The sequence below is a fragment of the Moschus berezovskii genome, chromosome 8, assembly GCF_049115385.1.
Source record: "Moschus berezovskii isolate FMDL1 chromosome 8, NW_MosBer_1.0, whole genome shotgun sequence".
Lineage (NCBI taxonomy): Eukaryota > Metazoa > Chordata > Mammalia > Artiodactyla > Moschidae > Moschus > Moschus berezovskii.
The window spans coordinates 72,329,319-72,401,407 of NC_142467.1; the positions used below are offsets into that span (position 1 = coordinate 72,329,319).

Sequence of the window (72,089 nt, forward strand, 5' to 3'; positions counted from 1 at the left end):
CAAGAAGCACAACTCGACCTCTTCATTTTTTCTTGAATTAGCTGCCTGCCATTGTATGTTTGGGGGCTTCCCCTATGGCTCAGGGGTTAAGAATCCACCTACTAATTCAGGAGCTTTATATTAGATCCCTGGGTCAGGAAGATCCCCAGAGAAGGAAATAGCAACCCACTCCAGTATTCTTGCCTGGAAAATTCCCTGGACAGTGGAGCCAGGTGGGCTACAGTTCATGGGGTTGCAAAAGAGTCAGACATGACTTGGCAACTAAACAACAATTTTGGATGTTTGTTTGACTCCACTCTGCTTTGACCCTCATGCAGTCTTTCTGGCTGACTTGAAACACAGCTATCTGCCTATGAAAACCCCTGATTTCCAGTAATATTTATGCCCCTGAACTTTTACCCTGACTCCTGGCCTTCTCCTGGCCATTGACTTTCTGTGTGACTATTCTTATAGTAGGACTTAAAGGTGAAAGATGACTGAAACTCTCTACTTTGGATCAGCAGAGACCCTGTGCTGTGACTTGCAGGATGGGAAGGATAGCACCTGCTGGTGGGATTAGCAGAAGGCATGGGTTTCATGGTGATGGTAGCCCTCAAGCTTCTGTAAATAGAGGGAGAAGAATACCTGCAATCAAGCAGCCATCAAACTTAGGGAACTGCAGCAGCTCTCTAAGGAGAGGCCCAAGGGAGCTCAGAATGTGAAAAACACAGGACACTGGCTGCAGTAGCTGAGATGCATATGAAAGGAATGATTTCAGTGAGCCCGGATTCTTGCATCTTCCATTCATAGAAAAGTGCTCAATTCCTTAATTTGGGTTATCTGGTTTTCTTTCATTAACAATCATTTTTTGATGTTCTGACCACTGCCCTTTGTTGCAAAGCTTCTGTGTAACCTGGTTCCTCCCCTCACCTCCTCTGAGCAGTTCTCTCAGGGTTATTTGAGATGTTGACTCCTGGGCTTAAAGTCCTAAAAATTACCACTGAATGAAACATAACATAACTCTCAACTTTTAGGTTGTGAATATTTTTTAAGTCGACAGTAGTGTCTAGTTTTGTTTATCTCTGACTAGTTCTTGTTCATGGATTTACTCCTTATTTAGTTTGGATGGCACAGGACAGCATTCTGCAGTTTATATAAGATGAAAACAATTGTTCTGATATTTAAGCTACAGGGATTTATAAAGGACTTTTGTTCATTTGTTATTTGATGTGGGCTAACACTAGTTGAATCTCTGAAACTGTGTTTAATATATCTTATTTCAGTTGTCATATATAATTAAATGCAACTCAGCTGACATTTCTTTCTTAAGTTTTTTATTGTGCAATAACTGTAGATTAAGTTACCCTCTCCCCTAGCTTTGACAGTCTTGCATAAGTCTTGTATAGTCTTGTATAAGAGATGAACTTTATCAATCAGCCTAGAATATGCTCCTGGTTACGTCTCAGACCTTTATGATTGGTCAAGTGATTTTTTTTCTCAGTGGCTCCCAGTAACCGTGGGCTTGCCGTTACCTATCAGTGTCCTAAATGGGAGAATCACAGTCAGCACTCAGACACAGGTTAGAAGCAAGACCTTCAGTTAGCATCTGGGAACATATAATGCTATGCCCTTCTAAGAAAGAAATTGGGAGGAAGGACTTTTTACCTGCTCCCTCTGTGTTGAGCTGGGGTGTATAACCATGGGATGGTTGCTCCTAAGTCCCTTAAAAACTTCTTTCTGACCACAGTCCTATGGGACTCCTGAATGCCCTATTGTCTATTAGAACCAGGTGATCCATAGGCCTTTCCTTCAGGCAGCAGACATGTATATAAGCTCCTTCAGTGGAGACACTGGTGACTTGGAGTAGGCTAGGAAAAGAAAACCCACTCCAGTGTTCTTGCCTAGAGACTCTCAGGGATGGGGGAGCCTGGTGGGCTGCCATCTATGGGGTCGCACAGAGTCGGCCATGACTGATTCGACTTAGCAGCAGCAGCAGCAGGAAAAAAAGGCAAGGGGAATATTCCCACACTTCCCTCGTCTCCCTGGAGGATTACAGTCAGCCACTAGATGCAAGCCACCAGACCTTCAGGAAGCAACTTTTGAAGTATGCAAATAGACCCCTTTAAGGGAAAAACCAAGGAGATGAGAATATCTGCTTCCTCTTCTATGAGCCCTAGGGAGATAGCCAGTTAAGAATTGCTCCTCTGTTTGCTATGTCTGTGGGATCCCTGAATGGAAGCCCTGTCTGCTATCAGAGCCATGTGATCTGGGGCGGGGGGAGGGGTATAACAGTTCGGCTCAGTTCCAAGGTGTTGGATATTTCGTGGTGCATTGTATGTGTTTGGTCCACCGTAGTCATAATTCTCACTGAAGCGCAAATCAATTTGCCCAAAGGCAGTCGCTTCAAGCTGGCCCCTCATTCCTCTTGCCTGGCCCAGGCATGTCAGGTTCACTCCCTCCCCAATCAGCCATGTCTCCAAGGACCCCTTATACCTCTGTTTGGCGAATGGGATTTATACATATACAAGACATTTTTGTTCCAGGCCAAAACTGGGGATCTCAGGAAATGCTTGTTTTCAGTCTGCAGGAATTTCAATTCACTCCTGAAGGTCTACAGCCACCACCGGTTTTAGGTTTAATTTTGAAACATCATGAACTAACTAGAGCTCCCGAACAGAACCTAACTCTGTAGGTCAGCAGAGCCGCCAGAACGAGTGAGACTCGGTCCTCCCGGCCTCCTAGAGGGCAACCGGAACTTCGCCAGAGGGCCTGTAGAGCGCTGCGCCCCAGCAGCCCCTCTGTCTTGGTTCCGCTTGCGCAAAGGCTGGGGCCACCGGCTGCAACAGTCATGGGCGCAGGGTAGGGGGCCAAGCGGCGGTGAACTCCCGGACAGACAGGAAAGGACAGGAAGAGAACGTATTCCCTCACTTCTCGTTGCTGCGGAGGGAGAGAGCGGACCAGTCCTCAACCTCTGCAGGTCGCAGGAGGGCGAGCGAGGGGGTGGCAGAACCCCTTTAACCCTAAGGAGTGACAGGGAAGTGGTGGAAGCTTGGCTGAAAGGCTCACTCTGCCCCACCCTCTGGGAGGCTGCCCGGTTGCGATCTGGGAAATCACATCAGCAGGAGCAATGCGGTTTCCTTTCCAGAGAATTGAAATTTCCACATGGTGTGGTTTTTCGAGTTTTTGTTTTGTTTGTTCCTGGAAAGGTGACGAGTTTAACTTAAACTCTTTACGTTAAGTAAAATGTAAAACAGATTATTGAATTTCCCCTTTCTCTTATTACCGCTGGCAGAGACCAGAATATGCCACCCGCAAATATGCCACTTTGGCCGAAGGATAATTTTAACCTGAAGGCAATTGAGAATCACCAGATACAGAAGAGTCCTTGCCCTTATCTGCCTAAGAGCAAGGCATGTATTTCTTCAGAGAAGGCTGTACTTGCTTCCTTTGTACTAGAAGAGAAGAGCCACTCACTCACACAGAGGGAGTCAGCACCTCAGATGTTGTTTGCAGAAATAAGCAGTACTAAAATAATCCTTATCTGTAGTTCATAGTCACCTATCTAGAAATTGTTCTTTGCTACTCGAAAATCTCTTTCCTTTATTAAGAGGATATAAATGCTCCTGAGTCTAACCTTACCTTTCAGTTTTGGAACTGACTTCTCTGCCCAGTTTATAATTTTTGTCAGATTTGTATCTCTGTCTAAAACTATTCCTTTGCTCCTCCTGTACCTGTTCCCCTTTTGGATTGAGGAGAGTCAAAGAAAAGGAGGGATTGAAACTGAGCATGACCCTTGGGGGGCATTCCTGGGTGCGAAAGCCCATCTGTGCCACACACGTCCCTCCTCACCGAATAGTCTCCTAGCCCTTTCCTTAGTTCCAAAGAGCAGATTCAAGCAGTTGCTAATTGCGGAAGTGAGGGAATGCAAAAAACAGAAAGCAGTCCAGAAAGAATCAGTTCAGTTCAGTCACTCAGTCGTGTCCTACTCTTTGCGACCCCATGAATCACAGCACGCCAGGCCTCCCTGTCCATCACCAATTCCCGGAGTCTACCCAAACTCATGCCATCCAACCATCTCATCCTCTTGTCTTCCCCTTCTCCTCCCAACTTCAAGCTTTCCCAGAGTCTTTTCAAATGAGTCAGCGCTTCTCATCAGGTGGCCAAAGTATTGGAGTTTCAGCTTCAGCATCAGTCCTTCCAATGAACACTCAGGACTGGTCTCCTTTAGGATGGACTGGTTGGATCTCCTTGCAGTCCAAGGGACTCTCAAGAGTCTTCTCCAACACCATAGTTCAAAAGCATCAATTCTTTGGCGCTTGGCTTTCTTTATAGTCCAACTCTCACATCCATACATGACTACAGGAAAAACCATAGCCTTGACTAGACGGACCTTGGTTGGCAAAGTAATGTCTCTGCTTTTTAATATGCTGTCTGCTGCAACTGCTGCTGCTAAGTCACTTCAGTCATGTCCGACTCTGTGACCCCATAGACGGAAGCCCACCAGGCTCCCCCGTCCCTGGGATTCTCCAGGCAAGAACACTGGAGTGGGTTGCCATTTCCTTCTCCAATGTGTGAAAGTGAAAAGTGAAAGTGAAGTCGCTCGGTCGTGTCCGACCCTTAGTGACCCCAGGGACTGCAGCCTACCAGGCTCCTCCATCCATGGGATTTTCTAGGCAAGAGTACTGGAGTGGCTTGCCATTGCCTTCTCCGAATATGCTGTCTAGGTTGGTCATAACTTTCCTTCCAAGGAGTAACCATCTTTTAATTTCATGGCTGCACTCACCATCTGCAGTGATTTGGAGCCCCCCAAAATAAAGTCTGACATTGTTTCCCCATCTATTTGCCATGAAGTGATGGGACCAAATACCGTGATCTTAGTTTTCTGCATGTTGAGCTTTAAGCCAACTTTTTCACTCTCCTCTTTCACTTTCATCAAGAGGCTCTTCAGTTCTTCATCATTTCTGCTGTAAGGGTGGTGTCATCTGCATATCTGAGGTTATTGATATTTCTCCCGGCAATCTTGATTCTAGATTGTGCTTCATCCAACCCAGCATTTCTCATGATGTGTTCTGCATACAAGTTAAATAAGCAGGGTGATAATATACAGCGTTGATGTATTCCTTTTCCTATTTGGAACCAGTCTGTTGTTCCATGTCCTTTTCTAACTGTTGCTTCCTGACCTGCATACAGATTTCTCAAGAGGCAGGTTGAAGGAAAGTTACATGGCTCAAAATAGCCTGGAGTTAAAACTGCCCTCCAGGTCCTCCCCACCATTCAATGCAAAACAAAGAACACTCTCACAGGAAGAAAAAAAATGGACAATAAGGTTAATTATGCACAGCTCCCAGCTGGTCCAGTCTCTGGTCAATCTCCCAAATTCCTTGCCCCAGCCATTTAAGAGATAACTACTCTGAACAACCTTGGAGAAGAACAGGCCCCCTTAAGACTAACTTTCCACATACATGCCTATATCAGTTCAGTTCAGTTCAGTCACTCAGTCGTGTCCGACTCTTTGTGACCCCATGAATCACAGCACGCCAGGCCTCCCTGTCCATCACCAACTCCCGGAGTTCACTCAAACTCATGTCCATCGAGTCGGTGATGCTATCCAGCCACCTCATTCTCTGTCGTCCCCGTCTCCTCCTGCCCGCAATCCCTCCCAAAATCAGAGTCTTTTCCAGTGAGTCAACTCTTCGCATGAAGTGGCCAAAGTATTGGAGTTTCAGCTTTAGCATCAGTCCTTCCAATGAACACCCAGGATTGATCTCCTTTAGAATGAACTGGTTGGATCTCCTTGCAGTCCAGGGGACTCTCAAGAGTCTTCTCCAACACCACAGTTCAAAAGCATCAATTCTTTGGCGATCAGCTTTCTTCACAGTCCAACTCTCACATCCATACATGACCACTGGAAACACCATAGCCTTGACTTGGTTGGCAAAGTAATGTCTCTGCTTTTTAATATACTATCTAGGTTGGTCATAACTTTCCTTCCAAGGAGTAAGCGTCTTTTAATTTCATGGCTGCAGTCAGCATCTGCAGTGATTTTGGAGCCCAAAAAAATAAAGTCAGACACTGTTTCCACTGTTTCCCCATCTATTTCCCATGAAGTAATGGGACCAGATGCCATAATCTTTGTCTTCTGAATGTTGAGCTTCAAGCCAACCTTTTCACTCTCCTCTTTCACTTTCATCAAGAGGCTTTTTAGTTCCTATTCACTTTCTATATATACTTACTCTTTTTTGGGGTAAGCACAGCAGCTCACTAATCTCACTGCTGCCCCTTCTCGCCTCATTAAAGGTGATCTGTTCCTGTAAAGTGACGGTTTGGTTCTTTTTCTGAACCTCGCCTTCTCTAACTCCCTTAACTTACACAGATCAGGTGGTATGGTATTCCCATCTCGAATTTTCCACAGATTATTGTGATCCACACAGTCAAAGGCTTTGGCATAGTCAATAAAGCAGAAGTAGATGTTTTTCTGGAACTCTCTTGCTTTTTCGATGATTCAGCAGATGTTGGCAATTTGATCTCTGGTTCCTCTGCCTTTTCTAAATTCAGCTTGAATATCTGGAAGCTCATGGTTCATGTACTGTTGAAACCTGGCTTGGAGAATTTTGAGCATTACTTTGCTAATGTGTGAGATGAGTGCAATTGTGCAGTAGTTCGAGCATTCTTTGGCATTGCTTTTCTTTGGGATTGGAATAAAAACTGACCTTTTACAGTCCTGTGGCCACTGCTGAGTTTTCCAAATTTGTTGACATATTGAGTGCAGCCCTTTCACAGCATCATTTTCCAGGATTTGAAATAGCTCAACTGGAATTCCATCACCTCCACTAGCTTTGTTTGTGGTTGATTCTTCCTAAGGCCCTCTTGACTTCACACTCCAGGATGTCTGGCTCTTGGTGTGACCAGTCACCTAGAGCTGGTCCTTATTCCTCCTCAAGGGGTATATATAATAATCTGCTACGTATCATTGACTATTCAGTAAGAACCAAGCCTCCCCACCCCCCCCTACCCAGGGGACCTTAATTTAACTATATTCTGAGACCCCTAAACTGATCAGAATCAGAAGATTGATGATTGAAATTTCTAGAAAATCACCCTGTTACCTCACCACCAACCAATCAGAAGAAAGTCATGTGCCCCGCATTCCTCACCCTAAATGTTATCTTTTAAAAAATCTTCCCTAAAGCCAATCAACTGTGGAAAATTCTGAAAGAGATGGGAATCCCAGACCGCCTGACCTGCCTCTTGAGAAACCTGTATGCAGGTCAGGAAGCAACAGTTAGAACTGGACATGGAACCACAGACTGGTTCCAAATAGGAAAAGGAGTACGTCAAGGTTGTATATTGTCACCTTGCTTATTTAACTTCTAGGCAGAGTACATCATGAGGAACGCTGGGCTGGAAGAAGCACAAGCTGGAATCAAGATTGCTGGGAGAAATATCAATAACCTCAGATATGAAGATGACACCACCCTTATGGCAGAAAGTGAAGAGGAACTCAAAAGCCTCTTGATGAAAGTGAATTCCAGAGGAGAGTGAAAAGGTTGGCTTGAAGCTCAACAGTCAGAAAACTAAGATCATGGCATCTAGTCCCATCACTTCATGGGAAATATATGGGGAAACAGTGGAAGCAGTGTCAGACTTTATTTTTTTGGGCTCCAAATCACTGCAGATGCTGATTGCAGCCAGGAAATTAAAAGACGCTTACTCCTTGGAAGGAAAGTTATGACCAACCTAGATAGCATCTTTAAAAACAGAGACATTACTTTGCCAACCAAGGTCCGTCTAGTCAAGGCTATGGTGTTTCCAGTGGTCATGTATGGATGTGAGAGTTGGACTGTGAAGAAAGCTGATCGCCAAAGAATTGATGCTTTTGAACTGTGGTGCTGGAGAAGACTCTTGAGAGTCCCTTGGACTGCAAGGATATCCAACCAGTTCATTCTAGAGGAGATCAATCCTGGGTGTTCATTGGAAGGACTGATGCTAAAGCTGAAACTCCAATACTTTGGCCACCTCATGTGACGAGTTGACTCACTGGAGAAGACTCTGATGTTGGGAGGGATTGCGGGCAGGAGGAGACGGGGACGACAGAGAATGAGGTGGCTGGATAGCATCACCGACTCGATGGACATGAGTTTGAGTGAACTCCGGGAGTTGGTGATAGACAGGGAGGCCTGGCGTGCTGTGATCCATGGGGTCGCAAAGAGTCGGACACGACTGAGCTACTGAACTGAACTGAAAGCCATTGGAGAATTTGGGTCTTTTGAGTACAATCTGCTCATTCTCCTTTCTTCACCCTACGATAAACCTTTCTGTGACATTGTGGTTTGTTTGGCTTTACTCTGGGTAAGGCATGTGAACTTGGGTGCCACAGCAGTTTCACTTCTCTTCGTGAACTCTTGCATGTGTGCTGAGTCATTGCAGTTATGTCCAACTCTTGGCAACCTTATGGCCCATGCCCCTTCCCCTCCTCAGGCTCTTCTGTCCATGGGATACTCCAGGCAAGAATTTTGGAGTGGGTTGCCATTCCCTTCTCCAGGTAATCTTCCCGACCCAGGGTTAGAACCCACAAGTCTCCTGCTTTGGCAGGAGGGTTCTTTACCACTAGTGCCACCTGGGAAGCCCTCTGTGAACTCCTATGCATAGAAGACTTGAGTAGGATTATATACTTTTTTCTCCTATGGGATCTGTCTTTTGTGAGTTGAATTCATATGCCCTTAGTCACTGAATGTAAAAAGTAGAGGGAAAGTTATTCCTCCCTGACACTTCTAAGTAAATACCAGTTCAAAGTGAATCCTACATCCTTTTGAAATTCGTGAGGTAACTCCCTCCCTTTACAATGCTCTCCTGAATCAGAAATAAATCCCAGTAAGGAGTCAGGGTTGTCTTAAGTCAAAAGGACAACTTTATTGTTCAAAAGGTTTGCAAACTGGGGATATGCAGCCTTTGGCTGTGACTGAAAGTACATTTCCGGGGAGTGGAGGAGGTAATGAATTTTTAAATCAGAAACCACAGAAGCTACAGTTGGGAGGCTTATAAGGGAATTGGATGGCCCTGGTAGCCTGACCACAAGTTCTTACAGCTTGACTGAAACTTTTCAATGATTTGTTGTTGTTGGAGCTTATTAGGGGCTTTCCAGCCAGGACCCTTAGCAGAATTAGAAGCCCTTATAACAGTTCATGGCTTTTCTAAGAATACAGAATACATGACTGAACCCTCAGCCTGTTGTGACTGCCTGGCTCCATTTTATTTTGGGTTCTTGTTAGCCACACTGGGTCCATTTTCTATATTCTTTCTGCAGGAGATTCTCTTATTTTAGTTTTCCTTGGGGATTTTATTTTGTCTTTATACTGGGAAACCCCTGGACCTGTAAAGTCTCGGGTTGCATTCTTCCCTCCCCAGAACATCTATCCAGTTTTTGTTTTTGTTTCTGTAGCTTTAACTTTTCCTAGGACAGTTTGTCTTTCTTTCCACATGAATCTGCACCTATGAGTTGCTGTTCCTAATAATTATACCTAGATCCATCCTTTCTGTTCCTCCTGGTTTTTGGCCAAAAGTATTTACATTGCAGGATTTTTCTGTGGATTAAATGAGATGGTCTGTGAAGTGCTAAGCCCTGCACTTGGTACATAGTAGGTGCTTGAAAAGTTGGTTGCAGTTAATGTGGGTGTTGGTGTATAATTTTCTCTTTCTGGGTCCTGTCAGCCCTGCCAAAGGGTGCTGCCACAGGTCAGGGTCTAGATGACAAAAACTCAGTCTTGTCTGTCTTACCTGACTCACATTATCCAGGCTCATAGTTGACAGAGCAATACAAATGCTAACTTATTTATAATGAGAAATCTTATGTGTCAGGTATTGAAATACACACATGGACAGGCATGTCACTCCTGCTTTCCTTCGTAATCAGGAAGCTGAATTCATAGTCAGAAGATCACCAGAATGGGCACAGAGGCTAAGAGGAGGCTGTTCTAAGTACATGTAGGGTCGCCCCCCCCAAAACCACACATCAGAGTAAGGCAGCTGTGTTTATGAAAGTTGTGAAAAGCAAACAAAAAAATGTCAAAATACCACCACCAGAAGTGAATTTCTCTCTAGCCTTTTTGCCCAGTGTAAAGAATATTTTTCTATTTGCCTCTTTAAATAAATCATTTACAGTACGTTCAGCTTTTTATCTTTCTCTTCTTTCAATGTGTTTATTTTCCACCTTACTATTATGTCTACTGCCTCCTTATTTTCTGCAGTCCAGTGTTTCTCAGAGGCAAACAGAATTCCTTGCAAACTTCTGACAAATATCATCTTAGGTATCACCCAGAGCTATTAAAACAATTTCTGGAGGGTAGATCTTCCCAGGTGATTATTTTGTACCTTGGAATTGAGAACAAAAAGAGTTCATATCCATTAATCAGGACCGGTTAGGAATGCTTTTCCTACAAGTAGGGGAAAGACTGACTAAATGGCTTGAATAACAAAAACGTTTCTTTTGTCCTGTGTCATGGTGATGATGATGCAACATTAGGACTGATGAAGCAGACCAGTGGCATAGATGGAGACTTGGGCTTACCCCTTGTATTAGAATTCTCCAGAAAAATAGAAACAATAGGGGGAGAGAGAAAGAGAGATTAACTTATTATGAGGAATTGGTTTTCACAGTTACGGAGGCTAGCAAGTTTTAAAATAGTCAGGGTGAATCAGCATACTCAAGAGCCACTGTTTCAGTTTCAGTCCAAAAGCAGGAAAAAAACTGACATCCTAGTTTGAAGGCCATCAGACAGGGAGAATTCTCTCTTATGTGGAGGAGGGTAAGCCTTTTTGTTCTATTCAGGCTTTCAACTAACTGGATGAGACCCACCCAAATCAGGGAGGGCAACCTGCACAGTCTACCAATTCAAATCTCATTCAGGGATAAGGAAAATGGTACATATAATTATAATGGAATGCTGCTGCTGCTGCTGCTGCTCCTGCTTAATTGCTTCAATTATGACCAACTCAGTGTGACCCTAAGGACTGCAGCCTGCCAGGCTCCTCTGTCCATGGGATTCTGTAGGCAAGAATACTGGAGTGGGTTGCCATTTCCTTCTCCAAATGGAATGCTACTCAGCCATAAAAACGAATGAAATTTTGCCATTTGCAATGACATGGATGGACTTGGAGGATATTAAGCTAAGTGAATTAAGTCAGACAGAGAAAGACAAATACTATATGATATCGCTTATATGTAGAATCTAAAAAATAAAGCAAACTAGTGACTATAACAAAAAAAGAGACTCACAGATATAGGGAACAAACAAGTGGTTACTGGTGGGGAAGGAGAATGGGGGAGAGACAGTATAAGGATAGGGGATTAAAAGGCATGAACTATTATGTATAAAATAAGCTACAAGGATATACTGTAGAGGGCTTCCCAGAAGGCACTAGTGTTAAAGAACCTGCCTCCCAAAGCAGGAGTCATAAGAGATATGGGTTCAATCCTTGGGTTGGGAAGATTCTCTGGCAGAGGGCATGACAACCCACTCTAGCATTCTTGCTTGGAGAATCCCGTGGACAGAGGAGCCTGGCAGGCTACCCCTGTCCATAGGGTTCCAAGGAGTCGGACACGATTGAAGTGACTTAGCAGGCACAGAATGTAAACCACCAAGAATGGACCCTAAATTAAACTATGGCCTCTGGATGATAATGATATATCAATATAGATTGTATGGTGACATATCATAACTAGACTTAATCATGATGATCATTTTGAAATGTATAGCAATACCAGGGTTATACAACTACGTAGAAACCCAGAGCCCAAAACTGATCCAAGAGAAATATCAATACCCTGGGTCAGGGTGTTATTCCCTAAGAGTTAACTGGCCCTCCAAATTAGGGAAATACACAGCTCCTTTGATTTTTAGCTCCCCCAAGATCTTATGCTGCTGTGAGTTAATACATATGTACAACAGGAAGTCCAATTCTCTTATCTTTTAAAAACAATACCTGGGACTTCCCTGATGGTCCATGAGCAACAACTGGAGAAAATTAGTATCTCCAATAGGAGACTAGGCAGGTGGGCTTGGACAAGTAGGTGTCAAAGATGTTTTCAGGACAGAATGTCAAAGACCTTAGCTTCAGAACTGCCCAGCTGTACATTCTTGGGTGATTTGCTTACTCTCTCTGTTTTCTCATCTGGAATGTAGGGAAATATATACAGTGCCTTCACCATAGGGTTGATGGGAAAATTTAATATATTAATATATGTAAAGTACTTAGAACAGTACCTAGAACAAAACTACACACCATTAAAGTTCTCACTATTGTTGATTATCACTGCGGATACAAGTTTTAGCCAGGACTTCTGGAAAAAAAGACACATCTACTTTTGCCCCAAAATGAGAGTGGTGAGAGGGTTACTGTTGCTTCCAGATCTTTTCCCAGGGATTGTGAGTTATCCCTTAAGTCTCTGATATCTGAGGTTTCTGCAGATTCATCCCTGTCTCGCCTGCAGCTCCAAAGTACCACCTGCCACAAATGAATTTTCACATCCATTTAAAGCTTCCATGTGTGAAAGGAAATCATGTATATTAAAAGGCAAAAAGTTAAGAGAACAGCAACATGTATGGCAAATTCAAAAGGTACATTTCTTTAATACAGAACATATTCCTGCAATGTACAAAAATTCCACAAAGGATGTCAAGATGATACTTGGTCTAAGTAGGGCCAGTGCTCAGGGGAGGAGATAGTAAGGTACAATTACAATGGTAAGGGTAAAATAATTAAACAATATATGACTTTTTTTGCCTGAAAATTTAGAGGAAAAACAAACCTGCTAAAACCTAATCCTGGGGAGATGAGTGTGTAAAGGACTCTGTATTTATGGTTGGAGGCTGCGTTAACTGAAATGATCCTTCCTGAAAGCAGTTTGGCAGTCTGATTCCGTTTAGGCTTTATTGTGCTTAAATTAAATCTTTGAATAAATAGTACACTCTCATAGTTCAAAATGCAACAAGTATAAAAAGGATATGCACTGAAAATTCTCCTTCCTACCTTTCTCCGCCAGCAACCCAGTTACCTCCCCACAAACAGCCAATGTTAGTGGTTTCTGGTGCAAACTTTCAGGGATATTTTTATGAGCATATACTAATTTGTACATATTCTTTCCATCCTTTCTTAAACAAAGTATAGCATAAAATAACTTGGAACATTTACGTCTTTGCATCTTAGAGATTTTTCCCACACCATTTTATAAAGAGCTCTTTCTTTTTATGCATTAATGTTAGTTGTTTCTTGGTGCTACAGGTTGTATTGTATCCCCTCAAAAATTCTAACCCAGAGTACCTCATAATGTAATGTTATTTGGAAATAGGGTCATTGCAGACATAGTTAAGATGGAGTCATATTGGAACGGCTGTTACCAAGTCCAAGCTCACACTGCTCACTGTACAACATGCCAATAAATTGAGAGATGAGTTGTGGGGGCCAGGAATAGGGACTTTATTTGAAAAGCCATCAGACCAAGAGGGGATGGACTAGTGTCCCAAAGGACCATCTTAGATTTCAGACTGCCTTTATACTAAAAGGATGGAGTATGGCTGATTGTTGCAAACTCCTTGGTGGTGGAATCCTTTACTCTTGTACCTGTCCAAGTAGGTCTGCTCACAATGTTCCTATAAACCTCCAATAAGATAAACCTTATCCTCTGTTCTGAAACTTTCTGAATGGAAACACATTATGCATTTAAAGGTCAGAGCATTGAGAATGCACTATCCTGTATGTTTCAGGCTAGAGGCAACATTCTTTTACAAAAGGTGCAGAGCCATCATGACTAAGAATGAAAGTCGCTCAGTTGTGTCCGACTCTTTGCAACCTCATGGATGGTAGCCCGCCAGACTTCTCTGTCCATGGAATTTTCCAGGCAAGAATACTGGAGTGGGTAGCCATTCCCTTCTCCAGGGAATCTTCCCAACCCAGGGACTGAACCCAGGTCTCCAGCATTTCAGGCAGATTCTTTACCATCTGAGCCACCAGAAGCACACGGGTTAGAGCTAAAGCAATAGATTCCATATGGAAATAGATGTGTTCAGATGAAGGCAGAGAAGGAGTGATGTGTCTACAAACCAAGGAACACCAAATATTTACCAGCAAACCATGAGAAGCTAGGTGAGACACCTGGAAAAGATTCTTTCACAGCTCTTAGAAGGAATCAACCTTTTTGCTGACATTGATCTTGGACTTCTAGCCTCCAGAATTGTTGAGACAAGCAAGAGATTTCTGTTGTTCAAGGCTCTCAGTTTGTGGTACTTTGTTATGGAAGCCCTAGCAAACTAGTACATGTGGACATACAAAAATCTATTTAATCACTTTCCTACTTTGGACTTTTAAGGTCTTTCTTCAGTCTCTTACTTTTAAAAATGCTGCAGTGAATGCTTTTTGCACACACATTCACTACTCTAGCATGGTGAATTTCTAGACCAGAATTGCCAAGGCAAAGGATGTATAATACTGTATGATATTACTTATATGTGGAATCTAAAAAGTAAAACAAACTAGTGAATATAACAAAAAGAAATAGACTTACACAAACAAAGAACAAACCAGTGGTTGCCAGTGGAAGAAGAAAAGGGGAAGGGCAAAATATGGATGGGGGACTGGAGGTACAAACTATTATAGATATATATATATATATTCTAAAAAGCTACAGGATATATTGTATAGCACAGGGAATATAGTCAATATTTTTTAATGACTGTAAATGGAATATGCAAGCATGCATGCTAAGTCTCTTCAATTGTGTCTGACTCTTCATGACCCTATGGACCAGAGCCCACCAGACTCCTCTGTCTATGGGATTCTTTAGGCAAGAATACTAGAGTGGATTTCTATGTCCTCATCCAGGAAATCTTCCTCAGCCAGGGATCAAACCCATGACTCTCGCATCTCCTGCATTGGAGATGCAGGTTCTTTACCACTGGTCAATTGTGAATCACTATATTGTACACCTGTGACATACAGTGTTTTACATGAGCTATAGTTTAATTAAAAGAATAAAAAGATGTATGTGTGGGGATCCATACTGCCAAGTGCCTTCCCTGGACTTGGGAGAGTCTGCATTCCCTCCAACATGCAGGAGAAGGGCTGCTTCCCCCATTTCCATCACCACAGTGTGTTATCAAAAATTTGAATCTTTGGGACTTTTCTGGTGTTCCAGTGGTTAGGGGACAGGATTTCGATCCCTGATCCGGAAAGATTCCACATGCCTCAGAGTAACCAAGCCCATGTGCCCCCAACTATTGAGCCTGTGCTCTAGAGCCCATGCTCTAGAGCCCATGTTCTGCAACTGCAATGAGAAGCCCATGTGTCACAAGTACACAGTAACCCCACCTGCTCCCACTAGAGAAAGCCCAGGCATAGCAGTGAAGACTCAGCACAGCCAAATAACAATAATAAAGAAAAAACTCTTATAACATTGAAATACAGAATTAAAAAAAAACATTTTTGTTTAAAATTTTGGATCTTTGCCATTCTGATAAGAGGAAAATAGAATCCCTATGCAGTTTAGGTTTGCGTTGATTATTATGAATCACTTGTCTATACTTTCCTGTGAACCCATTTCTCTATCAGATTGTTGATTTTTCTTACCAGTTTTGGAGGAGTTTTTTGTGTATCAGGGAAATTTACCCTTTGTGATATATGATGCAAATACTCTTCCCAGTTAGCTATTTGATTTTTCACTGTTCTCATGGTGGTTTTAAAATAAACTGTTTTTGTGTATTTGAATTGATCACTTCACTTTAATGGTTTCTGGGTTTTGTGTTAAAACAACAGAAAATTGCTCATACTGGAATTGCCCCATTCCAGTATGATCTAAGAAATGTCCTGTGGTTCTTTCTTATGGAGGTGATAGCAGCAGTGGTGGTGAAGGTTAGTGTGGGCATGTTTCACATTTAAATCTTTGATGCATCTGGAGTTTATCCTGAGGTAAAGTGGTGGTTTGAATCCAAACTTACTTTTTTATAATACTTGACAGTTGTCCCCACACCATGTGGGGTGATTCCCCACTGATTTGAAGTGAAACCTTTGTCAGATACTAAGTACCCATGACTCTTTATGTCTGCTTTTAGACTTTGTGTCTCATAATTACACCAGTTTAATTATTAATATACTATAATAGTGTTCTCTCATCACTTTTTTTTCAGGCATTTCCTAGTTAGAAACAAGCAAGAGCTTGTTCATTTTTTCACATGGACTTTAGAATCAATTGTGAGTTGCTGAAAAAAATTCTATTTTTAATTGGGATTATTAGTTACAGATAAATTTAAATAACATAAATTTAGAAATAACATTGTTCTGATGCTGAATCCACACCAGTTAACTGTGCTTTGGAGAATCTTTCCATAAAGTGAGTTAATCTTTTGTGACTCCTGAAGCAATGTAACTATTCTTCACATAGGGTCTTGCATATATCTTGTTAATTTCTGGGTATTTGTCCTTCTAGTATTTGTTTCTATTGTAAGTATATAATCTTTCCTTCCACTATTCGAATTGTAGTTTGTATGTAAGAAAACTATTGGTTTCTGTATTAATTTGGAATCACACCCCTTACAAAATTCTTTTACTATTTACTCTAGTTTATTTTTTTAGCTGAATTTCTAGGGATTTCCAAAAGTGAAATCTTTTTATCTACAAATAGGATAATTATACCCCTGCTTTCCAGTGTTTATATTTTGCTTTTCTTTATCCAATTGCAGTGGAAAATGATGGTAGGAGGGCTGACCACTCGTCTGGTTCTCTTCTCTGATTGCTTCCTATGTTTCTTGACTGTTCTTGCCAACTATTTCAAGCAAAAGATAGAAAAAGCTTTTGTACACTACTTAAAATTCTCCAAGCCACACTTCAGCAATATGTGAACCGTGAACTCACAAATGTACAAGCAGGTTTTAGAAAAGGCAGAGGCACCAGAGATCAGATTGCCAACATCCGCTGGATCATGGAGAAAGCAAGAGAGTTCCAGAAAAACATCTATTTCTGCTTCATTGACTATGCCAAAGCCTTTGACTGTGTGGATCACAATAAACTGTGGGACATTCTGAAAGAGTTGGGAATACCAGACCACCTGACCTGCCTCTTGAGAAACCTGTATGCAGGTCAGGAAGCAACAGTCAGAACTGTATATGGAACAACAGACTGGTTTCAAATAGGAAAAGGAGTACGTCAAGGCTGTATATTGTCACCTTGCTTATTTAACTTATATGCAGAGTATATCATGAGGAACGCTGGGCTGGAAGAAGCACAAACTGGAATCAAGATTGCTGGGAGAAATATCAATAACCTCAGATATGCAGATGACACTACCCTCATGGCAGAAAGTGAAGAGGAACTCAAAGGCCTCTTGATGAAAGTGAAAGAGGAGAGTGAAAAAGTTGGCTTGAAGCTCAACATTCAGAAAACAAAGATCATGGCATCTGGTCCCATCACTTCATGGGAAATAGATGGGGAAATAGTAGAAACAGTGTCAGACTTTATTTTTTGGGACTCCAAAATGACTGCAGATGCTGATTGCAGCCATGAAATTAAAAGACGCTTACTCCTTGGAAGGAAAGTTATGACCAGCCTAGACAGCATATTTAAAAGCAGAGACATTACTTTGCCAACCAAGGTCTGTCTAGTCAAGGCTATGGTTTTTCCCGTGGTCATGTATGGATGTGAGAGTTGGACTGTGAAGAAAGCTGGTCGCCCAAGAATTGATGCTTTTGAACTGTGGTGCTGGAGAAGACTCTTGAGAGTCCCTTGGACTGCAAGGAGATCCAACCAGTCCATTCTAAAGGAGATCAATCCTGGGTGTTCATTGGAAGGACTGATGCTAAAGCTGAAACTCCAATACTTTGGCCACCTCATGCGATGAGTTGACTCATTGGAAAAGACTCTGATGTTGGGAGGGATTGGGGGCAGGAGGAGAAGGGGATTACAGAGGATGAGATGGCTGGATGGCATCACCAACTCGATGGACATGAGTTCGAGTGAACTCTGGGAGTTGGTGATGGACAGGTAGGCCTGGTGTGCAATTCATGGGGTTACAAAGAGTCAGACATGACTGAGCAACTGAACTGAACTGAACTGATGTATTATAACACTGACTTGTTTTTTTTAAAGGAGGCTTAGTAAGAACTTAAATTATTAACAACAGAAAAGTTGAGGAGATTATAGTTCAAGGGGCTTCCCTGGTGGCTCAGGTGGTAAAGAATGTGCCTGGAATGTGGGAGATCCAAGATCAATCCCTGGGTTGGGAAGATCCCCTAGGAGAAGGAAATGTCTACCTGCTCCAGTATTCTTGTCTGGAGAATTCCATGGACAGAAGAGCCTGGAGGGCTACAGTCCATGGTGTCACAAACAGTCAGACACAACTGAGGAACTAACACTTTCAGAGTATCACAAAGAATAACAACATGGATATGATAATGTATAAAATCATTTGTGGGCCTATCTGGTGGCTTGGCTGGTAAACAATTTGTCTACAATCCAGAAGACTGGAATTCGATCCCGGGGTTGGAAAGATACCCTGGAGAAGGGAACAGCTATCCACTCCAGTACTCTGACATGGAGAATTCCATGGGCTGTATAGTCCATGGGGTTGCAAAGAGTCGGACACGACTGAGTGACTTTCACTTTCAAAATTATTTGTAAAAAGCACTATGTAAAACTTGTAGATATAGACTATTTATAACTATCTGAAAAATATCTGAAAAGTGGCAATAGAAAGAAAAAGAACTTTACTAATGTGATTAACAGTGATTGTCACTAGGTAACAAGATTAAAAGTGATCGCTTTTCCTAATTTTTCTCTTTTCCAATTTCACATAATGAGCTGACATTATGTCACAGTGGGAGGAGGAGTTTTATTTTAAAATTTTTTAAGCAAATTTAATGATTAAAAGTGTAATTGGAAGCCAGCCCCTTTGGGCATAGCTTGACATTAATCTGCAGTTGAACTACTCCAAAGGGACAGATGAACCCTAAAAGGTGAATTCTGGGCAACATCAGCACTACATCTTTTGTCTTTCTAATGTGAACAATAGGGAGCAGCTGTAAACACAGATGAAGCTCTGCTTGCTCTCCCACTGCTCACCTCCTGCTATGAGGCCCAGTTCCTAACAGGCCATGGACGGGTAATGGTCCAGGAGCCCAGGAGTTGGGGAGCCCTGTTCTTGGCTACTTTGTGGGGGAGCTCAAAAATCCCAATCCTCAACACATGTATGTGCTTTTGCCTAAAACCATAAGAGCTGAGAAAGTCCTGGGATTCTGCTCCTCCCTAGGGTTTGAAGCTGCCTGGTCTGCTCTATGAGAAAGCACATCTCATACTAGTATGGTGCCAAATGGATCAAAAAGCAATTGCTTCAAGGAAACCCCTTCTATTCCTTCTATTTACTCACATCTATAAAAAATGTAAAGAGGTATAGAAATTACGCCAAACATTTTCTCACTCTGTTAGAACAGGCAGATATCTAGAAATGAGCAGAGAAAGGAAGGACATAGGCCAAATGGTAGGAAGCCACACATCCTGTAAACAATGAGGGTCCTTGGGCAAACAAAGAAAAGCAAGAACCTCCAGACTGACAGGAAAGTACACATTCCGGGGTGATAAGTGTAAGCAGTTAAAGCTGGGAATCTCTGGGGTCCAAATGTAACCTGTTTCTCATTATGCCTTCATTACAATAGAATTAGTCTTACAGGTAGGACGTTCCCATCATGCACCTATGCCATGACACTTCTGATCAAGTTCTGCATGCATGCATACAAAATTGCTTCAGTCATGTCCAACTCTTTGGGACCCTGTGGACTGTGGCCCGCCAGACTCCTCTGTCCATGGGATTCTCCAGGCAAGAATACTGGAGTGAGTTCTGATCAAGGCTAAATAAGGACAAAAATCCCTCCTTCCCCTCTGGAAGATGGAGGTGTGATGAAAATCAGGAAATAAGACCCCAAGCCCCTTCCTCCCCAATGAATATTCTGTCCTTCATTTTGCCAACCCATATCATGAGCTTGCTAAAGAAACTGGGCAGATATTCACCTAAGTCTGCCCGTTCTTCATTTAAGCATGTACTATGGCTTTGGCTCAGATGGTGAAGTATCTGCTTGCAACTCAGGAGATTGGGGTTTGATACTTGGGTTGGGAAGATCCCCTGGATGAAGGGAATGGCTATCCATTCTCTAGTATTCTTGCCTGGAGAATTTCATGGACAGAGGAACCTGGTGGACTACAGTCCATGGGGTTGCAAGAGCCTGGCACTCTATGGCTTAAATCCCTGATTTGCTTTCTTGACCTCCTTATCTCATCTTTGAACTTTTTCTTCCAAAGGCAAGAAACTACTCTCCCACAACAACTCTAGATAAGTAAAATCCATCCATTTAATTTTCATATATCATTGAATTATTTAAAAATCCATCTTAGGGTTTCCTTGGTGGCTCAGTGGTAAAGAATTTGCCTGCCAACATAAGAGATATGGTTCAATCCCTGGTCTGGGAAGATCCCACATGCCAGGGAGCAACTAACTCCATGCGCCACAACTATTGAATCTGTGCTCTGGAGCCTGGACACATGCACCGCCAGCTACTAAAGCCCCCTCACCTTAGAGCCCATTCTCCACAAGAGAAGACACCGAAATGAGAAAACCCAGGACTGCAACTAGAGAGTAGCCCTGGCTCCCTGCAACTAAAGAAAAGCCCAGGTAGAAAACAAAATGGAGCACAGACAAAAAAAGCATTTCATTTTTTATCTAAGAATTGATGGTAGTATTTTGCAATATGTATACTTTTATTAATAATCCAGAAAATATTTAGCATGAGAAAAAATTGTAAATTTCTGAAATGCACACTAGGGTGAACAATAGAACTTGCATAAAACTTTTTACAATAGGGTCGAATTCAATGATGTACATAGAATGAAAATATTTTAGATTAGGACAAAAACTGTATACATCAAGGCTGTATATTGTCACCCTGCTTATTTAATTTTTATTCAGAGTACATCATGAGAAATGCTGGGCTGGAGGAAGCACAAGCTGGAATCAAGATTGCTGGGAGAAATATCAATAACCTCAGATATGCAGATGACACCACCCTTATGGCAGAAAGTGAAGAGGAACTAAAGGGCCTCTTTATGAAACTGAAAGAGGAGAGTGAAAAAGTTGGCTTGAAGCTCAACATTCAGAAAACTAAGAGCATGGCATCTGGTCCCATCCCTTCATGGGAAATAGATGGGGAAACAGTGGAAACAGTGTCAGACTTTATTTGTTTGGGCTCCAAAATCACTGCGGACGCTGATTGCAGCCAGGAAATTAAAAGACGCTTACTCATTGGAAGGAAAGTTATGACCAACCTAGATAGCATATTAAAAAGCAGAGACATTACTTTGCCAACCAAGGTCCGTCTAGTCAAGGCTATGGTTTTTCCAGTGGTCATGTATGGATGTGAGAGTTGGACTGTGAAGAAAGCTGATCGCCGAAGAATTGATGCTTTTGAACTGTGGTGCTGGAGAAGACTCTTGAGAGTTCCTTGGACTGCAAGGAGATCCAACCAGTCCATTCTAGAGGAGATCAATCCTGGGCGTTCACTGGAAGGAGTTATGCTAAAGCTGAAACTCCAATACTTTGGCCACCCCATGCGACGAGTTGACTCACTGGAAAAGACTCTGATGTTGGGAGGGATTGGGGGAGGGAGGAGACGGGGACGACAGAGAATGAGATGGCTGGATGGCATCCTCGACTCGATGGACATGAGTTTGAGTGAACTCCGGGAGTTGGTGATGGACAGGGAGGCCTGGCGTGCTGTGATTCATGGGGTCGCAAAGAGTCGGACACGACTGAGCGACTGAACTGACTGACAGATACATATATATACACGCGGACGCCTTCGCAGAGCGCCACTGGTCACGTGCCCGAAAAAGGAGCTATCATCGAGTCAGTCCTCCAGCCTCATAGAGAGGACTCGGAAGTGCCCCAGAGCGGGCCTGGGTTTTTCCGGCCGGGCCGTCCGCGCTTTTGTGCCGCCGGCGGCCGGGCTCCCGCGGCGCCGCCACAGCCAGTACGTGAGTCCGAGGCCGCCCGCGCTCCCGCCCTCGGCCCTAGCCTGCCACGCCCTTCCCTTCTTGGCCGGGTCCCGGCTAGTCCTCGGGTCTCGGGCGGGATCGGGGAGGAAGCGCGCCCTCTCCCTACACACACCTTAGGAAGCGCATTGGGGAAGTAGAGGGGAGGGAAGACCTCGGGTCGGCCTAGAGGTGTAGGGCCCACCCCTGGAACATATCGGGTTCCTTGTGGGCCCCAACTTCGGCTGTCCGAGCGGGCCAGGGCTGGGGTGGGGCTGCCAGGTGAGTGGAGAAGGTCTGGGGCCCCCACACCCGTGTTTCTCAGCTCTTCGCTGCTGTCTCGGGCGAAAGGGGAACCCAGAAAATCAGTGTTTTAAAGAAAGCCCCCAGTTCTGCGCCCGTGGCAGTTAATTTTGTCCCTGGGATTTGAGAGTGAATACGAGCTTTGGAAGGATCCCGACGGGTAATGTTAACTTGACCTCCCCGCCCCACACCATTGTTTTGTTTGACGGGGCCGTGATGTTGAGACACTCCTGCCGCAGGTGTTGATCGAACCGCTGGGAGGCGCTACCCGGCCTTCGCCCTAGGAGAGCTCACCTTCTGTACAGACAAGAAATCCGGGAAGAGGCTCCCTGTCGCTGCCTCTCACAATGAGAAGGAATTGACTAGGTAGGGAGAAATAGGTCGAGGAGGCTCCTAGGGAATCCAGGCGTGGGGATGTGAAAGAGGAATGGAAGGCCGGGGCTGGGTGTGCTGCTCTAAGACATTTGGACTAGGAGGCCACCAGGAGTGTTTCATTTTTGAAAACAGGAGGATTCTTCCTTAAATAAGTTTTTGACTATGTAATGTATTCATATGGTTCAGATATTAAAAATGTGAAAAGATATTAATGAAAAGATCTTGCCTCTGTTCAGCCATCTTTCTAGGCCCAATCCCTTTAGAAAACAAACCACATTTGATAGATAATTTGAGTGTATCCAGTTTCATTATGCAAACATATTGGCAAATTTGAATGTACTTAGTCCCTCCTTTTTTTCACACAGGTGGTAAGGTACTGTTCAGAATTCTGCACCTTGCTTCTTTTACTTAATCTGTGTTAGAGATCATCAGAACACAAAGCTTTTTCTTTCTTTTTTTAAATACAGCACTGCAATATTGGAATGGCATGGCCATTGTTTGGATGTTTTTGTTGTTGTTCAGTCACTCACTCTTGTCTGACTCTTTGTGACCCCATGGACTGCAGCACGCCAGTCTTCCCTGTCCTTCACCATCTCCAGAGCATGCTCAAACTTATGTCCATTGAATCAGTGATGCCATCCAACCATCTCATCCTCTGTCGTCCTCTTCTTCTCCTGCCTTCAATCTTCCCCAGCATCAGGGTCTTTTTTAATGAGTTGGCTCTTTCCATCAGGTGGCCAAAGTATTGGAGCTTCAGCATCAGTCCTTCCAATGAATATTCAGGACTGATTTCCTTTAGGATTGACTGGTTTGAGCTCCTTGCAGTCCAAGAGGTTCTCAAGAGTCTTCCTCAACATCACAGTTCAAAAGTAGCAGTTTTTCTGCATTCAGCCTTCATGATTCAACTCTCACATCCATACATGACTACTGGAAAAACCATTGCTATGACTCGGCGGACCTTTGTTGGCAAAGTAATGTCTCTGCTTTTTAATATGCTGTCTAGGTTTCTCATAGTTTTTCTTCCAAGGAGCAATCATCTTTTAATTTCATGGCTGCAGTCACCATCTGCAGTGATTTTGGAGCCCAAGAAAATAAAGTCTGTCACTGTTTCCATTGTTTCCCCATCTATTTTCCATGAAGTGATGGGACTGGGTGCCATGATATTCGTTTTTTGAATGTTGGGTTTTAAGCCAGCTTTTTCACTCTCCTCTTTCACATTCATCAGGAGACTCTTTAGTTCCTCTTTACTTTATGCCATAAGGGTGGTGTCATCTGCATATCTGAGATTATTGGTATGTCTCCTGGCAATCTTGTTTCCAGCTTCTGGTGTATCCAGCCCAGTATTTCACATGATGTACTCTGCATATAAGTTAAATAAGCAGGGTGACAATATACAGCCTTTCCCATTTTTGAACCAGTCCCTTGTTCAATGTCCGGTTCTAACTTGCTTCTTGACCTGCATCCAGATTTCTCAGGAGGCAGGTCAGGTGGTCTGCTTTTCCCATCTCTTGAAGAATTTTCCACAGTTTGTTGTGATCCACATAGTCAAAGGCTTTAGCATAGTCAAAGGCACATAGCATAGTGAAGCAGAAGTAGATGTTTTTCTGGAATTCCCTTTTTCTATGATCTAATAGATGTTGGCAATTTGATCTCTGGTTCCTCTGCCTTTTCTAAATCGAGCTTGAACATCTGGAAGTTCTCGGTTCATGCACTGTTGAAGTCTAACTTGGAGAATTTTGAGCATTACTTTGCTAGCATGTGAAATGAGTGCAGTTGTGTGGTAGTTTGAACATTCTTTGTCATTGCCTTTCTTTGGGATTGGAATGAAAACTGACCTTTTCCAGTCCTGTGGCCTTGGATGTTTTGGATGTACCATCATTTTTTAAGATCTAGTAAGGCCATTTGGGTTGTTTCCAGTTTCTTGGTTACTTCAAACTACAGCACACCCAGTGACTTTGTCCCAGGGCCTATCTGAGCAAGAATTTTTAAAGAAGGGATTGACATGTCATACAGTGTTTGAAGAACAAATTAAACCAAGTAGCTTTTCTCTCCTGATACTTGTGTTTATGATACTTAGCCTTCAGTTCAGTTCAGTTCAGTTCAGTCGCTCAGTCGTGTCCGACTCTCCGCGACCCCATGAATCACAGCACGCCAGGCCTCCCTGTCCATCACCAACTCCCGGAGTACACTCAAACTCATGTCCACAGAGTCAGTGATGCCATCCAGCCATCTCATTCTCCGTCGTCCCCTTCTCCTCCCGCCCCCAACCTTTCCCAGCATCAGAGTCTTTTCCAGTGAGTCAACTCGTCGCATGAGGTGGCCAAAGTATTGCAGTTTCAGCTTTAGCATCAGTCCCTCCAATGAACATCCAGGATTGATCTCCTTTAGAATGGACTTGTTGGATCTCCTTGCAGTATAAGGGACTCTCAAGAGTCTTCTCCAACACCACAGTTCAAAAGCATCGATTCTTCGGCGATCAGCCTTCTTCACAGTCCAACTCTCACATCCATACATGACCACGGGAAAAACCATTGCCTTGACTAGACGGACCTTGGTTGGCAAAGTAATGTCTCTGCTTTTTAATATACTATCAAGGTTGGTCATAACTTTCCTTCCAAGGAGTAAGCGTCTTTTAATTTCATGGCTGCAATCAGCATCTGCAGTGATTTTGGAGCCCAAAAAAATAAAGTCTGACACTGTTTCCACTGTTTTTCGATCTATTTCCCATGAAGTGATGGGACCAGATGCCAAGATCTTTGTTTTCTGAATTTTGAGCTTCAAGCCAACCTTTTCACTCTCCTCTTTCACTTTCATCAAGAGGCCCTTTAGTTCCTCTTCACTTTCTGCCATAAGGGTAGGGTCATCTGCATATCTGAGGTTATTGATATTTCTCCCAGCAATCTTGATTCCAGCTTGTGCTTCTGCCCAGCGTTCCTCATGATGTACTCTGCATATAAGTTAAATAAGCAAGGTGACAATATACAAGCTTGACGTACACCTTTTCCTATTTGAAACCAGTCTGTTGTTCCATGTCCAGTTCTAACTGTTGCTTCCTGACCTGTATACAGGTTTCTCAAGAGGCAGGTCAGGTGGTCTGGGATTCCCATCTCTTTCAGAATGTTCCACAGTTTATTGTGATCGACACAGTCAAAGGCTTTGGCATAGTCAATGAAGCAGAAATAGATGTTTTTCTGGAACTCTCTTGCTTTCTCCATGATCCCGCGGATGTTGGCAATTTGATCTCTGGTGCCTCTGCCTTTTCTAAAACCTGCTTGAACATCTGGGAGTTCACGGTTTACATACTGCTGAAGCCTGGCTTGGAGAATTTTGAGCATGACTTGACTAGCGTGTGAGATGAGTGCAATTGTGCGGTAGTTTGAGCATTCTTTGGCATTGCCTTTCTTTGGGATTGGAATGAAGACTGACCTCTTCCAGTCCTGTGGCCACTGCTGAGTTTTCCAAATCTGCTGGCATATTGAGTGCAGCACTTTCACAGCATCATCTTTCAAGACTTGAAATAGCTCAACTGGAATTCCATCACCTCCACTAGCTTTGTTCGTAGTGATGCTTTCTAAGGCCCACTTGACTTCACATTCCAAGGCTCTAGGTCAGTGATCACGTTATCGTGACTATCTTGGTCGTGAAGATCTTTTTTGTACAGTTCTTCTGTGTATTCCTGCCACCTCTTCTTAATATCTTCTGCTTCTGTTAGGTCCATACCATTTCTGTCCTTAATCGAGCCCGTCTTTGCATGAAATGTTCCCTTGGAATCTCTAATTTTCTTGAAGAGGTCTCTTGTTTGTCCTATTCTGTTGTTTTTCTCTATTTCTTTGCATTGATCACTGAGGAAGTCTTTCTTATCTCTCCTTGCTATTCTTTGGAACTCTGCATTCAGATGCTTATATCTTTCCTTTCCTCCTTTGCTTTTCGCCTCTCTTCTTTTCACAGCTATTTGTAAGGCCTCCTCAGACAGCCATTTCGCTCTTTTGCATTTCTTTTCCATGGGGATGGTCCCTGTCTCCTGTACAATGTCACGAACCTCCGTCCAGAGTTCATCAGGCACTCTATCTATCAGATCTAGTCCCTTAAATCTGTTTCTCACTTCCACTGTATAATCATAAGGGATTTGATTGAGGTCATATCTGAATGGTCTAGTGGTTTTCCCTACTTTCTTCAATTTAAGTCTGAATTTCGCAATAAGGAGTTCATGATCTGAGCCACAGTCAGCTCCTGCTCTTGTTTTCGCTAACTGTATACAGCTTCTCCATCTTTGGTTGCAAAGAATATAATCAATCTGATTTCGGTGTTGACCATCTGGTGATGTCCATGTTTCTCTTGTGTTGTTGGAAGAGGGTGTTTGCTATGACCAGTGCATTCTCTTGACAAAGCTCTATTAGCCTTTGCCCTGCTTCATTCCGTGCTCCAAGGCCAAATTTGCCTGTTACTCCAGGTGTTTCTTGACTTACTACTTTTGCATTCCAGTCCCCTATAATGAAAAGGACATCTTTTTTGGGTGTTAGTTCTAAAAGGTCTTGTAGGTCTTCATAGAACCGATTAACTTCGGCTTCTTCAGCATTACTGGTTGGGGCATAGGCCTGGATTACTGTAATATTGAATGGTTTGCCTTGGAAACGAACAGAAATCATTCTGTCATTTTTAAGATTGCATCCAAGTACTGCATTTCGGACTCTTTTGTTGACCATGATGGCTACTCCATTTCTTCTAAGGGATTCCTGCCCACAGTAGTAGATATAATGGTCATCCGAGTTAAATTCACCCATTCCAGTCCATTTTAATTCACTGATTCCTAGAATGTCGACGTTCACTCTTGCCATCTCCTGTTTGACCACTTCCAATTTGCCTTGATTCATGGACCTAACATTCCAGGTTCCTATTTAATATTGCTGTTTACAGCACCTGACCTTGCTTCTATCACTGGTCACATCCACAACTGGGTATTGGTTTTGCTTTTGCTCCATCCCTTTATTCCTTCTATAGTTATTTCTCTACTGAGCTCCAGTAGCATACTGGGCACCTACCGATACTTAGCCTTACAGTAGCCCAAACAACTGTCTATTAATGACACTCTTCAAGTCAGGCTTGCCCCTTTAGCTTCAGAAAATCTCAAGTCCCCCTTTCAAAATCTCCTTTGCTTACCTTATTCCTTAGGATGACTAGGATTCTCTTCCCCACTACTAGTTATGAGAATGTTCTATTTCAATTTTTACTTTAAGGAAAAAATCACCCTTAATCATAAGGATTAAGCAGTAGAACCAACTTACGTTAACCATTTACAATTCCAATACTTATAAACTAGATGCAATAACTAAAGCAGAAACCATACTTTCTTCCCATCTGCATAACACTTTTCTCATACACTCCTTAGTCTCATCTTTCATTTGTCCTGTCCTTTCACTTCTTCTGACTCTGTAAGCATTTTGTGCTCATATTCACTCTTATTTTCTCTTTTTCTTTCTTTTGTTGGTCACTTCCACGTCCAGTATAATATCCAACAACTTAAGACACAGATTCCAGATGGTAGATTGATTTGTGGAATATGGTTGGTACTCTGAAAATCCTCAGTAGCTGCAGATGTGTTGTACCTGTTGCTTGTTGAAGTCTGTTAAGGTGGGAATTTTCAGCCAGAGTAAGCCACAATTCCTCTCTTCTGAGTTGTCTAGTCTATTGAGAAGTGGCTCCTGACTTTCCTGGGCAGGGATAGCAAAAATTAAGGACAGATTCTTACTCTCTGCATGAGCTTTTCCAGGCATTGGTGGTAGAACATGAATAATGTGAAGCACAGAAGTGCCCAGATGTTGTGGGCCCTATGTAATTTAGGAGTGGATGGCTTACTATTGCTGAAACTTTTAACTGATATAACTAGGCTATATGGATATAACCAGTTTTCTCTCTGTTGAGAACTGATTAGAGAGTTCCCCTTTAGCCTTGAGAACTTTTAAGAAATTAAACCCATCTGGCCCTATTCCTGTGTAGGAATTGGGCTTTTGAAGTAATTCCTTTCTTGTGTCATAGGGGACACATGAGCTAGCCCCCACATCGGTATAGATTGGACTATAATAATCTTCCAGACTCTAGTACCCAGTTCTCTCCCCTCCTCAATCCATTCTCCCATTGCAACTAGAATGAGTAATCTTTATTTCTTTTAATTTTATATTATGAAAAAAAGTAAACATAATAGGAAAGTAGAATAGTATAATGAACTTGGTACATCCATCATTCAGATTCAACAATTATTAGGATTCTGCTGTATTTGTTTCCTTTTTCCCGTTTTATTTTTCTTTGTTGAAGTATTTTAAAGGAAATTCCAGACATTATGCATTTCACCTAGCATAGTCTTTAAAAAAAAAAAGGCACTTCAAATATAGTCAAAATCCCATTATCTGACACCATCCTAAATTAATTCTGATTCCTTGATTTTGTCTAGCAGGAATTGGCAGACTTCTGGATCTCTGATCTGTTTTTTTATGGCCTGCAAGCAGAGAATGGTTTTTACGTTTTAAAAGAAATGCTTAAAAGCAAACCAAAAAGAAAAACAAGTGATAGAATTTTATGTGCCCCACAAAGCCTAAAATGTTTCCTATCTAGCCCCTTTAACCTCCTGATTTGATAGAATAAGTGATCTTCCAAAATGCATATCTGAGTTTTCCACTCTGCCTAAAACTCCTCTGAATCAAGCCTGGACTCCTTAGTATGATGGGCAGACCCTGGTGCAGCCCTTATTTTTGCCCACCTATCCAGTTGTGCCTGCCATCATCTGTTCCATATGTCCAGACCATGGTGAACACCAGCCCTTTGCACCTGCTCTTCTGTCTGCTGGAACTAGCCCTTTCTTCCTGAAGCTTCTCTTAGTTCTTTGAAGCAGAGTATGTCCCTTCCCCTTCTTCCCTCATCTATGCTTTATGTCTGCCATTATTATCATATGTTGATTATATTCCTGCCAGACTCTTCTACTAGTTTGCAAGTCTCCTAGTACTATCATTATGTTTTTGAGCTTTTCTGCTTCTGTTTTTGACTGACCTTTTCTTAGTCATCAGTTTTCTTTAGTCAATTCATAATATGAATTCCATTGCCGACCATCTGCTTGCAGTGAAAATGCACATGTATATTGCCCTGTTTTGATTTCAGTCATTAAGAGGATTGGGTGGACTACATCTGATGATAGGAAAACCTGCTTCTCCCCAAACAGAAGAGGTTAAGCAGGGCTAGAACAGGGAGACTCCTGGAGTCTGCCTAGGCTAGAGTTGTCAACAGTGAAGTACTTATGATTTCATGCAGACCAGGCCAGGCCACAGCCAATCAAACAAGGAATCCCAGAGGACATGAAGGGAATTGAGAATTAGCCTGTCAGAGGGGAAAGGGTACATCCATCTGGGCCAAGGATTGTTAAGTGTGGTGTCAGCAAGGGGTGAATTAGCATGGCCCCTTTGGTGTCCAGCAAGTTGCTCCAGCTGGTGAGAGCAGAAAGCTTCAAGCACCACACTGCTGCTGCTGCTCAGTCGCTTCAGTCGTGTCCGACTCTGTGTGACCCCATAGACAGCAGCCCACCAGGCTCCCCCGTCCCTGGGATTCTCCAGGCAAGAACACTGGAGTGGGTTGCCATTTCCTTCTCCAATGCATGAAGGTGAAAAGTGAAAGTGAAGTTGCTCAGTCGTGTCCGACTCTTAGCGACCTCATGGACCGTAGCCCACCAGGCTCCTCCATCCATGGGATTTTCCAGGCAACACTAGATAGCCTTTAGACACTTATTGGGGAGTGATCACATGTGCATTTTACAAAATTCTTGATAGTGTTGAAAGAAAAATTGCACAGGGTTAAGAATGAAGGTAGGGAGACTATGGAAGAAGTTCGGAAGGGAATTTAGGAGGGCTTAAACTAAATTCTTAGCAGTGGAAATGGAGTTGGGGATGAGGACTTGAGAACTGTATGCTGCTGCTGCTGCTGCTAGGTCGCTTCAGTCGTGTCTGACTCTGTGCAATCCCATAGACGGAAGCCCACTAGGCTCCCCCGTCCCTGGGATTCTCCAGGCAAGAACACTGGAGTGGGTTGCCATTTCCTTCTCCAGTGCAGGAAAGTGAAAAGTGAAAGTGAAGTCGCTCAGTTGTGTCCCTGACTCTTAGCGACCCCATGGATTGCAGCCTACCAGTCTCCTCCATCCATGGGATTTTCCAGGCAAGAGTACTGGAGTGGGGTGCCATTGCCTTCTCCTGAGAACTGTATAGGTGGTCTTAAATGGTCTTTGGATGTGGAGTGGTGAGGGAAAGGGGAGAACCCACTTCTGATTTATTCAGAAGAAAAGATGGGTGGATATGAGACTGTAATTGAAGAGGGGGTCTGGGCCAGAGATGAGGCTCTGCAAGACAGCTTATAGGAGCCACACATATAGATGGGACTGCCCAGGAAGATTATGTAGAGTCAGAAGAGGAGAGGTTTCAGATGGAACAGGGGGCCGGAACATCCAATGGTCAGCAAACTCAGGAGTCAGCACCTGACCCTGAAGAAGCTAATGCAGCATGGTCTGAATGGAATAAATCAGATTGAATAGATGTGGCATATGGGGAGATGGGACATGAAGACCACTTTTTCAATATGCACTTGTGGACAGGAGGCAGGATGGCAAAAGCAGCATCTGAAGGGGAAGGAATAGGTGAGACAATTTTAAATTTACACTTTAACATTTTTTTTTTTGTTTGGAAGATCCCCTGGAGAAGGAAATGGCAACCCAATCCAGTATTCTTGCCTGGAAAAATTCCATAGACAGAGGAGCCTGGCAGGCTATTGTCCATGGAGTCACAAAGAGTCGGACACGAGCAAGCACACACACACGCAAACTTTTTATTAGGAATAATTTCCAATATACAGAAAATTTTCAACAGTAATGCAGCAGAAACAACATTTTAAATCAGCTGTACTCCAATAAAAATGTTTAAAATATAAAGAATAAAAAATAAATCCTAATAATCATCACATTATTTTTAATATAAATTAATTTAAAACATTAAAAAATAGTGAAAAAAATACCCTTTATTCATTCACCTGTGGTTAACGTTTTACTTCATTTTATCTTCTTTCTCTTGCTGTTTTGTGCATATCTATCTATTTTCTAAACCATTTGAGGGTAACATACACATCATGGCCCTTTATCCCTAACACTTCAGTGTGTATTTATAGGAATATTCTCTTGCATAACTACAGTGCAGTTGTCAGCTTCAGGAAACTTAAAGTTGTTAATGACTTTTGCCTTACCATACATATTCCAGTTCCATCCGTTGACACAGTTAGTTTTTATAACAGCCTTTACCTCCAGTACAGATCCAGTTGATATCAGGTATTGAATTTAGTGGTCAAATCTCTTCAGCCTGCTTTAATATAAAGCATTTCTGTAGCTTTTGTATTTTATGACAATGATACTTTTGAAGAATATAAATACCTTTTAATAGAATGTTCTTTTTTTGGATTTATCTGATCTACCTGATATTTATTTTTCAGTTCAGGTAATGCATTCTGTAGGTGATGTGTCCTTCTCAGGGTGTCACTTCTAGAGTCACATGATGTTTATCCACCCCCATTGGTGATACTAATTTAAGATGACCGGCCAAGCCATGGTTTAATCTCTTCACTATGTGATTACTGCTTTTTCCCTTGCAGTCTGTGAAGTATTTTAAGACCTTGCATATATACTGCTCCTTGTGAGAATTGCCCTAGACTTAGAATCCTTTGATAATTCTCCCTGATCCAGTCTTTACTCTGATAGTTGCAGAATGCTAATTTTTTTTTTTTTCTTCCATCTCTATTCCCTCCACATTCACCAACCAGCCCTGGCATCCTCCTGTAAACAGGAGGCCTCCCTTTCTCCCGTTTGCACTGTATGAACTCATGTAATCCTATTTTCAGTGGTTTATAATTCTTGACATAATTGCTACAGAGCATAAATTCAGTGTTGAAGCTGGCTCTTGTGGTCTTGTCATATGCCCACATCATCTTTTTGTTGTTGTTGAGCATTTTCTTATTTGCTGTCATAACGATGTCTCAGCTCATCTTATACCTATACTGGCCCCAGCTTGGAATCCTCCAGGTTCATTTTAGTAGATAATGGTAGTAGAATCCAAGAACAAGGTGCTGGGTTTTGCTCATTAACTCAGATATTTTTGATTCTTAGCTTTTCGGCAGACAGAGCTAGCAAATATATGTACATTTACACACATATACATACAAATATTGGAAAAAGAAATGGCAACCCACTCCAGTGTTCTTGCCTGGAAAATCCCATGGGCAGAAGAACCTGGTGGGCTACAGTCCATGGGGTCTCAAGAGTCAGACAGGACTTATTGACTCCACCACCACCACCACATACAAATATACATACATGTGAATGTACATTTATATAATGTGCACATTTGTATATAATTTAGAAATGATAAGTTCACAGTAATACCTCTGATTTGTCCCCACAGAGTCTTTCTTGTCTTCCCCTATTCCAATTATTATGTTCCTTCTTCCTCTAGGAGAGCTCTGGCTCCCAACTAAATCGACACGTTTACTCAGTCTAGTAATAGATCTAAAATTGTTTCTGAATTGCTTTGCCCATAACACTACAGGAAACAAACTTTCCCAAACTAGTTGTTTGCAGCTCTTCCCCACTGTTCACTCCAACCTTCCCAAACTGAGAGTATGTATTACAAAGTTACATATTATGTACCCAAGTGACATGGGTTAGTTCTTCCTTTTTTTTATTTCAGTCTTACATTTACCATATTCATGTAAAACACAAATAAGTTCATTGGTTTCCATTCACTTTATAGTTTAATGGCTTTCCCCCTTTCCCAGTCTTATTGATTTAATTTTATGTTTAATCGGCAAAACATTATCATACTTCGATGAGTAAAAGCTATACAGAAAGCTGTAATCAGAGTGTCTCTCTCCCCTCTCTCTTCTGTTCTATTCCCCCACTCTATACCTTATAGGAAACAGCCTTCACTGTTTTGTGGATTTTCTCATTACTAAAAAGATAAACAGTTCTACGCTTGTTATTTTTTATTTTTCTTCTTACATAAGATGTAGCATATATGCTCTCTTTTGCTTTACAGCATATCCTGGAAATTTCTCCCTAATAATTTATAGAAATGTTCCTCTTCTTTTTAGTATCCCATTGTGTATATGTGCTATATACACCAGTCTTCTATGCTTGAACATGTAGATGATTTTCTAGATTTTGTAATTAAAAATAATGCTATGATGAATAACTTTGTGCACATATGCTTTTGTATTGTTGGAAGTGTATCTTCAGTGTAAATTCCTAGATGGGATTTCTGGATTGGAGTGTAATGCATACATAGTTGTATGCTGCTGCTGCTGCTAAGTCGCTTCAGTCGTGTCCGACTCTGCGACCCCACAGACGGAAGCCCACCAGGCTCCCCCGTCCCTGGGATTCTCCAGGCAAGAACAGTGGAGTGGGTTGCCATTTCCTTCTCCAACACAGTTGCATAGGTATTGGCAAATTTGCTTCAACAGGTTATGCCAATTTGCATTCTCAGTAATGTATGAGACTGTCTCCACAGCCTCACCCAAAGAGTATATTTTTAAGCTTTTGAATATTTGCCAATCTAGCATGTGAGAAAGGGGATCTTAGTATAGTTCTCATTTGCATTTCTCTTATTATGAGTGAAATTGAAAACATGTTTAAGGACCATTTTAGTATTTCTTTATATGAATTGTCTGTTCATGTTCTTTACCCATTTTCTGTAGGATTTTTAGTCTCTTTAAAACATTGTATATTAGAGATATTAGCCTTTATATATATGTTGCAGATACTTTATTCCACTTTGTCATTTATTTTTTTGGTTTTGCTAATGGTATTTTTTTGCCATGCAAGTTTACTTTTATTTCTATGTAATCAGTTTTGTTAATCTTTTATTGCATCTGGGTCATAAAAAACTTCTTCTGTATTAAGGTTGTAGAGGCATTCACCCATGTTTTCTTCTGGTGTCACTTTTTAATATTTAGAGTTCTGCTACATTTGGAGAGGGCTTCCCTGATAGCTCAGTTGGTGAAGAATCTACCTGCAATGCTGGAGACCCCAGTTTGATTCCTGGGTCAGGAAGATTGTCTGGAGAAGGGATCGGCTACCCACTCCAGTATTCTTGGGCTTCCCTTGTGGCTTAGCTGGTAAAGAATCCACGTGCATTGTGGAAGACCTAGGTTTGATCCCTGGGTTGGGAAGATCCCCTGGAGAAGGGATAGGCTACTCACTCCAGTTTTCTGGCCTGGAGAATTCCATGGACTAGTCCATGGGGTCGCAAAGAGTTGGACACGATTGAACAACTTTCACTTCACTTCACTTACATATGGAGTTTATTCCTGTGAATGATGTAAAGAATGGATCTACTTCCAACACTATTAAAGAGACCATTTTTGCTTCATTAATTTGAAATACCACCTTTATCATATACTTGATTCTGTGTGTAATTGGGACTATTCTAGATTTTTATCCTATTCTGTTTTTTTTTTTTTTTTTTATACCAGTACCACACTGTTTGGGCTTCCCTGTTTGGCTGTTTGGTTCAGACAATAGAGAATCTACCTGCAATGCAACAGACCCAGGTTTGATCCCTTGGTCAAGAAGATCCCCTGGAGAAGAGAATTTCTTGGTGGGCTACAGTCCATGGGCTTGCAAAGAGTCAGACACAACTGAGCAACTAACACTTTCACTTTTTACCACACTACTTTAGTTATAACAGCCTTTGGAATATTTAAATAGTATGAGTAGTTCTCCTCCCTTACAGTTTTTCTTTTTCTCTTTTTCCACCCTGACAAATTTTGTGTTTCCCTGGCAATTTCAGGAGATTTGATTTTGTGTTGTAGAAACTTGAACATCTTTCTCTTCTCAGAGCTGAGGGTGAGTAGAGGTGGAGGGGCCCAGATCAAAGGGAATGGTGGATCTCTTAGTCATTTTGTGAAGCCTTCTCAGATGAACTACCTTTTCATCTTCATTTTTTAAAATGCGTACCGAGTGATTCTTTATTTTAGCTTCAGTTCCTAGCTCCTCCTGTTCTGTAAATGTTAATTCAGAGTCCATTATTCACTCCTGTAAGCATAAATTGGATCATGAGTGCAGGTGTTTATATGTGTCTACTCCAGAGTATATATCTTGCTTTTCTTTTATTGCCTCTGCTTTCTTATCACATGTTCACACATAGAGTTTCTAAGTAGAATTACAGAGAACTGACGAAGGGGGGTCTGATACCCAGGTAAGAGGGAGGACTTAATTTTAGCTAAGTCTATTCACAAATATCTAATTGTCTAAGGCTGGGAGACAACTAAGTTAGAACTGTTGCTTCTGTTCTCAAGAGTCAGTCTTTTAGCAGGTGTGTGCTGACAGAGTGCCAACTGTGTGTAGAGTGCCTTCAAGGGAATAAGGAATCACTGCCTGGGCCTTAAAATCTGCTTTGAGAAGGAGTTTGCCTTTCCTGAGTCCTGTGGTTTATCCCCGGGTTCCAACCCTGATCCAATAACCTGATCTTGATTAAATAATGAATTAGGTGCTATAGCATATAGAATTAACCAAGTGACTGGCAGTGTTCTCCATACCTTATAATATGTTATTTAATACATCAGTTCTATTGCCTTCATTTTACAGATGAGGAAACTGTCATAAAGAGCTTAAGTAACTTTTGGGGGGCTCATACAGCTAGGTATTTATGCCTAGGCAGTATCATTTCCTTTACTTGACAGTTTGTATTTTAGCTTCTGATCTTTGATATGCTCTGAATGCAGTTAGCCTGTTCATAAAATGGGAATAAATGCCTCTGCCTGGCAAGCCAGAGTGTGTTCTTCTATGTAGAGTTCTTCCCTGACTAAACTACTCTCCAGGGTCAGTGTTTTCCTTGGAGAGGAAATCCAGGAAGCTATACCAACAACAGGCACCTGCAGCTTTTTTTCTTTCTCATCTCTGACATGACTGTCCTCATGATTTCATAACCAACTCCCCATTACCTCCACTCATGTACTGATTTCTCCTTTAGTTTTGCCAACCTTCTGCTGATTATGACTTCTTAGCTTTTGTCTTATTAATCTTTCTGTCTCCTATTCTTCAGAGACTCTTTCGACCGTCTGATTTTCAGAGACTAGGTGGCATTTTTCAACAGCTGGTCAGTTGCCCTTGATTCTGTGCATCATTCCAATCCATTTCAACTTGCCATCATGCTAAGCTGTTATACAGGAATAGAAAACGTCTTTGTTCCATTGGCAACCCAGGGCTCTAGCATTTTAACATTACTCCACAGGGGCAGAAATTTTGGCATGTCCATGATTGTATCCCTAGCAGTTAAAAATGGTAACTATCACACCATATGTGGTCAGTAAACATTTGTGGAGTGAATGAGTGAATTTGGATATTAATTCCTTCAGTTTTTCTAAAGTGAAAGTATCATTTTCATTTTCTTGGTTTAGTGTCACATTTGAAGACGAGGGGCACTGAGGATGAGGAATCAACTGAAAAGTATGAAAATACTGGAAATGCAGAATCTGTGTGGCCAGAAGTGGAAGGTCTTCACAAGGATCATATGCAGGAGTCTAAGGTTGGTGAAACTTGTGATTGGGATAGCAAGGTAGAAAATCATATGGACAAGCCTGAGGGAAAAAGAATGAAGGAAGACAAAAGTGGCATCAGGGAAAAGATTGGCAAAGCCAGGAATACAGCAAATATAAAGACAGAACAGGAAGATGAGGCATCTGAGAAAAGCTTACATCTGAGCTCAAAATATGTTACACACCAGACTGTCCCTATAGAATGGAAAAACAGTGAACAAGTCAACTGTGTGGAGAGCATTAATGGAAACTCTCATCCCAGTCTACAGCAAAAAGCCAGTGCTGTTAAGAAATCACATAAATGTGATGACTGTGGGAAATCCTTCAAATACAATTCCCGACTTGTTCAACATAAAATTATGCACACTGGTGAAAAACGCTATGAGTGCGATGACTGTGGAGGGACTTTCCGGAGCAGCTCAAGCCTTCGAGTCCACAAGAGGATCCATACTGGAGAGAAGCCGTACAAGTGTGAGGAATGTGGGAAAGCCTACATGTCCTATTCCAGCCTTATAAACCACAAAAGCACCCATTCTGGGGAAAAGAACTGTAAGTGTGATGAGTGTGGAAAATCCTTCAATTATAGCTCAGTTTTGGATCAGCATAAGAGAATTCACACTGGGGAGAAGCCCTATGAGTGTGGTGAGTGTGGGAAGGCCTTCAGGAACAGCTCTGGCCTCAGAGTCCACAAAAGGATCCACACAGGTGAGAAGCCCTATGAATGTGACGTCTGTGGGAAAACCTTCAGTAATAGCTCTGGCCTTAGAGTCCACAAAAGGATTCATACAGGGGAGAAACCCTATGAATGTGATGAGTGTGGGAAGGCCTTCATTACCTGCAGAACACTTCTAAATCATAAAAGCATCCACTTTGGAGATAAACCTTATAAATGTGATGAGTGTGAAAAATCATTTAATTATAGCTCTCTCCTCATTCAGCATAAAGTTATCCACACTGGAGAGAAACCTTATGAATGTGATGAATGTGGGAAGGCTTTCAGGAACAGTTCAGGCCTTATTGTGCATAAAAGGATCCACACAGGAGAGAAACCTTACAAATGTGATGTCTGTGGCAAAGCATTCAGCTATAGTTCAGGCCTGGCAGTCCATAAAAGCATTCACCCTGGGAAGAAAGCCCATGAATGTAAGGAGTGTGGAAAATCATTCAGCTATAATTCACTTCTTCTTCAACATAGAACAATTCACACTGGAGAGAGACCTTATGTATGTGATGTCTGTGGAAAAACTTTCAGAAACAATTCAGGACTCAAAGTCCACAGGCGACTCCATACTGGGGAAAAACCATATAAATGTGATGTGTGTGGAAAAGCCTATATCTCACGCTCTAGCCTTAAAAACCACAAAGGAATCCATCTTGGGGAGAAGCCCTATAAATGTAGTTATTGTGAAAAATCCTTCAATTACAGCTCTGCCCTTGAACAACATAAAAGGATTCATACAAGGGAGAAACCCTTTGGGTGTGATGAGTGTGGAAAAGCCTTCAGAAATAATTCAGGCCTTAAAGTCCATAAACGAATCCACACTGGGGAGAGACCTTACAAATGTGAAGAATGTGGGAAGGCCTATATCTCACTTTCAAGCCTTATAAATCATAAAAGTGTACACCCTGGGGAAAAGCCCTATAAGTGTGATGAGTGTGAGAAAGCCTTTATCACATACCGAACCCTTATAAATCACAAAAAAATTCATCTTGGGGAGAAGCCCTACAAATGCGATGTGTGTGAGAAATCTTTTAACTACACCTCACTTCTTTCTCAACACAGAAGGGTCCACACTAGAGAGAAACCCTATGAATGTGACAGGTGTGAAAAGGTCTTCAGAAACAACTCGAGCCTTAAAGTGCATAAAAGAATTCATACTGGTGAGAAGCCCTATAAATGTGATGTGTGTGGAAAAGCCTACATCTCACACTCAAGCCTTATTAACCATAAAAGTACCCACCCTGGCAAGACCCCCTACACATGTGATGAATGTGGAAAAGCTTTTTTCTCAAACAGAACTCTTATAAGCCATAAAAGAGTCCATCTTGGGGAGAAACCCTTCAAATGTGTTGAATGTGGGAAGTCTTTCAGTTATAGCTCACTCCTTTCCCAACACAAGAGGATTCATACGGGGGAAAAACCCTATGTGTGTGATGGCTGTGGGAAGGCATTCAGGAACAGCTCAGGCCTCACAGTGCATAAAAGGATACACACAGGTGAGAAACCCTATGGATGTGATGAGTGTGGGAAAGCATACATCTCACACTCGAGTCTTATCAACCATAAAAGTGTCCATAGTGGGCAACAGCCCTATAATTGTGAGTGTGGGAAATCCTTCAATTATAGATCAGTCCTTGACCAACACAAAAGGATCCACACTGGAAAGAAGCTATACCAATGTAACGAGTGTGGGAAGGCTTTCAATATCAGATCAAATCTTACCAAGCATAAAAGAATCCATACTGGAGAGGAATATTTAAGTGTGACATATATGGGAAGTCATAGTGGCACATCACAGAAGAGAACTCATGAGGGAGGGAATGCTCTGGATGGGACCAGGATGAGCATGTCTCTGTAGGAGGCAGAGTTTACCAAGTTTCAGGGAACGCAAATGGAAGAAAAACTTTATAAGAGTATTTGAGGTCCTTGTTCATGGCTTATAATTTACACAGTATAGATGAAACCATGAGTAATTTCTTTTCTCTGTGATTTTCAGTCATAGCCAGCAAGGAAGGTTCCAGTGTTGAAGTAGGTGAGCCCTTATAGAATATAAAATATTTAGTTCATCCTGGGAATAAAACCTATCAAAGTGATGGAGTATGAAAAAAGCCTTCAAAATAAGTAGACATTTCTGGACATAAGAAATACAGATGAGAAAAAGACTTCAATTAGAAGTCACATAGTCACCAACAGAAAGTTCATATATGGGTAAATTCTCTGAGTAGAAATGTAGGAAATTCAGAAATAGCTTTGAATTCCAGTTATCCATTGGTCAGTGGACAAGATCCAAGAAGGACCTCCAATAGGCTAATTCAGGGAAAGGAAACAGGCTTCAGGGAATAAAAATTAATATAGTAGTGGTCATGAAGAATAACTTTGATATAACTGATTTGGGGGAGTGATGGCAACTTGTGAAAATTTGGATTTCATTGTAGGAAATGTAAAAAGTATAGACTTATAAATCTTACAGAAAATAGAGAGTTACTCATAAATAAATTCAAGTTGATTGGACTATACTGTTGTAATGTTGTGATATACACTATTGAATGGGTGAAACTTAAAAATTTTTCAAATAAACACGCTTAATGAATCATGAATGTGTGATAAGTGAAAATATCACACATTATGCTACAAATGAAGGGTTCTACCATGGACAGAAATTTAGCACATTTAATAACTAATGGAACACATCCTCAACATGCAGAAAGAATTGATTCAGTGATTCCTATGAATAGGAATTCTGAGCAGGAGGGCATTTTATTGCAGGACCTAAAAAGCTAAGTAGCTCCCTGTTATTGGGGGATAGGAGAAAATTCCTGCTTCCTAACAATCCTGTTAAATGTTTGATTGATTGTGTTATTGTAAAGATTTCATGCACTACATGTGTTTATTGTCTGTTGTAAAATGTTATGAATTTCTGTTCAGGGCTCACTCTCAGCCATGAAGAGCCAGATAGTTGTGGCAAGGTAAGGTGAAACTCCAATAAAGGAATTCTTCAAAAGTAAACAGGCTGTGACATACTTTAGGTGGAAGAACACACAGAGAGCCATTTGTGTGTCTTGTCTTTGTGGGGTAAGTTATACCAGATGCAGACCAAAGAGGGCAGCAGGGGACTCATCCCTCAGGGCTAGTAGCTGAGATTTCATGAGAAATTATGTGGTACCTCCACCAGAAGTGAAGATTGGATTGATCCTCATACTGGGGCTGGATAATAACCCCTAGGAGTGGACAGGTTGGGCAAATGGTCAGTCACAAAATAGACTGTATGTTAACTATATGTAAGACTGGAGACTTCCCAGATGGCACTAGTCGTAAAGAACCCACCTGCCAATGCAGGAGACATGGGTTCGATCCCTGGGAAGATCCCCTGGAGGAGGGCATGGCAACCCACTCCAGTATTCTTGCCTAGAGAATCCCATTGACAGAGGAGCCTGGTGGGCTACAGTCTGTAGGGTTGCAAAGAACTGGACACAACTGAGGCAACTTAGCACACATATATAAGACTATTAACTAGGTAACTCAAAGAATGAAAAGTGAGTCTTTTGAGAATTAAGTAACCTGTCCAGGAATTTTCCTGGTGGGGCTTATCAGTAGAGGCCAAATTCAAAGTCAAGTCTCTCTGGCTCCAAACTCCACTCTTTATAAGAGGACAGTGTTTAGTCAGATAGATTCTTGGTTCTCTCTAGGATTCCTGTTTTTATACACATAGTTTCCATACCTCTCTTTAGAAGTATTTCTTCCACTTTCTTCTAAACAAGGTAAGTTTTGATGGTGGTGGAAGGGAGGGATGGTGGTAGAAAAGAGAGAAGGAAAGAGCATTTTTGTCACTCATTTCCACTTTGGAATGTCACAGCCACACTTGCTTTTTGTCCTCTACCTGCAGCACTGACAAACCTGACACTGTCCATAGACTTGGATTAATTTATTCAGCAAATACTTGTTGAGGATCTGCTAGACACATCCATTGTCTCATGTGCTAGGCAGCAGTAGATAGAGGACAGTGGCCACAGCAAAACCACCCTAATGGATGCTGAACTTAACCTTGGGCTTTGCGAGGAAAGTGATCTCCATCTACTGGGAAACGAGGCACTAGTGACATCTGAGCAGGATATTGAGTAGGGTCTTTTATTTAAGAGAATGGATTGAAATAGGATGGCCTGGTCAGAGGCAGCATTGGAAATGCCTGCATTGTCCAGAGGGGGCCAGTCCCTGGAGGTCTGGTGTACAGTGGGCAGAAAGGAAAGAAGCCATGGAGTATTGATTCCCAGTAGTCACTGAGCATCTACCAATCTTTCGTTTGCTGGATATAGGGCCAGCTCTGTTTGATCAGGTTACTTAAGGTTTCCACGTGGCCAGGGCTGTTGGCGTGCCTGTGGCCTGAAGTTCCCAACCCCCTCACACATACACACACACTCTCTCCTACTTGAGTTCACGTGAACCTAATGCATCACCTACTTTCAAAAGAGACACGGGTTAAATAACAAGGGAGAAGACATGTAATGCATAAGTGGGGATTCTGAATGCCCCAGCCTACTGAGCACCAGAACATGCTCCTGCTACATACTCTGTTGACTCAGGCACATGGAGAATGAGCCACAGTCTACCTAGGGCCAGATATGTACTGCTTGGACTGATTCCAGAAGAGGAGGGAGTCTTTGGGTCTCCAGCCATAACAGGCAGACTGTGTAGAACAGACCCAACAAGCTGGTGCAGCTGCACCTACTTAAGCCTACATCAGGACTTGAGCTAGTTTAGGGATCACTAACCCCCACTTCTCCCAAAGAACATCTGATATCCAAGAAGAAAAAATTGCCCACGTGTAGGTAAATTGAAACACTGGAATGTTTTTTTTTTTTAAGTGCCATGTCTAATTCTCAAGGCTAAAAAATAAATGAAATTTGGACAATAGTAGGTAAATTGGAGGCTGGAACATCTGTGTGAAAGTGGATGATTATTTGACAGGGTGGTCAAGATGCTGTGTAGAATGGTAAAATGTCATGAGCAAGCACTAGAAGGATAGAAATAAAGTATAATTTGAAAAATCTGAACTGGAAAATGTCAAGGCTAGAAAAGGAAAAATGATACCAAAGGTGAGACAGTACTTTGTTTCTGGTGAAGGTCGTCTAGGTTATTTGGATTAGTTTCCCAGAAAAAACACTGAACAGTGATTTCTTACAAAAAATATATTTTTAAATTATTTGGCTGCCTCTGGTCCTATTTGCAGCAAGTGGATCTCTGTTGCATCATGCAGGATCTTTCATTGCAGCATGTGGATTCTGGAGTATAGTGGCTCAGTAGTTGCAGTGAACAGGATTAGTTGCTCTGCAGCTTGTGGGATCTTAGTTCCCTGACCAGGGATTGAACCCATGTCCTCTGCATGGCAAGGTGGATCCTTAACCACTAGACCACCAGGGAAGTCCCTGAAAAAGTTTTATAAAAATGCAGATGGCATGCCCTCCCTTCCCCTTAAAAGATCCTGGAGTCTGAAAAGACTGCAGTTTAAACAGGCAGAGCTGTTTTAAGATGGGGTCTTGTCATCAGAGATTAACACCAAAGAGTGAGAGAAATAGAAGGATGATAGGGCCAGGCTCACTCAGGGTGATGAATATTAGAGGTGACTTCCAAAGTTAGATTGGGTTAGCAGAGTGCTATGGATGTGAGAGTTGGACTGTGAAGAAAGTTGATCGCCGAAGAATTGATGCTTTTGAACTGTGGTGTTGGAGAAGACTCTTCAGAGTCCCTTGGACTGCAAGGAGATCCAACCAGTCCATTCTAAGGGAGATCGATCCTGGGTGTTCATTGGAAGGACTGATGCTAAAGCTGAAACTGCAATACTTTGGCCACCTCATGCAACGAGTTGACTCACTGGAAAAGACTCTGATGCTGGGAAAGGTTGGGGGCGGGAGGAGAAGGGGACGACTGAGAATGAGATGGCTGGATGGCATCACTGACTCTGTGGACATGAGTTTGAGTGAACTCCGGGAGTTGGTAATGGACAGGGAGGCCTGGCGTGCTGTTATTCATGGGGTCGCGGAGAGTCGGACACGACTGAGCGACTGAACTGAACTGAACACCCTCTAGACCAGATAAACCAAATCTAGACCCATCCCCCTCCCCACCCCCAGGGTACTTTTGTTGCCAAGCACAGCAATAGAAGAAAAAGAACATCCCTGACAGATTGTAGTCTTTGACCAACCCTTACAAACCAGGTAAATACAACCAGAAGCAAACAAAACTTCCTTGGAAGAGGACTCCTTCAATCTAGACCTCAGGTAACAATTTTTCAGGGGTAATAATCAGAAATAATAATCAGGCACAAGGGAAAAAGCATGACTGAAAACCAGCAGAAAAGAACGGACCTACATAGACTTCACATTAGAATTAATGGGTACATTTGTGAGAACAACTGCTTAAAATATTTAAAGATGTATTTGGCAACAAATGGTGAAATAGGGGGATTAAGAATTGGTGAGCTGAAAGATATGATTGACGTTTTACCCAGAATGCACCATGGAGATAGAGAAATATGGGAAAACACAGAAAAATGGGAAGGTCTCACTGGAAAGTTTAATGTATATTTAATCACAGCCTTAAAAGACAAAGATGGAAGAAAGGCAAAGGTAATTGGGCTGAGGATATTCCAGAACTGATGAAAAATAACAAGTCTATAGATTTAAAGCCCAAAGAATACAAATTAGGATAAATTTATCAAATCATACATATCTACATGCATCATAGTGCAACTGCAGGAAATCAAGAAAACAAAGATTTAAAAATTACCTTCAAAGGAACAAACTTCCCAACAGCAACAACAGAATCCAAATAAGTAGAATGAAAATGTCAGTATAAAGGCAGAAAATAACTGTCAAATTAGAATTTTGTACCCAATGAAGATACCTTTTATGAATGAGGACAAAATAAGCACCTAAGACAATTTTGTTTCATTCATCCCCTGCTGACCCTTACTAAAGGGAATTTTAAAGAATGTACTGTAGAAGTAAAGTGATCTCAGATTGGACTTTTAGATGTGAAAAGGAATGAAGAGCAAAACACGTATAAAATGTAACAGCGTTTTATACCAAACAATAAAAATGTACAGTTGTTAAGACAGACTTAAAATATCAGAAAACAGTGATATATAAATCACAAGAGAGTAAAATAGATTGAAGTATTAGGGTGAAGGTTTTGTTTACTCTCATTAATATTGTAAAATCTAGAGGAATCATAAAAATAGAACATATAAATTCAATACTAGTAGAAAAAATGTTTAATTAAAAATGTAAGTTAAAAAAAAGAGGGGTGAGACCAAAAAAAAAAGATGGTAAATCTTAAGCCATAAAAAATCCACAATGTTTACACATAATTTAATTTCACTAAATGACAAAGATTGTCAGGGAGTGTCTTAGTTTGGTCTGCTACAGCAAAACACCACATGCTAGGTGGCTTATAAATAACAAAAAAAGTATTAATATTTCTTTTTTTTTTTAATTAATTTTTTATTGTAAGACTTGTCAAAAGCTTTCATTTTATACTGTGCTTTGTAAAACTTGAAAGAAATAGACATTAAGCATGAAAGCTTAATTTTTTTTTTTTTACAGTTCATAACTTTTATAAATAAAATAAATTAAATGTACAGTGAATAAGTTCTCTGAAATATTTCAATATTTCTGCAGGTTTAGTAACATCGTAAAATACATTTCAACTAAAATTCACAAATCTAAAAACCTGTTAGGCATTTTTAGGCGTTTTAAGATGGAAATGAAGACCAATGTTACATCGTATATGCCAATTACAAATAGTACTTCAAATAGCAAATACTACAGTTTGTCCCAAACTTTAAAAACTATTCATGAACTCAACACTGAACTATTGATGGCTATGAGAATTGTTTCCTAGCCTTTTTGAAAATTTCAACCCATTTACGTTTAAGGTAATTATTGATAGGTACGATCCCGTAGCCATTTTCCTTATTGCTTTGGGTTCAAGTTTATACACTCTTTCTGTGTATCCTGTCTATAGAAGATCCTTTAGCATTTGTTGGAGAGCTGGTTTGGTGATGCTGAATTCCCTCAGCTTTTGCTTGTCTGTAAAGCTTTTGATTTCTCCTTCATATTTGAATGAGATCCTTGCTGGGTAGAGTAATCTGGGCTGTAGGGTATTTTCTTTCATCACTTTAAGTATGTCTTGCCACTCCCTTCTGGCCTGAAGAATTTCTGTTGAAAGATCAGCTGTTATCCTTATGGGAATCCCCTTATGTGTTATTTGCTGCTTTTCCCTTGCTGCTTTTAATATTTGTTCTTTGTGTTTGATCTTTGTTAATTTGATTAATATGTGTCTTGGAGTATTTCGCCTTGGGTTTATCCTGTTGGGGACTCTCTGGGTTTCTTGGACCTGGGTGATTATTTCTTTCCCCATTTTAGGGAAGTTTTCAACTATTATCTCCTCAAGTATTCTCTCATGGTCTTTCTTTTTGTCTTCTTCTTCTGGGACTCCTATGATTCGAATGTTGGAGCATTTAACATTGTCCCAGAGGTCTCTAATATTGTCCTCATTTCTTATAATTCGTTTTTCTTTTTTCCTCTCTGTTTCATTTATTTCTACAATTCTATCTTCAAGTTCGCTTATCCTGTCTTCTGCCTCTGTTATTCTACTGTTTGTTCCCTCCAGAGTGTTTCTGATCTCATCTATTGCATTATTCATTGTATATTGACTCTTTTTTATTTCTTCTAAGTCCTTATTAAATCTTTCTTCCATCTTCTCAATCCTTTTCTCCAGATTATTTATCTGTAACTCCATTTTGCTTTCAAGATTTTGAATCATTTTCACCATCAAAATTTGAAATTCTTTATCAGGTAAATTCCCTATATCTTCTTCTTTTGTTTGTGTTGGTGGGCAATTATCTTGTTCCTTTACTTGCTGGGTATTTCTCTGCCTCTTCATCTTGCTTATATTGCTTTGCTTAGGGTGGCCTTTCCCTCTTCTTGCAGTTTGTGGAGTTCTCTTTATTACGTAGTTTCTTCGCTGTGTGTGGGGTTGGACGGGTGACTTGTCCGGGTTCCCTGGTTAGGGAAGCATGTGTCGGTGTTCTGGTGGGTGGAGCTGGATTTCTTCTCTCTCCTTTAGAAGACAATGGGCTGCTTTTCTGGGAGCGTGATGTCCTCTGCCAATATTCAGAAGTTGTTTTGTGGACTTTACTCCGCGTTCAAATGTTCTTTTGATGAATTTGTGGGGGAGAAAGTGGTCTTGCCACCTTATCCCTCCGCCATCTTGCTCCTTCCTCCCCAGAACACTGGATTCTTATATTCCACTTGGTCGTGGAGTATCTCTTCCCAGCTGCTCCAGCAAGGCGCAGCTGCTGTACCTTACCTTGGACGAGGGCTATCTCCTCAAGGCCGCGCCTCCTGCTTTGAATGTAGATCAGCTCCTCTCGGCCCTCCGGTGCCCAAGCAGCCACCGCCTCCTGAACGTGGTACAGCTCCTCTCGGCCACCGCCCTAACCCTGGGCACGGGGTAGCTCATCTCAGCCACAATTCTGCACGTGGTCGGTTGTGCCAGATCCCGCGTCTGCGCCGCCGGAGCCGGGTGTCTCCCGCGTCTGCGCCTGCGCCGCCGGAGCCGGGCGTCTCCCGCGTCTGCGCCTGCGCCGCCGGAGCCGGGCGTCTCCCGCGTCCGTATTAATATTTCTTAATTCTGGAGGCTGGAAGTCCAGAGTGATTGGAGATCAGCATGGTTGGGTGCAGACTTTCTTCAGGGTTATAGACTTCTTGTATCCTCACATGGCAGAAGGGATTAGGGAATCTTGTGGGATGTCTTTTATAAAGGCACCAGTCCTATTCATGAGGGCCCAACCCTGATGACCTAATCACCTTCAAAGGCCCCCGCCTCCTAACACCATTGGGCATTAGGATTCCAACCTGCGAATTCTGGGGAAACACACACAGACCTTAGCACACAGGGCAAAAGTACAAAACCCGACTACATTACTACTTACAAGAGACTCAAATATAAGGACACTAAGTTTGAAAGTAAAAGAATGGAAAGAAGTTATATGACGTCAACATAAAATTGATGTAGCTCTACTAATATTAGATACAACAGGGACTTCAAGGCACAAACCATTCTTAAAGATAAAAGGAGTTGTTACATTAAGACAAAACATTCAGGAAAGAAAAAACACAAAAGATAGAACAGTTATAAGTATCTACCTAAAAAGTATTCAGAACACACAAAAATATAAAATCCACAGTTATGTTTTTTTTTTTTACCTAATTAATAGAACAAGCAGACTAAAAACTGGTAAAGATACAGATTTAAACAATAAGGTTAAAAGCATTCTAATGCATATGTATGGGACACTGCACCAGTGTATCAAGGATGCATGTTTTTTTGTCAAGAACACACGAAATACTTTCAAAAATACCTACACAATGTTATGTGTCAATTATACTTCAGTAAAGCTGGGGTGGGGGGCTTGACACATATGCTGGACCAGAAAGTAAATCTGAACAAAATTTAAGTAACTGAAATTAGAAATTAATTTAAAAAAAAGTATAAAGCATGTCTGTTCAGAAATTTGCATAAACATTTAAAAATCACAGTTCAAAGAAGAAAGTATTTTCAACTGAATGATAATGAAAATACTACATATCAAAACCAGAGAGATATTGCTTAGACAGTGCTTAGAAATTTATAGCTTAAAAGGTATTTCAGAAAATCAGAAAACCTGGTAATTAATCACCTAAGCAACACATCAAAAAGAAAATCAAATCCTAATGGAAGTTTCAACAAGGAAGTAATAAAGAGCAGAAACTAACAAAATAGAAAAACATAAGAGACCAGAGCCAAATGTCTGTGTGTTTTGGAAGAGATTAATAAAACTGACAAACCTCTGGTGAGACTGATCAAGAAAAAAAAGAGCCTGAATAACCAAAGTCAGGGATAAAAAGGGAGAATACAGAGAACTGTACATTTTTCTTCTCTGAACATACACTGACCTCCTTGGTCTCTGCTATTCTGAGAGAATAGCTCACTCCTAAATTCCTGACTCAACAATTCTGAGAACAGGAATGTAACAGTCACGATGAGCCAAATCAGAAAGAAACACAACTCATTTCTGTAAGACTGTAATACCTAAAAAAAAAAAAAAAAGATCACAATACCTACCTTACCAAAACCCACCAAAACTGCAGTATTCAGTGCTGCTTTTGTTTCTTTCCCCTATAAAACCTCTCTCATTCCTCATGTTTGGGGAACCATTCCCTTTAACTCTTTCCATGTTACAACACTGAATAAATTCCCTTGAACTCTCAGCAGATTTCTAAAGTTTTGTGTTACAAATGCTACAGGCATTAAAACAATAAGATATTATATCACAGTTTTGTGCCAATAAATTAGAAATTTTATTTGAACTGAGAAAATTCCTAGGTGGGGAGAAACAAAACTTACTAAAGGTCTCATAGTTGAGGAGTATGGGAAAGATTCTGAAGTGAGTTCAGTCCTTATGGAACTCTCAGGAGGAGTGAGTGAAGGGAATAGAGAGGGAAGGGAAAACCTCAATAAACAGTGAGTTTGAAAAAGCTTTCAATAGGAGTGTACTCTATTTCTAGCGAATTTGTCTGAAAGTAAAAGCTTGAAAAATAATTTCATCAGGGTTTATGTACAGAGACACTATGGGTAAAAAGTACTGAATATCAGTCATGAAATGCAAGGGAACTTTCCCCTCATGAGATTAAAAAGTGAGAAATGGTCACCTAAGGATCAGCTAGCTGAGGACAGACAGTTGGGACCTGAAGTCTGTCTGCATCAGGACCTTAAGCTTTCCTAGGGAATTCCCTGGCCTGGGAAGTCCCCACATGCGTCTTCCCCAACCTCAGCTGAGGGCCTTGACTGGAGACATGCAGAAGAAAGTCGGAATGTTTAACTCGATTTTTCTTTCCCTTGAATGTTCCCATTTAGACCTGGCAGTTCGTCTCAGGCTGTGAATAGTATCAGTTATGCTCAGGAAGGAGTTTGTGTGAATCCCACACAGAGGCAACACAGTGTAGTAGCCAAGAGCAGTCTCTCCACCATGAAGCTGGGGTTCAAGTAAGGACTCTCACTTATTCCCAGATGTCTAAGCAAGTAACTAAACCTTCTGTTTTTTTTGCTCGTGTGTCCTCATCTACCTCTTGTTGGAATAATAATGGTAACAACCTCAGAGGTTGTAATGAGGGTTGGGGAGGTTAGTGTTATTAGAGCCCTTAGAAATGTGCTTGGAATGAGAAGCATTTGTAGAAGGATGTGGGAAGTAAGTCTGACAGTGTGGTGGCCCCTGTTCAAGGATTCATACATATAGACAGACACTCAGACAATGGAATACAGCCCCATCTTCAAGCCAAGAAAATCCCCCAAGGACCACCCCGACAAGATTTGAGAAGAAATATTTTTCTGGATATGTTTACTCTGTGGTATTTGCTTCTAAGCAAGCAATCCATTGTTTCTAAGAAAATATGCTTTTTTTATTTCCTGGAAAAGGGGTCAACAAGAAGAGCTCTAGTCCAGTGACAAAGAGTGTTGGGTTGATCAAGGGCTGCTTCACACTTGCTTCTCTGGCTAGGCAGCCTGCCCACTCATGCTGTACACACTTTTCTACCCACTCCCTCCCCATCCCTTTGTTTTCTTGGTAATATGCATGCCGGAGACTACTGAAGACTGATGAGACCCAAGCTTCCACCATCTTAACCATGGCTGTTTTGGTTAAGTGTTCCTGAAGACCTCAGAGAATAAAAGGAGGCCCTGGAATGGCAGGAGAAGTTCCTCTGGTCTGGGGGTCAGTATTCTGGTGAATGTGATAATTATCTATAATTTCCCCATCTGTAAAAATGAAGGAAAAGACCCAACTCACAAGGTTGCTTTGAGGATTAATGTGAAAGCACTTTGCATTTTATAAAACTTCACATAAACATTATTGTTAGGTTGATTAATGATCTGTCTTATTTTTAAAAGTTAAAGGAGACAAAGAAGATGAGAGTAAAAACAATGGAACTGTAACACAACAGAGAGGATCAAAAGTCAAGGTTGGTACTTTGAAAAGAGAATTAAAATTCTCTTCTGGTAGACTTCTGGTATGATAAGAAAGAACAAAGCACTGATCATTATAACAGATATCCTAGGTTATTTGGAAGTGTATTTTTAAATTTTGAAACATACAGGAAATTCCTAGTTATAATTTTGTTATTGCATTTTGATTAGCAATCATACTGTATATGGTTACTATCCTTTTATGTTTGTAGAGATTTGTTTATGGCCCAGTGTGTGTTTGACCTTAATGAAGATTCCAAGAGCATTGGAAAAGAACATGTGTTCTGCAGACTCTGGGTGCAGTCACCTAGATAAAGACATTAGATCAATTTTGTAATGTATTGTTCAAATCTTCTTTACTCCTTATGAATTTCTAACCACTTGTTCTATCAGTTAATGAGATAATTGTTGAGTTATCTATTTCTACTTACAGTTATGTGGGTTTTGCATAATATATTTGAGGCCATGTCATTAGGAACATACAATTACAGACTTGCTACATCTTCCTTACTTAAAGAAGTAAAACTCTGTCTATAGTAATGCCTTTGGCTTACTTAAATTATTTTTTTTCTGGTATTAGTAACATCAGCTTTTTTTTATTATTGTTATCTAGCATAACTCTTCCCATCCTTTCACTTTCAACCTTTTCTGTATCCTTGGGTATTTTGTTTGTTTGGGGGGCATTTTTTGACCACTCTGTGCCACTTGTGAGATTGGATTGAACCCCCAGCCATGGCAGTGAAAGTGCTGAGTCCAGTGGACTTTGACTGGACCACCAGAGAATTCCCTCTGTATCCTTGTTTTAAATGTGCCTCTTGGAAATAGCATATAGTTGTTTTAAATCAGTTTGATAACTTTTTAATCATGGGTATTAGGTCTTTAATATATAACTTGATATGTTTGGGTTTCAGTTTTATTCACTGCTTATTATCTTTTAAATAGTTTTATTCATTTATTTATTTTTGGCTGTGTTGGGTCTTTGTTGCTGTGTGGGCTTTTCTCTAGTTGCGGTGACAGGGGCTACTCTTCACTGCAGTGCACAGGCTTCTGCTTATAGTGACTTTTTGTGTTCTGGGGCATGGGCTCTAGAGTGTGTGGGCTTTGGTAGTTGCAACTCCTGGACTCTCGAGCACAGGTTCAATAGTCGTGGCACCTGGACTTTGTTGCTCCGTGGCATGTGGGATTTTTCCGGATCAGGGATCAAACCAGTCTCCTGTTTGGCAGGTGGATTCTTTACTACTGAGACACCAGGGAAGCCCCACACTGCTTATTATTTATCCCACCTGATTTAAACTACATTATCTCTTTTCTTACTTTCTTTCAGATTAGATTAGAATTATTCTATTTCCCTCTTTTGATTTGGAAGTTTGTGCTTTTCTTTTAATGGGCAAGGAAATAAACGATCCATTCTTGACTTATGAAAGCCTAGTTTTAAATTCATCCTAGATAATGAAAGGATCTTAAATAATTTAACTATTTATCTTGTCTTAAATGCTATTATTTTGTGAATATTAATCATGTATATGTAAATGTATATAGATATGTAATAAAAATACATTATTATTTTCTACAGCAAATGTTTGTTTACATTTATCCACATATTTACTATTTTAATTACTTTCATACTGCTCTTCGTTCTTCTCTCCCTCCCTCACTTTCCTTGTGAGGTCATTTTCCTTGTGTTTGAAAAACATCATTTAAAACATTCTGTCCTGTTATTCTACCTTCATTCTTCCTTTCCCTTAAACTTTTTATTTTATATCAGAGTATTGGGCTTCCCTAGTGGCTCAGACAGTAAAAAAAACCTGCCTGAAAGAGGGGAGATCCAGGTTTGATCCTTGGGTTGGGAAGATCTCCTGGAGAAGAAAATGGCAACCCACACCCAGTATTCTTGCCTGGAGAATTCCATGGATAGGGGAGCCTGGCGGACTACAGTCCAAGGGGTCATAAGAAGTAAGACATGACTGAGCAGTAAATATGTATATATAGCTGATTAATGATATTGTGATATTTTCAGTTTCCACCTTCATTTTTAAGAAACATTTTTTTCTAGAAATAGAATTCTAGGTTGAGCATGATATTGTCATACTGGAGGCACCAAGCCACCAGTTTCTGACTTGGTGAGAAGTCAGCTGATGAGCAGTCAACTGTTCATCTGTCTGTTTAATATATTCTTTTGTTAATGGCTTAAGATTTTTTTTCTCTGTCTTTGGTTTATCCTAGTTTTACTATGATATGTGTAGATATGGACTTTTTTTTTAGTAAGTAATCCTCCTTGGGATTCTTTGGTCTGTTAAATTGGTAGATATGTATCTTTCTTTAGTTTTGCTAAATTTTCAGCTATTGTGTGCTCGAATATTAGTTCTATACCATTCTAATTTCCTTCTGGGACTCCAACTAAAAGTATGTTAGACCTTCTCATTGTATCACTTATGCCCCTTAATCTCTTGTTCCCATCCCTTTGTCCCCTTCTTACCTGGCTTCATTCTGGATATAACTTACCTTCCAATTCACTGTGTAATCTGCTTTTATGTGTATATTCTATTTTTCAGTTATAGAATTTCCATCTGCCTCCTTTCTTATAACATGCCAAATTCTCAAATTTGTCTTTTATGTCCTTGAGCATTGTTATTTTAAAAGCTGTATCTGTACCAGCTTTCTCTGATGCTGATCCCTGAGTTTGTCACCAGTCCCTCGCATTAGATTCCCTCCATCCAAATATTTAGAGTGGTTTATATGTTCCTGATTGGAACCTGACTGTTACACTGCAAAAAGGGAAGTTGGTTCAAGACCTACAGAAGTTGTGGTCTAAAGCCAGGTAACTCATTGCATATGTTATACCATAATTTATTTAACCAATCACCTAATGATAAACACTTCAGTTGTTTCCAGTCTTTTTCTAGTATAAATACATTTCCTTATACATTTGCAATAAAATGTATTTCTTTACCCTCAGCACAATTTCTGAGACAAATTTGGCTTTTAAGTTTTTGATAGATATTGTAAAATTGCCCTCTCCAAATATTACAACACATAATTCCAACAATGGTGTGTGAAACTGTTTCCCTGTACCTTCACCACGTTTTTCACACTCGCCAAGCTGATATTTGAAAAATATCATGCTGTATTTTTTTTTCCCAAAAACTTCTAAAAATCTTGAAATAGCCTCCAAGAAAAATGGAAAGTAGAGTTTAAAACTTCCCCCCCTTGAATCATTTGAGAATTCACAAGTTCACAAGTTACTAGTGAAGTTACAAGTCACAAGTTACAAGTGAAGCACCTCATTATATCTGAATATTTTTAGTGTATATTTCCTATAAGCAAGGACCACCTACATCACCATCCCATAACCATCAAATTAGAAAATTAATGCTGATGCATTACTATGAATTCTGTGACTCCATCCAGATTTCTTTAATTGTTCCAATAATGTCCTTTGGAACAAAAAGATCCAGCTTATAATCATGCCTTGGTAATTCATTTTTCCTTTTTAGTTTCTTTCAATCTAGAATAGTCCCTTAGTCCTAGAATAGTGGTTCTCAAACTTGAGCAAGTGTCTCAAACTGAACACAGCCTGTTGAGCCCCAGAGGACTTGTTAAACACAGACTGCTGGACCCCAGATTCTGTGATTTAGTAAGGCTGAGATGGCTGAGGATTTCAATTTCTACAAGTTCTTAGGCAGATTATGTTCATCTGGGGATCCCATTTTGAGAACTGCTGTTCTGGAACCTCTCTACATTAAAGTCCTCCAGCCCTGACTAATCCCTGAGAGTAAGGCAGTCAATAGGCTTCTGCAAAAAGTGGAAAGTCAGCACATAGTCTTGTCTTCTTAAATTTTAACATAATGCTTCATACCACTAATAAGTAATTTTTTTAAAAAGGAATTACCACATGTGGTTGTATTAGTTTCTGCTTGCTGCAGAAATCATCATAATTTGGTGGTTTAGAACGACATAAACATATTATCTTAGAGTTCTGGAGATCAAGAATCTGAAATGAGTCTCACTGGGCTAAAATCAAGGTGTCAGCAGGAGTTGCATATTTTCTGGAGGCTTTAGAGAAGAACCCATTCTTTTTTTTTTTTTCTAGCTTCTACAGAGAGCCCAAATTTCTTAGTTCATGGTTCCCTTCCATCTTCAAAGTCAGCAGTGGCCATGCTAGTCTTTCTATGCTGCATCCCTCTGATACTGACTCTGCTGGCTCCTTCTTTCATTTATAACGCCTCAGGGGAATCATGCAGAATAACGACCTCATTTCAAGATCCTAAATATCTTCAAAATCCCTTTTACCACATGAGGTAACATATTCACAGGTTCTAGAGATTAGGATGTGAACATCTTTGGGGTCCATTTTTCTGCCTACCACAGTGGTGAAAACCACTAGCTGTCTACCAAACTCTGTTCTCTCCTGTGAGCACACAGCTAGAAAACATCTTCTAGTCCTTTTTACACTTGGTTGATAGCACATGATCAATGTCCCTCCAAAGGGATGTGAGCAGAAATGTGTGTGTTCCTCCCATGCCAGATCTATGAGAACCTCCTTTGCATGCTCTGCATGTTCCTCCCATTTTCTCTAGACCTTAGAGAATGGCAGAGCCTGTGTGCCTAAATGATCACCAAGGAAGGGAACGGCCCACTGATCCGAACACCCATCCTGGACTGCTAAGGATGGGTGCAAGAAATAAATTTCTATGGCCTAGAGACTATACTGTAGAGCCATTGCATTTTGAGTCTACCTGTTATAGTTCTTAGTCCCAACTAATACTGCCCTAAGAAATGAGAATATATCTTGATTTTATTCCCAATGTCCATTTTTCATAAGACATAACTTCCTATTTCCCTAAGAAGACTGAGGTCATCTGAAATAGCCAACCACAATTTTTCACCTCTCCCCTCTAAATGTATAAGTTACAGAGGAGGTACACTGCTAAGACCTGTGATGCCTGCTTTTTGCTGTTGCGACTGTTTCTTTGAGCATACTTCCCTTCCTTTCCTGTTGCCTTTTCTAAACCAGATCCCCTTCAGCTCTGCTGCCCTCACCTTCTCAAGTGCGCTTGCCACTGGCTCCTTAGCTTCCCCTTTAAACATGCTGGCTTTTACCCCAGTGTTGAGTCATCCTTTACTCTGTTGTACCCTGAAGCTTCCCTGGTGGCTCAGATGGTAAAGAATCTGTCTGCAATGCAGGAGACCCAGGTTCAATCCCTGGGTCAGGAAGATCCCCTGGGGAAGGGACTGGCAATGCACTCCGGTATTGCTGCCTATAAAATTCCATGGACAGAGGTGTTTGGGGGGCTAGACTCCGGCTGGGTGGTCCCAAAGAGTTGGACACGAATGAGTGACTAACACTTTCACCTTCACTTTTTTGCCCTGAAGCTACTTCTCTTTTTGTCTGCCTCCTTGTACTTCCTTCCTAGAAATCTGGAGGTAGAAGGGAGTGGAGACTGACCTGGTTTGGAAGTTCAAGGAAAGATAAAATGAAGAGGCAGTGTTCAAGCTGACAGCTGAGGGCTGAGGCCTGAGGCTGAGTGGGCACTAGCCAAGCAAAGGAGGAGGAAGACATTTACAGGGAGATAGACACACAGCTGGAAAAAGACTGAATTTGGAAGGCACGCACACGATAACTGGGGTCAAGGACATGTGTGAAACAGGAAAATGCTCTAGGGATGGGGTGCAAGGTGGGAGTTAGGAGCTAGAGGTGGGGTAGGGAGAGGAGTTGTTAGGGAGCAAGGTGAGGCATGGAGGATGGGTGTGTGGAACGTATCTCCAAGGTCCTAGCTCAGACCCCAACCCTTGCCACTGCTCTGGAGTTGCCAGAAGTGTGGCCTGGACCACCCTGCTCCCTGATCTATGGCTCTAGGAAGCCGGGGGACTCAGATTTTGACTAAAGGCCTATTGTAACATAAAAACATGAAAGCAAAAAGTTGGGTGACAACTGTGGCTCCTCTTCTCCTGGCTTATTTTGCAATGGGGTTTTCACCCTAGCCACCCTGTCTCCTGCAGAGGAGAGGGCCTGTGTGTGCAGGGTTGCTAGCCAGAAAGTCCTGGATCTGATTCGTTCTCTTGTGGTCCTAGGGGCCAAACTATCCTAGGCTGCTTCACAAAGATCCCAGATATTGGAGTGGGGTGGACTGTTGGAACTTCAGAGATCTCTTGGCAAAGAACAACTCCACCCATGTCCTGCATTTAGAGATGTAAACAAACACTAGCATAGTTTTTAACAGCTGAAGGCCACGTCCCCTAGGATGACTACTCCAGCCCACTGAGGTTCCTGCCTGGGAAAACTCAAAGGAATGTTCTGTTTGTTGCAGCCAACATTTGAAGATAGGATCACTGTCTCCCAGTCTCTGTAGGAGGGTAGGAGCCTTGCTTCTATAAATGTCAGTTAGCAAATCCCAATGGCTCAATCACATTTTTTAATTTCTATTTCCCTGACTCTGCTCCCACTCCTCATTTCCTCCTCCCTACTCCCTCATTCTCCCTTTAAAAGGCTCAGGTTTATACAAACTGAATTAGAGTTTCGTTCACACTGGACCCTCTTCCCTATTGCAACAGTTTATCCAATAAAATCTGTTCTAATTAAAGCAGTACTTTTAATTAGTGTCTAGCTTTATCTTTGACAGCTGGAAGGTAGTATTCCACCCACACCCACATCACCAACAATTAGGATGATGATCGATGCTTTAAGTGAGACCCTAAATGAAGGTAGCTTAGACAAGGGGAAAGTTGGAAACAGTAGCTCAGGGTTGCTATGGTGGCTCTGCAATCATCAGGGACTCAGGCTCCCATTATCTTGTTACTCAGCCTTCTCTTGTGCTGCTTCCTTTCCATGGGCCAAGGAAGCTTCCCTAGATCCAGACGTCTGATCTGTGGTCCAGTCAACAGGAACTTCTTGAAGGAGCATGATGTGACAGGCATACTTGGCTCAAGATACATACCACCGATCAGAACTTGACTCGAGGAAAGTCCGGAAACTGGGTGGGGACAGCCATGTTTTGTCAGGTAGACCTGACAAATACCATCTTCATGCCAGACGAGGAGGCCAAATATCGGGATAACTAGCTCCCACTCCCATCCCACCTCACCAAGTACCTTCAAGAACTCTGGGTGAAAGGGGACTTTGGTGGTGATTACTGGAGGAGAGAGAAGAGGTAGCACAACCGTTGTGAAGACATTTCTTGAGGAAATCTAGTAAATGCACTCAAAGCAAAATGGAATTTTTCACTCTTGGGATTTTTTTCTCCTGAGATTGAGAACTACTAGGGATGAGTGTGGAAGAGGGACTTGGTGAGGGGAGGGTGGGAAAGCAGATGAACTTCTTTTGTGAGGAGGCCTGGCTGTGGACAGTACCACCACCGTCAGGCTCCCCTTGTACCAGAATGGCCATGGCTAGGGGTTCAGATATGACCCCAAGGTGTAACAAGTGCTTTTGACTGAGTCACCTCACTGATTTGAGCTTCTCTTTTTAAGCAGAAAAACTTATTTCTCAGAAATCTAAATGGAAACCTCAAATAAGGTGGAAAGTGGAGCTTCTCAGGTAGAGAATGGAAAATTAGGGTGTTGCCCACTGGATCAGACTCTCAGGAGGGATTTGAATCATCTCCAAAGAACTAGCTAGGGCAGAGACTCCAAACTATTCAGTCTTGCCTTCTTCCACTTAGTAATCAGACCTCTACCAACAGGTTTTGGCAGGGCATGTGCCCAGCTTCCCTTCAAGCCTCTGGACAGAGGAATATGAGCAGAAGTAAAGGACAAACTTTCAGGTGATGTCCTTAAAAAAAAAACCAAACAGCTCTTAGTCCTCTGCTTCTTCTGCCCCTTCCACCTGGCTTGGAAAGGGGACAACTGGAGGGGCACCGAAGTGACATTTTGGATCCATGAGTTGATACCTTGTTTTGATGATGACAATGCCAACCTTCCAGCCTTGGCACCCAATGACCTGTGGAGCAGTTCAATTATTGCTCTGTACCGTCCACCTGCCGACCTCTGTGCTGTTATCTAAAAGAGAAGCAGAGGCCTATTTTGTTAAAGCCATTTGAGACGGTGACTGAGACAGTTGCCTAACTAGAAAACCAAGTCTTAAAGGAGCACCATTTGATAACTTCTGCATTACCTACTTCAAGCCATCGGCAGCACTCACTTATGGAAGACCATTTTGTTTATGACACATGTCCCCATGTGGCTTTTGCCTGCTTTTAAAGATTTCTCAGTTCCACCTCAATGGAGGAATCTGTAGCCTGGCTGGCTGAGAGTGTTCAGAAAAGCTGGTTTGTCCAGTCAGCCAGATGCGAATTTATGAACTGACACAGGAACATAAAGCAAATTAGTAGAAAATATGATTTCTGTTTCTTTTCCTCCACCCAGCATTTCCTGCTAGCTTTCACCTTTTCTTTATTACTCTCTCTCACTTCTCTTTCTCCTTGGTTTTTCTCTGGAGTGCCTAAGTAAGTTGTTAAAACATGTGCCATTCCGCGGGTTATCAGTGATGGCTCATGGAAAAGTGGGAAGGCAAAGCATCCAAGACACAGCTGACTGCTGGCAACTCAAGCGCCAGGAAATGGTGAAGCCACGTAAGAACTATGCACTGTAGCAGGAAGTTTTCTTCTTGTTGAGGGAGAACGAAAAGGGTGGAGAGTCACCTGCACAAAAAGCATCAGTAAGGGGCTTCCCTGGCAGTTCAGTGGTTGTGTATATGTGTTAGTCGCTCAGTCGTGTCCAACTCTTTGCAACCCCACGGACTGTAGCCCACCAGGCACCTTTGTCCGTGGGATTCTCCAGGCAAGAATATTGGAGTGGGTTGCCATTTCCTTCTCCACAGTTCAGTGGTTAGGATTCCACAATCTCAATGCAGGGGGCAGGGGTCTGAACCCTGGTTGAGGAACTAAGATCCCACATGCTACATGGCATGGCCAAAAAAATAAAAAAGCATCAGTAAAAATACTGATATGTAGTGTTCAGTGAATCTTTTTTTCAAGTTGAAAACTGAGTAATTGCCACCATTTGTCAGGCATAAGTCTAGGTGTCTCAATATATGGTCTCTTAATTTTTACAGAATCACTCAAGATAACCATTCTTACTCCCATTTTACAAATTAGAAAACTTCAGTTCAGACTGGTCATATCTGAACCTAGCTTTAAAGGAAATAAGTCCTGAATATTCATTGGAAGGACTGATGCTGAAGCTGAAGCTCCAATTCTTTGGCCACCTGATGCGAAGATCTGACTCATTAGAAAAGACCCTGATGCTGGGAAAGAAAGAAGGCAGGAGGAAATGGCATCACCAACTCGATGGACATGAGTTTGAGCAAGCTGCAGGAGCTGATGATGGACAGGGAAGCCTGGTGTGCTGCAGTCCATGGGGTCACGAAGAGTTGGACACAACTGAAAGACTGGACTGAAGGGAACTGAACTTGACTATTTTTCCCCTCATGTCACTCTGCCTCCCACTTTAGACAAGAAATATAAAGTGTTAAATTTGGTTAGACATTATTTTGGATGTTTCTGTTAGTCTTTTTGGATGAGGTTTACATTTAAAAGGATTGACTGAGTAAAGCATATTGCCCTCCATAATATGGGTGGTCTTGTCCAATCAGTTGAAGGCCTACAGAGAACAGAAAGACCTACCTCCTCTGAGCTAGAAGGAATTGTGCCAGTTATGAGCCTTTGGACTTGAACTGCAACTTTTCTCTGCAGCTCTCCAGCCTGCTGGCCCACCCTGCTGATTTTGGACTGGCCAACCTCCCAAACTGCATGAGCCAATTCCTTAAACATCAATCTCTTGCTCCCTTTCCTTTCCTCCTCTTCCCTCCTCTTCTTCCTCCTCCCACTGCCCCCTCCTCCTCCTCCTTCTTCCCTTTACTGTTCTCCTTTCTCCTCCTTTTCTTCTTCTCTCTCTCTAAGAAGATAGGTAGACAGACACATCTTTATCCTGTCTCTCTGGAGAAGCCCAACTAATACGAGGAGGAGAGAGAATTATAAAATGGAGGGAAGAAAACAGTGTTCTCAGAAATGAATGGTAGTAGTTTGCAACCGACAAGAACCAGAGAAGAGAGTAAAGGAAGCTGATTTACTGCTGTATGCTGCTCTGAACTCTTTCCCGCCACCTTCAGGGATTACTCTGAGGAAGGCAACACACATTAGTCTCTTTCTTATTTTTGCTCATTGTTACTTCCTCCAAGCCTTAGCACAATGCTTGGCACAGAGAAGACACTCAGTAGATACTTGTTGGATGAATGGATAGTGTACTAAATAACTATGGTTCTAAGATGCCATAACAGAGAGGCACAAATCCAGAAGTGTAAATGACATATGTGTACCAGTCCTGAGGTAGGACTGGAAGGACAGCTGTGCCATCTGCCTCTGGGCTGAGTGACTGCTGCAATCACCTGGAGGGCATGGGGTATGGGAGTAGCAACTGTGTTTGGAATGGAGGCATCTTGGGAATAAAGTGCAAGCTGTGGGTTAGAGGAATGATAATAATAGAAAACTCTCTGAAAATCGATTAAAATAGTTACATTACGACAACAACAAAAAGCTTGGAAAGTTTTCCCCATGAGTCAAGAAGTAGTTTTAGTAATAGAAGCCTGAAATAATTGTATATTACTATATTTAAAAGTTAATTAGTGTCTGCTGCTGCTAAGTTGCTTCAGTGTTGCCAATACAGCTGTAGAGAATGAAGCAATTCCTATCTGAATCCTATACAAAATTTGCGATGCATGGGAAAGATAACTGATGCCTCGACCAGATTAATCAAAATTTACTTCTAAAAAAACCATTTTCTCCATGGTGCCTCAGTGCTTGAATATTCACAGTTTGCACACCAAAAGGATTTTCAGAGGAAGCAACTCTCTGCTACTTGCTGGTTATTTTGTCAATAAGAATTTAGGTGTACAGCAATGGTATCAAATTTTTCCTACTTGGGAAATTTGCTAGAGACCTGCAAGAGGTAAATAACTTTTGAAAGCATAGCAATTTGGGAGTGAGCACACATTTTGAAGGGCTTCCCTGATAGCTTAATTGGTAAAGAATCTGCCTTAAATGCAGGAGACCCTGGTTCAATTCCTGGATTGGGAAGATCCACTGGAGAAGGGATAGGCTACCCACTCCAGTATTCTTGGGCTTCTCTTATGGCTCAGCTGGTAAAGAATCCACCCACAATGTGGAGACCTGGGTTTGATCTCTGGGTTAGGAAGATCCCCTGGAGAAGGGAAAGGCTACCCACTCCAGTATTCTGGCCTGGAGAATTCCATGGACTCTATAGTCCATGGGGTCCAAAGAGTTGGACACGACTGAGCTACTTTCACATACATTTTGAGGTAAGTGAATTAACCCCTGATAAAGTATTGACTGCCTTTTGGAGACCAATTGAGGAAAATAAAATATAGTTTAAAACATTTCTTCAAGTATGAATGTATCTTAAATTTTACCTAGATTTTTTTTCTGACAATTTAAAAACACTTTAAGTTTTATTGTGAAAATTTTAAAACATTTTATGTTGAAAGAACCACGAAGGCCTTACCTCTAAACAGTACGGTTAATATTTTACATTTGCTCTCTCTCTTCCCTGCCCTCACCACACATACACTGACATACATAAATTTTGTCAATATGACATCATGATCCTTAAATATTTCAGCGTGAATCTCTTAAGAATAATCACCTGTATAAACACAACACCACTATCACACCTAAGAAAAGCAATAATCATTCTACAATCACAACTAATATCCAAGCCACATTTAAAATTTTTAAATTGTCCCCTGAAGATTTCTATGCAGTTTCCCCCACGATCTAATCAAGGTTTGTGAAGTCTTTCTGGAGGTTAACCTGGAAAATCTCCCCCAACTTAACTTCTGTTTGGTTTTGATTTACAACATTGACTTTTGAAGAGTCCAGGCCAGGGGATTTATAGAGTTGTACATTCTTAATTTGTCTGCTTTCTTCCTGATGGTGTTCTTTAACTTTTACTTTTAAGCCTAGAAAAGAAAGTGAAGTTGCTCAGTTGTGTCTGATTCTTTGTGATCCCATGGACTATAGCCTACCAGGGTCCTCTGTCCATGGGATTTTCCAGGCAAGAATACTGGAGTGGGTTGCCATTTCCTTCTCCAGGGGATCTTCCCAACCCAGGGATCAAACCCAGGTCTCCCACATTGCAGGCAGATTCTTTACCATCTGAGCCACCAGGGAAGCCTATGTTGCCCTTAAAATGGAAATTAGGTCTGGAAGCTTGGTTAGTTTCGGGTTAAACATTGTTTGCAAGAATGCTTCAGAGCATTCTGAAGAGTTCCACCTCATGAAGTTTCATCTCCATTCATCTTACAAAGAGGTCCATATGTTGGGTTTTTCCACTACTGGTGACGCTAATGGTGACTGGGTGGAGATGGTGACTGCCGTACCTCCACAGAGAAGCACCTGGCTGGGAACAAAGATTGAGGCAAAGTTTACCTGCTAGTGTTTTATGATGAGTACTATCTAATGGGAGCAAAAAAAAGGGGGCTGGAGAATTGAGGCAGAAAAGGAGGGAAACAAATAAAAAGTGATTTGTTGACTTCACAAGTGGTCTGCTTGTCACTGTCATGTGGGACATCTTTGGAGTTGCTGTGTGACACCATCACATCCTGGAGGACTCCTCTGGGGAATCAACACTCTTATGGGGTACTGATGGATCTGTACTTCTGGGTTGTGTTACGAGGTGCCTCTGGGCAGCTACTGGAAAAACCAGGGCCTCCATAGGTCCCACTGCTTTGGACCCAGGCATGGGAGCTGCTGCAGCTTTGACTCTGGTAGGTGTAATGACAGCCATGTCAAAGCAGGGACATCTGTTGTAGGTGAGGTGGCAAGGTGGAGGCTGTAGCTTTACAACTGTCACTGGGCCACTTTACCCAACAATGTGGGCAAGTGGGTCCCCAGGGACAGGCAAGGCCAAATGCGTATGTGGGGGTGGGCATACATTGCATCTGGTATGAAAGGCGCAGCTTTCCCTTTGAAATTAGTAATGATCTGTGGAGTGGAGCTCCACCCCTGTGGGAGTAACCTATTGCCCAGTTACCTTTCCTGTAGTGACTGTAGCACCGTTTGATTATCCTTGCCTGTGGCAGTTATTTTATTGGGAAATGCAAAATAAGGGGACTCGCTAGGCTCATTGCCACTAGAATATAATTTTTAGGATCTTTCAGGAATACAACTACCTCATATGTATATGTATGGAGAGCACGGAGGTAGAATATGAATTATATGAGTTCATATTGTTATTGGTATTTAGTATTTAACAATATTTTTCTAAAATTCTCCTTTATTTCTCCCTTCTTATACTGGAAATTTCTGGTTCCCAATAAAATGTATGTGCAGTCAGAATAAAGAGTGTTATTTTATCCCAAATAAGCTTCTTTTTCATTGCTGGTTGAATGACCAATTTTATAGAGAGTCGGGCCATAAGTTTCTTTTAAAGTCCAACTTTAAGGCATTTTCCTTTTATGATTTACCCTTATTTCGGAATACATAAACTTTATGGTTCAGAAATCAACATTGTATAAACAAATTTAGTCAAAGAAGTCTCTCTCCCATGAACATTATCTCCACTCTGTTCCAATCTACCCCTTATAGGTAATAATTTTTATCAGTTTCTGGTTTCTCTTTTCCTATACTTTTTTGGGGGGAGCAAAAATAAGCAAATACATATGTACATCTTGATTTCCCCTTCTTTCTTACACAAAATGTGACACAGTATCTATCCTGTCTTTTTTCTCTTAATATCAAAGCACTCATTTTATACTTTAAGGTTCATAGATACCTTAAATGCTAAAATTTACTATTTTCTATCTGTATCTAAGTTTCTATATCCAAGTATCTATATCTACCTACATTTAAGGAAAACACACTTGGCCTGCGCGAGTTGTTGGCGCCAAGATGGCGTTGGAGATGAGGCTTCCCGTCGCTCGGAAGCCTCTTAGCGAGAGCCTGGGCCGCAAGAGTAAAAAGCACCTAGTGGTGCCAGGGGACACGATCACCACGGACACAGGCTTCATGCGGGGCCATGGAACCTATATGGGGAAAGAGAAGATCATTGCATCTGTGGCGGGCTCCATGGAGAGAGTAAACAAGTTGATCTGTGTAAAAGCTTTGAAAACCAGATATAGTGGTGAAGTGGGAGACAGTGTAGTAGGGAGAATCACAGAGGTTCAACAGAAGAGGTGGAAGGTGGAGACCAACTCCAGGCTGGATTCAGTCTTGCTTCTCTCATCCATGAAACTTTCCCGGAGGAGAGCTGAAGTGAAGATCTGCAGAAGACCAGCTGGCGATGAGAAGTTTCTTACAGGAAGGGGACCTTATCAGTGCTGAGGTCCAGGCAGTGTTTTCTGATGGAGCCGTCTCTCTGCACACGATGAGTCTCAAATACGGAAAACTAGGTCAGGGCGTTTTGGTTCAGGTCTCCCCCTCCCTGGTGAAACGGCAGAAGACCCACTTCCATGACCTGCCGTGTGGTGCCTCAGTGATCCTGGGCAACAACGGCTTCATCTGGGTCTACCCAACCCCCGAGCACAAAGAAGACGATGCAGGGGGCTTCATCGCAAACCTGGAGCGGGTCTCCCTTGCCGATAGAGAGGTGATCTTCCTGCTCCGGAACTGCATCGTCTCGCTGGCAACTCAGAGGATGATGCTGTACGATACCAGCATCCTGTACTGTTATGAAGCATCCCTTCCACATCAGATCAAAGACATCTTAAAGCCAGAAATAATGGAGGAAATTGTGATGGAAACACGCCAGAGGCTTTTGGAACAGGAGGGGTAAGAAGAAGCATCTGAAGGCCAGGACTGTGTGGACCCGAGCAGAGCAGTCCTTGAAAGTGGAGAATCTGATTGGCTGTCCCTGCGCGCAGCTCAGTGAAGAACAGGGAAATTCATCACGGACCTACATCGGGCTGTCTCTACCCCGAAGACCTGCTTTCTCCTGCTTTAAGACAAAGCGAGGGGGAGGGTGATGACTGCTGCCAATCCCTTGAGTTTCCCACAGACTTCTGGTGCTACGGGTAGTTTCAGGCCCTTAAAAGCATTCAGAGTTCCAGCCGAACAGACTCCTATCCTGGAATCGGACGGGGACTCTTTTGTAGTCACCGTCAACTCACCAGGCATAGTGCCCCATGAAATTGCCCCTATATAAAACATAGCCTCTCTGATCCCCCCCAGTTGTCTGTTTTGGCCTCCATTCCCACCTCCTCTACAGCGAGAATGACACTGAGGAGTGTAGCTTGGTAAAATGACACAAGAGTCAGTGGAAGAACACAGCATCCAAGCAGCCTTTTGCTTGGTTGAAATCTCATTTCCTGTTACGTGTTCCTCCTAGTGACGGACGTAAGTACATCCCCGCCAGGCTGCCTTAATCTGTTTTGCCTTTGAGGATGATCTGTAAGAAGCTGAATAATTGAGGAGAGAGAGAATGAATGTTTTGGGTGCTCTAATAAACGTGAAGAAAAAGTAAAAAAAAAAAAAAAACCACTTAATATCTCAAATGCATTGGTTACAGTGTTTGCATGCATGCTAAGTCACTTCAGTCAGAAGAGTCACTTCCAACTCTTTGTGACCCTATGGATTGTAGTTTGCCAGGCTCCTCTAGCCATGGGATTCTCCAGGAAAGAATACTGGAATGGGTTGCCATGTCCTCCTTTAGGAGATCTTCCTGACCCAGGGATCAAACCCGAGTCTCTTACGTCCTCCTACATTGGCAAGCAGGTTCTTTACCACTAGTGCCACCTGAGAAGCCCACTGGTCAGAGTTGGCTAGTCAATGCTGTAGTAACAAACTTCAAAATTTAATGGCCTTAAAGAATAAAAAGTGAAAGAATCACTCAGTCATATCCAACTCTTTGTGACCCCATTAACTATACAGTCCATGGAATTTGGAATTTTCTAGGCTAGCATACTGGAGTAAGTAGCTGTTCCCTTCTCCAGGGGATCTTCCCAACCTAGGAATCGAACCTAGGTCTCCCGCATTGCAGGCAGACTCTTTACCATCTGAGCCACCAGGAAAGCCCAAGAATACTGAAGTGGGTAGCCTATCCCTTCTCCAGGGGCTCTTCCCACTCCAGGAATCAAACCAAGGTTCTGCATTGCAGGCAGATCCTTTTCCAGCTGAGCTACCAGGGAAGAAAGAATCAAAGAAAGGTTGATTTCTTGCTTACACAGTCTTATGTGGGTTGAGCAGTCTTTGTCTCTCAGCCACACGGCCTAAAACATATGTGCTCTATGGGAGCAGATGAGGTAGCCAGGCCTAGAAATAGCCCACACCATAACCCAGTCACACAGCCTCAGACTGATTCGAGGGAGGCTGAAAATGTACAGTCAAGTTCATAAAGAGGAAACAGAAATGCACTTTGGTGAATATATAGCATTATCTCGTCCATGCCAGCCTTTATTCTTTCATATAAACTCCACAATAGCTCTTCCAGTTAGGTACTTTTTCCCCCGTCTTACATTTAAGGATGTTGAGGCTCTAAGGCGTTAACGTGCCTTTCAAATATCATAGTGTGTTGTGTGTCACAGTGTGCTGTGTGTCAGAATTAGTTTCATATCCTGGTGTATCTGCCTCCAAAGCCTGTACATTCCATGGCCAAACAGTATCTCCCCACTGAAAAAGCTTGGCAAATCCACTTCATTCATATATAAATGCAAAATTTGAAGAAACAGAGGTTGGAGCAATTGGTACAGGACAATAAGTATTTAGACTTAATATTTATAAGCTATTTCTGACAAAGAGTGCAAGATAAAAATTAAATCTCTAAGAACAATAAAAACTAAAACATCACAGGACAAAATGTTTCAGTAACACTGGATGATGAAATACCTTTATTTATAATTTCTGAATCAAGAGCTAATTTTTATAGGAATTTTTTAAAAATTCAAAGTACAACTGCAAACATTTCTTCTTCCTCTTTCTAAATAAAAGCATCATATATTCTTTGCATGAGAGAAATTATGACACTGTCAAAACCATTTAGGGTAGCTTTGGGAAATTATCCCAAGTAATCTCCATGGATTTTTCAGTGAAAAACCTTTCCTTTAGAGGAAGAAATAAAACAAATGTTAAAAACCACTATGGTTTTCTATAAAGCAATTATCCTTCAATAAAAAATTAATTTAAAAAACCCACTATGGCCATTTGGACAATACCTTTGGTCCCACATTATAACATATATTTAATGCCTAAGACCAGGTGCAACAATGTTCAATTCCAGTGTATGTTTTTAATAAGCTATTACAGTACAGTAAACAAAATGAACAAACCTGGGAACTTTAAATGATTTAAATTAAGCATTGGCCATTTATATGCAGGGACTGAAGATTCCACAAAAAGATAAGATAGTTCTGGAGGGTGATTTTTCCAGAACAAGGCAAAGCTTACCCTAACCCATGGGTGTGAAACCAACTCATCCTGGCTGTTGATCCAGTAGTTTTCACAATAATGCCCTGCAAGCCTCAACATCATCATTAGTGTCTTTCAAACATTTTGGACCCTGACTACAGTAAGAAATATAGGTAGCCATGTACACATACAATGACTCAGAGACACAAGATTTTTTTTAGATAAAATACAGGCAGTAGAGAAGGAAATGGCAACCCACTCTGATATTCTTGCCAGGGAAATCCCATGGACAGAGGAGCTTGGCGGGCTAGAGTCCACTGGGTCACTGAGTCACACACGACTCAGCAACTAAACAACTGTGTGCATGGCAGTGGTTGGTGTGAGATAGGTAGTAATTTGATTTTACTCTTTCAGGAAAGAGGAATAGCTGTCCTTTGGCTGTTTCTTACCACACTTCCTCCCAGGACATAGTTTATATGAAGGATTGTGCAAAAGTATAAAATCATAGGAAACCTTCGGTAGTCATGGATTATTACATAAGATTTACTAAGATAATGAATGTTAAATGTTCATTGAAACTCTGTGGAATTGTCTAATGAAAAAAACAGTTTTTATTTTGTATTAATACTCCACTTCTGGAGACAGTTAAGTAATAGAATTACAGATTGAAGATTGTCTTTTCTTTGTAAAATTATCATTTTTAAAATCTAGCAAACATTTTGTTTTCTCTACTTTAGGTCGAATCTCAGCCAATTACTGATTTCTCCTGCTTTATCTTTTTAAAAATCTGATTACAAAAACCTGTTTCATACAGATATGAAATCATTTTAAGAGTGTTAGGCTTTGTGAAGGATGGAAAATAGATGTGGATGTGATGCATGGGTTTTTCTTTCCCTATCGTGTCCTGGAAGCCTTTGTTTAATGTAGTCTTTCAACCTGTATGTTCCTGAGGTACGTAAGTGAGAGAACTAAAACCCGTCCCAGGCAGTGACGAGGTCTAGTTCTGGCCATGGGAAGCTGTAGCTGACTGTGTGGGCCAGTGGGAGGAGTTTCCCCATTGCCTATCATGGGAATTCCATGGGTCAAGTGAAGGTCGACATTGTGAACTTTTAACAGTTCCTGTGGCTGATAAGACTGGGTGTGAAAAAAGAAAGTAGGAACATACTCGCTCAGAACTGTTAGTGGATTGTGTAGAAATGACAGAATCATTAGTGGACTCAGCTTCCTCCATTAACGTGTGTCCTAGACTTTTCTCTTACGTCTCCATTCCTGCTTTATTTTGTAAGGAAAAGTCTGCCCTCTGTTTAGTTCTTTTAACTCTAGCACATTTATTCTGTATGTAATTGTCGTACTTTGGGGGGAAAATCAGAAACAATCGTTATGAAGCTCAAAGAATTTTTAGTGAGTAGATGAACAGTGATGAGATATTTGAGATACCTTGCCAAAAATGCTTGAGAATGTTACCAGATTAACAATCTTATATTTTAGAATGTAGATTACCCAAAGGAGTAGGGTGACCAGGAATAGGTTTATTACTCTTGAGAATGCTTGGAGAAAGGAAGATATCCTTTGCTCATGTCAAGGTTGGTGTGGTTGAGCTGTGGGGTCACTGCGAAACTGCGTCTCCCACAGGCCTATGCTCATCAAAGGTTAAATACCTGAGAGAGAAAGTCCTCTAAACTTGGTTCATGGCAGACCGTGTGGGCAGGAGACACATGCCTTAAGAATTCACCTCTGCTGAGTTGATGTTCTGTCATGTCTACTGTATTCTTGGGCTTCACCTGTATTAACAAGTTTTGTACTGATAAAATCTTCTAAAAGCCTCAGTGAATGAGCTTGTACCATCTTGTATGTGTACAGGAAACCCATCCCGTCTCCTACTGGGATTACTCTTGTACATCACTGTGTAATTGACTAAAAAGGGAGAGCAGTTGAAAAAAAAAATACAGGCAGTACACTCTGATCCCCTTCCCTAATCCACCTTATCCCCTACTCAAAATGCTGGCATGAGTTGTGACCCACAGTTTGAAACCCCTGAGTTACTGCCGGTTGCTTTGGCTGGCCCATCAAATCAGCTTGTGATACTATCATCAAAAAGTTATTTCTTTTTTCTCTCACAGCTCCCAGAGGGAAGAGGGGCCAAGTGCTTGGAAAGGGAACTCTCACCTGGGAGTCAGTAACCAAATCCCAGAGCCTGGAGAACTCAGCACCACTTTTTGAAGTTCCTACAATTGCCCAGACATGACAAGACCCTACTACTTTAATACCATCCTCAAAAATGTTGAGGTTCACTTAGCATGTTGTCCTGTTACTAGAAATACCAGATTTAGCAAAACAATTTAAAAAAATCAGGACAGCCAGTAAAATTTGAATTTCAGATAAACAAGGAATAGTCTTTTTTTAGTGTATGTCTCATGCAATAACAATTATTCCTTGTTTGTCTGAAGTTCAAATTTAATTGGGTGTCCTGTGTTTTATCTGGCAACTCAACTGGCTGTACACCCTGTCTCTTTACTTTGAAGGTCCTAAATCTGATGGATGGATGTAGGCTGGACAGGATGTGGGCATCGTTGCTGGGAAGAAGGGGGAACGTCTGGCTCAGCCTCCTTCTGCTCCCCTCAGTTTTCACTACTGGCTACACACCCGACAGGCCCTTGAAGGGCCTCATCTGGAGAACACCCTCTCAGACAGGGCAGTAGATTGGCAAGATGGCACAAACCCTGTTCCTGCTCTGTCCACTTGACCTTGGGGTCCTCCTGGAGCCTGGCATGCCAGACCTCTGGGATGCATGCTGCACTCACACTCGAGCTCTGTGGCAAAGGGACAGTCACCAGCCCATCCAGCTTTTGAACGGAACCCCCATCTCTCCTTCTGATAGTCACTCCAGTCTGTGCTACTGATCTGCCCAGGGAGGGAGAGCCCACTGGGAGGACAGAACTCACTTCCTACTTCCCTCCTCCAGAACTTACATCCCCAACCTCCCTCCTGCCTCCCCTTGCCTCCAATTCTAGATATCCCAGAGAAAAGTCTTGCCTTTCCATCAAAGCATGCTCTCTGTCCCATATAGACCCTCAGAATTAAGACCACTGGACTTGGTTTTTCTTCTCATTTTCCCTCTCCCACTGCCCCAGCAGAAAATCGGTAAATCTGAAATGGCTCACAAATGGATGGTTTAGTGAAGTGATTCGACCCTTCCTGTGTCCTTGCTGTTCCAACAGTTCCCTTACATTTGGTTAATAGGAAGGACAAATGTCACCTCCTGGTCAAAGCTTCAGGTCAAGTTCTGAGCTCTGGGGCCCTGCAGGACCTTCTTCCATGGCCTGGGTTGTGTTGCGAGGCTGCTGACCTGTTTCTTCAATGGGCTGTGAGCAGCCTGAGGACAGGGGCCCAACATCTATGGAAAAACACATGAAGAGGAGTCTGCCGTAGCTGGACAGAGATGGGCAGTTGAAAAGTATGGGCCATGGTCCCTGTTATACCTTCTGTTTGCTTTCATAAAACTTTTCAGTAAACACATCTTATTTCCTCTATCAACACCCAGCAAGATCTGCTGCCCCAGCCACATTTCCTTCTGGGGTCTTCTCTCCCTTTGTTAACACTTACTTATCCAGACCTTTCTACCAGGGCCATCTGGGTCTTCC

The 72,089-nt window shown here is 41.8% G+C and overlaps 1 protein-coding gene and 1 pseudogene across 4 annotated transcripts; both read left to right on the forward strand.

The window, feature by feature from the left end:
* The first annotated feature begins 21,885 nt into the window (after positions 1-21,885).
* On the forward strand, positions 21,886-45,344 carry ZFP62 (ZFP62 zinc finger protein). Of its 4 annotated transcripts, none has more exons than XM_055429202.2 (3): positions 21,961-22,034; positions 22,578-22,704; positions 37,180-45,344. In XM_055429202.2, the coding sequence occupies exon 3, from the start codon at positions 37,293-37,295 to the stop codon at positions 39,894-39,896; it is 2,604 nt and encodes an 867-aa protein (XP_055285177.1). In that variant the 5' UTR covers positions 21,961-22,034; positions 22,578-22,704; positions 37,180-37,292; the 3' UTR covers positions 39,897-45,344. The 4 variants fall into 4 exon arrangements, with proteins under 4 accessions (XP_055285175.1, XP_055285177.1, XP_055285178.1 ...); XM_055429203.2 differs by having other exon boundaries at positions 22,009-22,038; XM_055429200.2 differs by lacking the exon at positions 22,578-22,704 and having other exon boundaries at positions 21,886-22,034.
* Positions 45,345-64,992: 19,648 nt separating this feature from the next.
* On the forward strand, positions 64,993-66,019 carry LOC129558744 (exosome complex component RRP4 pseudogene; annotated as a pseudogene).
* Positions 66,020-72,089: the final 6,070 nt, after the last annotated feature.